We start from the raw sequence: 71,933 nt of genomic DNA, 5'->3' as shown, positions 1-71,933 counted from the left end.
ACAGGAATATCCAAAGCTGTGCTCTGCCGTTCCCTCCCAGGAAGGTGGTCCCACTGCTTGAAAAGGATCTCTAATGATGCAGTCCATGTTGTTTAAACATGCTCTAACAACTCTGAAGTCCGTGTCTTTGTGCTCTGGAATATACAGACTGATTTGTAAACAGGCGAGGCCAGTTGTGAAGAGAAAAAAAGGAATATAAATTTGAGGATAGCCTTGGATACATAGTGAAAGCGTATCTCAAAAAAAATTAAATTTAATAGCTGGAGAGATGGCCCAGAGGATAAAGTCACATGCTACTCAAGCCTGGAATTGAGTGTGATCCCCGGAAAGCACATAAAGGTTGAAGGAGAAACCCAAGTCCACAATCATCCCCTGTCCTCTACATGCATGGTGTGGCATGAGCACACACACCATACACATGTATCTCACACGATTCAGTTTAAATGTTTTAATAATGATGTAAAAAGTTGAATAAGGAAGACCTGTTGTAAATAAAGAAAATAGTATAAATCATCAAAGAAGCTTGTTGACCCCAAACCTCAAGCTTTCAGTTACTTGAAATAGAGGATGTGCCAGAGAGGAGAGACCTTGAAGTCCTGAGTCCCACCTACTGTGGTTGACTGTGGACCCGAGCATGGCCGCGGGTGTCCCATGTTTACTCTGAGTGATAATGTGAAGGATAACCAATTTGTTGGAACAGTTGTGGGTGGTCCCTTATGCGTGAACTCTAGGATGTTCCACGGGACATCCAGAAACAAACCCAGAAGCCCCAGTACACACAAAGTACCTCAGACTGGAACAGACTCTGGGCTGCAGGTTATCACTCCTACTCTTGCTTAGCCTGGAAGGAGTCTACAGGAAGCCCAGGAAGTTGGCAGCATCCCAATTAAGAAACAGATGCTTTCCAGGCAGTGGTGGTGCACACCTTTAATCCCAGCACTCGGGAGGCAGAGACAGTCGGATCTCTGTGAGTTCAAAACCAGCCTGGTGTACAGAGCAAGATCCAGGACAGGCACCTAAACTACACAGAGAAACCCTGTCTCAAAAATAAAAAAAAATTAAAAAATTAAAAAAAAAAAAGAAACAGATGCTTGCCTCAGGGGCATGAAATCCCAGATAGGTGTCAGCAAGTAGGAATGCACCTATAACACATGTACAGCATCCCAGAGGGACCGGAAAATGAGAAAGGTGTCTGAGTGTCATAGATGGGTCAAGGTGAACAGTTGGCTGGGAGCAGGGTTCTGGTGAGGGTTTACACTCAGTGGGCTGCTAGCCTCAGACACTGAGCACCAAGTCTGATTGGCAGGGCATTGCCCGGAAGAGCAACTCTGTTTCCAGGTAACACTGCCTCAGAGTCTGGGGACTGAGCTGTTAGGAAGGTTTGAAGGATCCCCAAACACACCCCATGTGCCTGCATGTTTGTTCACTAGTTCTCCAAACAGTCCTTGCCTATGGATTTGCTGTTTGCTTTCTCCAGGCTGGTCTCCTCATCACCAGCAACGGTGCTTTCATCTCCTTAAATCTTTCCTTTCTCTGCACACAGAAGTCACTGAAAGGCTGGGGAAGTAACCAAGGCTGCAGAGATCCCAGGTGGCCCCAGGGATCTATTTATCTGTTCATGTTTAGATAGTATAATCTCTCTGTAGCGTAGGCTGGCCTTGAACTCACTGTGTAGCCCCCACCCCCCTCCATCTGGCCTCGAACTCCTGATACTGCTGCCTCTGCCTCCTGAGTGCTGGGATTACAGGTGTGTTTCACCATGCCTGGTTTCCAGGTGAAACCTATAACAATTGCTCTCTTGTGAAAATCTGGATGCTTTAGGTCCACGCCCTAGAGGTGCTCAGCATGAAGAGCCTAACAGGCAGGGAGGACCCCAGAAATTGTCATTTCTTGACTTTGTTAAAGGGATGGGCACTAAAAATGCATAGTATTGTATAATGGTTCTAGATCTAGTTTAAAATAAAAAGAATAAACAGTCCATTTCCTTTCCTTAGATTGTAATTGCTAGCTTTGTGTCCCTGAGTATGGAAACAATAATTTTGATCTGGTTGCTGTTATCTCTACTCTGAAGTATGTTTCTTTGTTTTAGCATTAGCAGCCTAACTCAAGGGCCCTTGGCTCACTCCGAAGAGTCCATGTCAAAAGGAATCCATCTGGACCAGCAGCCCCAGGCTGAGGCTGGGGCCCCACACTGTGTTACAAGCCCACAGCTAGCTCAGGGTAAGAATGGACCAGAGGCTGCGCGCGCGCACACACACACACACACACACACACACACACACACACACACACACACACACACACACACACACACAATGGTTCAAGCCCCCAGATAGCTCAGGGTAAGAATAGACCAGAGGCTGCACACACACACACACACACACACACACACACACACACACACACAGACAAATCCCAACATTTAAGTTACTGTAAATCCTTCATGCGGTCCAGAACTGACCTCTGCTGGTGGCAAGTTTCTCTCTAAGGGCCCCTTACCCTAGCTTCTGTTAAATATAACACATAAATTCCTACTGTCTGACCAGATTCTACACGAGGTCATAAGGGTCTCAGTGAGACCTGAACAGTTCTTAGCATTTTACAGAATGGAGGCTGTGGCTCCCGAAATGACCCAGTGAGGAAAGGGCTGCCACTAACCCTGATGACCTGACTTCAGTCCTTAAGACTCAAGGAGTGGAAAGAGAGAAGCATCTCCCAAAAGGGGCCTTTGGCCTTCACACACACTTGTGTGGCATGTGCTCCCCCACACACACACAAAATAAATAAATGTAATTCTTTTTCATTTAAAAGGGGGGCTGGAGGGATGGTTCAATGGTTAAGAGCAGTGGCTGCCCTTTCAGAGGACCCAGGCTCAATTCCCAGCTCCTCTATGGCAGCTCACAACTGTCAGTGACTCTATATCCAGGGGGACATGATGCCCTCTTATGGCCTCCATGTCACTGCCTGCATGTGGGAGTCACAGATGAACATAACCCTGCCCCAACCCCCAAAATGCTCTAGAGGGGTAGACTGTGCCAAACCAGATTGGGATACGTGTGCAATACGGCCCACATAAGATGGCTGTGAGGACCAGAAGCCATCGGCGCTTTAAAGGACGATGTATTACTGGGTATCAAAGTGACTTTGCTGAACATGTTTATGTTCCTTCCTTGGTCTTAGATCCACCTCAGAATCAACAGGTATCAAACCCATCATCATACGTGTCAGAAGATGTGAAGCCCAAAACCCTGCCCCTGGATAAAAATGTTAATCATCAGATTGAGTCTCCGGGTGAAAGGCGGAAGTAAGTAGACAAAGAAGATGGAGGTGGGATTCCTTTATTAAAACAAAACAATTGTAATGACTCAGATAGGGGAGAAGTGTAAGATGGCCGCAGCATTTTTGTGCTTGGTCTCTGTTTAATCATTTTGGGGATAATAGGTATTTAAGCGTTTAAAACTCTTCCTCTCAGTGAGCCTTCCCAATAATGTCATGAGTTGATAATCCCAGTTTTCAGATGAAGAATTTAGGGAAGTTACGTATCTGGCCCACAGAATCTGACTGGTGAAGTGTGAGAGGAATATACAAAGGACTCACAGCTTCCGACCACAGTTAAGCCACATCACACTTACGGCATCCATTCATCCACTTGCATCCAGACTGTGTGGGTTCAGAGTCTACCTGCTGCTGCCTACCTACCTGGAACCCTGGGCATGGGTCTTAGTTTCCTCCTTATCAGGTGGGAATGAGACTGGCACCTTCCTCAGATTCCCAGGCCTGGCAAATAACCAGCTCTGCAATGTGGGTCATGAGCATGCCCATTAGCTTCTCTTCCTGACATGGTATTGAACCGCCATTGTCTCTCTCTCGGGGCGCTCCGGTTTTCATGGCTGGATATCTGAGGCACCAGGATCAGCAGGACCTCAGAGGGCCTGGATGGGATTACTCGAAATGGTTACTGGGGTGCTTCTCAGCCTTTTGTTCTTTCAAGCCACGGTGCTGACACTTTGAAAATGTGACTTTTGGAGGAGACAAGTGTCACCTGAGGTGGGAAGGCCAGGTGAGCAGGGCCTCCAAGGATCTTACAGGCAAGCAGCCAGGAGACAAGGGACTCTGCCTCTGTCTGCCTCGGTGGTCTTCTTTTCCTTTCCTTGGTATTTTCTGTATCCTAACTGGTTCTTCACTCAGGAAACTAGCTTTTCAAAACTTGACCCCACGCGGGGCTGACTCCTAAGCAGCCCCTGCACCCGGGTGACATGCTAACATGATGGGGGCCCTTCTGATTTCTCATGACCTGATGTGTTAAAGGGTCTGCGCGCCATCCTTCATGGCAGGCGTTTAAGGCAGCAACCGTGGCACTGAAAATTGCCTCCTCTAAGATCTGCCCTGTTTGTTTGAGAATTCACCAGTATTCTCCTTTTTAAGGAGCAGTACCAGTAAGGTTTTCATTTTTACAAATATCACGTGATCCTAACTGCATGATATTTGTTATTTGCAAGGTCTTTACCATAAAGTGATTTTTTTTTTTATTTCCCCTGAACTTCTGGGCTGCCCTTAAGAATTTCCTCCTCTATCTGAGGGCACCAGGGACACATTGTGGCACACAGATACATATGCAGACAAAAGACCCATGCACTTAAAAAAAAATTTCCTCCTCTGTCTTTATTCATCTTTCAATCCCACAAAGGCGTAGTTTTCATATTAAACTTGGCATGTAACAACAGCTTGCTCAGCAGCGTCGATAAGTAACAGCCCAGTCACTTAAGTGAAGAAGAATTCACCAGTATTCTCCTTTCTGAGCAGCAGTACCAGCAAGTTTTCATTTTACATACATGTGCATTCTTGCCAGATGTAATTGCTAATTTTGTGCCAAAAAGACAAAAATACACAAAAAATACCAAGCGTGGTAGCCCATGTTCCTGACCCCCACTTGACAGGCTGAACCAGGAGGAAGCGTAAGCTTCAAGCCAGCCTGGGCACCATGGTGAGACCTTATCTCAAAACAAATAAGGAGGAGAGTCCTTTTGTTTTAGTTTTAAGCTTAAATGTCTCCTATTGTGGCTTCTGTTAACTTCTTGTAACTGTGGGCTCCTTTACCGTGTTACAGGAAAAGCCCTCGAGAGAACTTCCGGGCCGGGCCCCTGTCCCCCTGTTCTCCTTCCCCTCCTGGCCAGTCACCAAACAGGTATAAGAGGTCAGCGAGCCTTTCGGAGGCTGTTTTGTGGTCCAGTACCTAATGGGCCTAATTCTGGCCAGATGAGTGCTGATCATCCACATCCCTCACCACCCCCCATCCCCAGAGTGGGGAGGAGTCAGGAAAACATCTCCATCTGTCTGCAGATTCATCCGCATGGGGTAGAAAAAGTCAGCTCTGTGGTGCTGGCCATGGCCATTAGGTTTTAATGACATTGTGTGGAACAGGCAATCTAATAATAAAGCCCACCAGACAGTTGGTGGGCTCCTACAGCAGGGCCTCTGCCTTCAAGAGGATCAACCCTCTGAGGGTAATGGGCAGCTGGCTCCTCTAGAGAACTGAAGAAGCTGGGAAACTTCATCCTCTTCCAGCTCTCCCTAGGTCTCTGGACATTAGTCAGTCCCCATGATATCTTTCAGAAATGCCTGGGTGTCTGTCTGTCACAGGCACTAATGACTAAGGGCTCAGTGGTTTTCATTGGTAGAGGATTTCTCTTCATGGCTAGAGAAAAGGAAATCTTAATTGATGGTGTTTGATGAAGCCAGCTCTTCCTCCTCTCCATGTCTGTCCTTCTGTTCCCTCTGTCCTTTTGTGCAATGCATACTTATGAATTTCTCCTAGGGCTCTGCAGCAATGGGCATCATGGGAAGGTTGTCCTGAGAGGACAGCCCTGTGTGGCAGGTGGGCAATTGACCCTGCCCTCTCCCCTGGTGGGACCTGCTGAGCTTAGCTCCTATGGGTGGACAGCGTCCAGGGCTGTCGGTGGAGGCAGGGAGTGGGTTCAGTCCCAGGAGGTCACGGTATAGACAGAGAGCAAGTACCATTCCTGCAGACGGTGTTTGTTCTGGAAGACACAGTAGAGCTAGGCTGGCCAACCCTCTCCCTGTGTAGGTAGGAGGGAGACCCAAGGAGAGCCCTTGATGGCACACCATGACTCGGAGGAGCAGGGACCCGATCCCTGAGGCCTCCACAAGTGTCCCCTTCCCCCATGACAATGGACTCTTAAAGGAAAGGCAATGGAGACTGCTAAGGCCACATTGGGACCTTAATGAAACTAAATCTGAGTGTCTTTGTAGGACTTCTGTAAACATGATACATATGTTGAATCATCTTGAGGTGCTCAGACCCAGCACATTCAGCACCACACCCATCCATCACCCTCAGCTTAGGCCTTGCTGGCAGTGTATGGCTCTGCTTAATTCTCCATTCATTGTCAGTGTGGGGTCCTCATTTTACTCATGGTTTAAGCATTTTTTTTTTAAATCCACGTTCCCATTTTTGTATGAGGTTGCCTGTTGCATGAGCCAAGGGTCTCACTATGTCTGTTTTGGCTGTTTAGTTTTTTGTTTTTGTTTTTTTGACTCAGGTCTATAAGTGGGAAGAAGCTGTGCTCCTCCTGTGGGCTCGCTTTGGGTAAAGGGGCCGCCATGATCATCGAGACCCTGAATCTCTACTTCCACATCCAGTGTTTCAGGGTATGTACGCAGCCCTCTCCTCTCTGAACTGATGTCTGGGGTTAGGTCTTGTCCTGTCCTGAGAAATCCCTCCTGTACCTTTGCAGCCTCTCCCCACATGGTACAGACAGATGTGTGGGTCAAGTCCAGCCTTAAGAATACAGCTCCCCAGCCCTGAGTCCCTCTGGGAAGAAAAATCCTTCTAGAAGGAAAATAGATCTGTGCAATTTGTCTTGGCACACTTCTGTTACTTACAGTGAACGTTCCAAAGGGAAGTCGGGAATGAGACCCTGGGAGACAGCGGGGCTTCAGAGTCTGTGGGGCCTTAAGGATTTATTTGAAAGAGCTTTGCTGTTCTTTAACTTTTCTCATTGCCTGTGACGAGGTTTTAGGTGTTGCCCTCATGGAATATTTTCTGCCCAGTGAGTGGCAGTGGCTACATAAGATTTCAGTGTTCAGAGAGAGCATGCCTGTCACCTCAGGTGGTAGCCCCTCTTCGAAGCCCTGGATTAAGTCTGTTGATCCGTTGTTGCTGGTCCTTGGTGTTTTGTCTTGTTTGAAACAAGGTCTTGCTTTGTAGCCCAGGCTAGCCTCAAGCCCCTCACAGTCCTTCTGTCTCAGCCTCCCTAGTGCTGAGATGACTAGCATGCACCACCACACCCAGCCTGTCAGTGGCCTTTGCTGAAGAATCCCAGGTAGCCTTTCTTAGTCTTATTGCTCATTATACTATGCTAGTTACCAGCTGTTGTGATAAACAGTGAGCTCCGTAAGAGTAATGTCTTCCTCAACATCCACGGTTTTCCTTTGCATCTACAGGGGTAAGTATCAATAAATACTTTAGAGGGTCTAGTACAGTGCATGGAGGAGCCTCACTTCTGATGCCAGGTCTCCTGCTGCTTGGGGGCAGGGGAGTCTATCATACTTGGTATGCTGTCAGATGGAAGAATTGTCCTCTAACAGCACCCCCCAGCCTCTCTTTCAAGTGAGCACCTTTCAAGTGGGTGTAATTGAATTTGAAGCCAAACCTTCTCTCTCTGAATATCTGAGTCCTATTTTCTCTACATGATGCTAATACATTTTCTTTTTCTCTTTGGATTTTGCCCTCTTTCTCATTGGTAGCATCCTTGGCTATACTGTCCTTGTAAGGGATGAAAAAAAAAAAAAAAAAAACCTCCCTTTATCCCTACTATAAGAAACAGTCAATGGAGTTCACAAATCGGATAGAACACAGTGAAATGCAGTTTCACCCGTGGGCCGACTGTGTCCCTGTGACCTGGCTAGTTTAGAGTATGGATTAGAAGCTGCATCTGAACCTCTGCAAGGGGCTGGCACCTAGAAGGACCCCCATGCCACCTCCTCTGTTGAAGATGCCTCCTGCATTTCACTGTGTTCTCAAACCACCCGGCTAATGGGGGTTCCGTACCCAGGGAATTTATTACCCGGGGTACCACACCTCCAATGTGGAACGAGACAATGGAATGTGTGCCTTAGTAATTCTCCAGTGGAATGTTCTGGAAAGCTGAGATTATTAGTAGTCAGATATCAACTGCTATCCACTGGCTGCATGTTTGTTTAAAACCAGTAGGGTGTAATATGTTGGTAATGGTCCTTCTATCTCGACTGAGAAATTGTGCATTGTAACAGCTGAGCAGGCTCTCAAGTCACTGCAGTGTCACTTACCAGGTTCCCAACCCCAGGGCAAACCAGTTAGTGTCTCTCAACCTGTGTCCTTCTCTGTAAAACACAGGAGTTATGATAAAATGGTCAAAATATATTTTACTTTTTTTTGCCATAAACTGGCTTATGGTGCCATAGCTAACCCATAATAGATGCTCAGTGAACATGGAGCTGTTGGGAGTATCCCTGGATGCCTCCCATAAGCAGTGTCTTAGTTACAGTTCTGTTGCTATGAAGAGACACATGACCAAGGCCCCTCCTACAAAGGAAAGCATTCCATCTGGGGCTCACGGTTCCAGAGGATGGTAGAGGCCACAGTCGGTCGTCAGTGCAGGAAGCAGACAGGTGTGGCGCTGGAGCAGTAGCTGAGAGCTTTGCATCTGGAACCCCAGGCAGCAGGCAGAGTGAGACACCCTGATGCCTCACAGCCCACCCCCAGTGACAGGCCTCCCTGCAACAAGACCACGCCTCCTAATCCTTCCAAAGCAGCTCACTAACTCGGGACTAACACATACAAACAAATGAGCCAATGGGGCTGTTCTCACTCAAAACGCCACACACACACACACACACACACACACACACACAGTCACCAGCAGGTTCCAGACACGATTCCCCATCGCCTTATAACTTCTGTCCCCTCTCTCCCTGTAGTGTGGCATTTGTAAAGGACAGCTCGGAGACACAGTGAGTGGGACGGATGTTAGGATTCGCAACGGTCTCCTAAACTGTACCGACTGCTACATGCGATCCAGAAGTGAGTATGGGGAGACTGCCTCCCCCGGTCACACATCTTCTGTGGGATTTGGTGCACGGATTCAGTTATTTTCTGCCTCCAATTGGCATCCCTACTCCTGAATAGAGGTCAAAGAAATAAAAAGCCAGTAGGCAGTTACTCCTCACCGGAAGTTCCTGCTCTGGTGGGCACATGACTCTTACCCAGGAGTGTGTGAGCTCCTCGACAGGTGGAACTGTAGGCAGGTTTGAGAGACCCGTCTGAGCGTACTGCAGGGACCTTGTTGAGGCAGAGGAAGGGTTAGGGTCTGCTGCACTGTCCCTCGGTCAAGCCTGTCTGCAGAGGCCTGCAGGTGGAATGCAGAGCCTTTCAGGAGTTTCATTACAGAATACGGCTTTGTTCTTAAAGGAACTTGAAAGTTCACTGAAAGGCATAATGATGGCTTCTACTTCTCTGATCCGGCCCACTTCCATACCTTTGCATACAGTAAGATCTTAAAAACTGGCTGGCCGTGGGTACCTTCTGGATTTTCCAAAAGAGAAGGTGCGTGTTTTATTTGGAGCCACCAGGGGGCGCTGCTGTCTAACTGTTGAGACAGTTTGAAACTGGCTGGTGGCTTGCTGGCCCAGTCCTCATTAAGTAGAGACGCAAACAGCAGGAGACCTTTTAATGCAAATTCATTAGTTATGGGGAAGACATGGCATCCGAAATTTAAAAATATTATTTGTCAGAGTAAGCGAAGAATTATATCACTGGAGGATAAGAATTTAAAAAATTAAATGGTTTTCATTTATAGCTACAGATTTAGTGCATTAAGAAATACAGAGAAAGATATGCCTGTTAACATTATCGAATGCAGATTGTTTGGATCTGTGATAAACCTTGAAGTCATACAGTTCCAGTTGGAGTTATTGTTGAATAATGGGACTGTTGATGTCATGGATTACACATGGCATTAATTGGCAAACTTTGTATCCTATATGAGGTGTATAAGCTGTGTTCAGTACATCTCATGAATATGCATGCCTGCATATAGAAATACATACACACACGTAATGTATAATAATTGTACTTTTTCTTTTCTTTCTTCCTTCCTTCCTTCCTTTCTTTCTTTCTTTCTTTCTTTCTTTTCTTTTTTCTTTTTTTTTTCCTCTAGACAGGGTTTCTCTGTGTAGCCCCAGCTGTCCTGGAACTCGCTCTGTAGACCAGGCTGGCCTCAAACTCACAGAGTTCCACCTGCCTCTGCTTCCCTAGTGCTGGGATTAAAGGCGAGCACACAAGTGTACTTTTTAAAACTAGGCTTTTGTGTGTTTTGTTTTTGTGTTTTAGGAAGGAACGCCCTTTTCCCACAGATTTCAAAGTGATTTCCCCCTATCATTCTTTATAAATCACACTTTCTTCTCAACCTCAGCAAGAGGCTGGATTGGAATCATAATCCCAGAAGGGGGCGCTGTTGGAATAAGGAACTGTTGAGATAGCACTGTGGATCTGAACTGCTCTTGTATCTGAGCATGTGCAAAAGATTCCAACAAAGTTGAACCTGCCTCTGGGTGGCAGTGACCCCTTTTCATCCCAACTTTTTGGGAGTTGGATGATTTGTTGCCATTTCCTTTGGAATTAGGTTTCTGGCTGTAGGCTAAGAACTTCCGTTACATATGCAAATATAAAAGGCGTTAACTGTTTTTAGTTCCGACTAAAGATAAAAGCCAGAGAATTCCTGGAGCAATTTCTGTAAAAGCTGTTTGAAGGTAGACTACACGTGAGATTTTTTTTTTCTTGTTTATGATAAGTTTTTTCCCCTTTTATTAGCACATATTTGTTGTATCAAATGCTAGGTCTCTTTATTCCACTTTTATATGTGTAGATCCTGTGTGTTCATCATTTTCACAGAGAGAGAGAGAGAGAGAGAGAGAGAGAGAGAGAGAGAGAGAGAGAGAGAGAGGAGAGAGAGAGCCATTATCTTTTCTCAAAATAGAATACTGTGTTCTTTAGAAACACTAAGAAGAAAGCAGGGTGCCCAATTGTTTCTCTGCTCATGGTGCCCCTGCAGACATGCAGAAGAATAAACAAATGACTAAATACCATAATTCTGTAAGGTTAGACATCTTGAATAGTCCTGAAGCATACGACATTGGAATCAAAGTCTGTCTGAGGCTACCCCTTCCCCGTGATTTCTTCAGGGCAGGGGTAGAGTGGGTGTTGGTGTATTGTGCGTGTGCTTGCACACATGTTTCCACATGGGCTTGCACACATGCTTGCACACGGGCTGCATATGTGTTCGGCTTCACTCCACAGAGGGACTGGGCTCTGTATGGAGTTGTTTTTATCGCTGTGTTCAGCATTGCCCCGTCTGTCTTCTGGGTGGATACCCCGGTTGTGGCCAAATACTTCTATGAACATCCTTGTGTGTATATCTGGATGAAGATGTGAAGCCATCTCTAATGGGTAGATACAGAGCAGGAGCAACATTGTATTAAAGGGCATGATCTTTTTACAGCTTCAGACATCTTGCCTGATTATTGTCTGAAAACAGGGTGCATGGGGATCTGCCCTCTTCTTCTCTGCTGATAGCAACTCTTCGAATGATCATCTGTTAAATATTATCCCTGGGCTGTCAGTGTAGCTCAGGACAGAGTGTTTGGTTAGCGTGCATGAGAACCAGCACCAAAAAAAAAAAAAAAAAAGGAAAAAGGAAACCCAAAAACCCACTCCGCTAGGCAGGGAGGAGCTTGTATTCCTTAGATGTGTAGCAGGTGGGTATGGGTATGGTGTAAATGTGTGTGCAATGTGTGTGTGTGTGTCTGTATGTGTGTGTGTGTGTTGTGTGTGTCTGTGTGTGTGTATGTCTGTATGTGTGTGTGTGTGTGTGTGTCTGTATGTGTGTGTGAGTGTGTGTGTGTGTGTGTGTGTGTGTGTGTGTAGGTCAGCAGCACGTCTTCCAAGGTCACATCTCATCATACTTTTTGAGACAGGGTCTCTCACTGAACCACCAAGTTCACTGTTTCAACTGCCTTGGCTGGTCATCGACCTCCACAGACCCACCAGTCTCTAACCATGCCCCAGTGTTGGATTACAGACATGCACTACCATGTCTGTCTTGTGTGTGTATGGCGGGGCACTGGGGATCCACACTCAGCTGTTCATATTTACACACTTACCATCTGAGGCCTCCCCTTAGCCCCAGATGTGTATTTTTAATTCTGAGTATAAGCCGCTTTCCCTGTGGGTTTTTTTTTTTTTCTCCATTTATTTTTCTGTAATGTGGTTCTCTGTCCTTTGTCCCTCTTGTTGGAACCTGCTTTGTTGAAGGGCTTTGCAAGTTAGATGTTTTCCCGGTGTGACAATTTGCTGCATGCTGCAATTATTTTTTTTTCCACTTTGTGATTTGTTTTCATGCAAAAGACTTTCATTTTAAATAAACATACAAAAATTCTTTGCCTTTTTTTTTTTTTTTTTTGGTTTTTCAAGACAGGGTTTCTCTGTGTAGCTTTCGCCTTTCCTGGATCTCACTTGGTAGACCAGGCTGGCCTCGAACTCACAGAGATCCGCCTGCCTCTGCCTCCCAAGTGCTGGGATTACAGGCCTGTGCCACCACTGCCTGGCTAAATTCTTTGCCTTTTAAAATTCTGGGCCTTATGTCCTACTTAGGGAAAGCAACACTTGCTGTTCCAAAAGTATAAACAAGTTTAGCTGAAAGTTACCCTAAGGTCTCCTTGAGACTGTAAATGTGTGATTCTCAGGAACATATTTGGAGATAAAAATTAGGCAGATATCTGGTAAGTTAGCCCATGGCATGAATATTACTTCATGATCACTTTTTTCTAACTAATATGGAATACTGGCTTTCTCCTGAGTTCCCTGGGAGTTGAGTCTGCTTCTGGATATATGATTATATTTTAATGTACTTACATTCCATGACTGTGTGGTTTTAATTGTTGTGGCTTCATAATATGTTTTAAGATTGACTAAGAATAGCCAGCCACATACACTCCAGTTTCTTTCTTTCTTTTCCCCACAAAGCTTTCTTAACTCTTGCCCATGATTTTTTTTTTCAGACAAATGTTTGATTCATTTTAGGCTAATTTTAATTAAGTGAACACATGTCAAGGGGGAGTGACCAGGGTATATGAGAGCCCCCCTCTCTCTCCTCTCTCTCTCTCTCTCTCTCTCTCTCTCTCTCTCTCTCTCTCTCTCTCCTTGCTGTCTTAAGAAATAAATGTACTCGGGAATGATGTGATGGGGTAGGATCATTTAACTGAAGAACTATAAATACACTTGACAGGTTGACTGTATCCCCAGATGTAAGTGGCGTGGGGGAAGGACGGCTGACAGCGATATTTCTTCTTTTTTATAATACTACTTTGAATTGAGAAGGGAGATGGATTGATGGAAAGTACGGCTTACATCAGAGGCATCCCGAAGAAGCAAAAATCACTTCATTCTGTGGGATAATAAAACCTGAATATTTAATCCTCTTTCCTCCAAGTAACTAGTCACATTTAAATGAACTTTGGTTTCTGTTGGAAGAAAAATGGCATAAAGCATATTCAAATGCAGCTCCTAAAAGCCACGTAAGGAGTTTTTAAGTTCATATGTAAATGGAATGGAAGTGCAAAGTCAATTACCCATCATGGGCTCCAGCCATCGCATGTTTAACTGGTGCCGTTTGTGACTGGGCACTGGATGTCTTCGTACATGGCATTCTGTCCCATCATTCACTCTGGTGAAATGCACTTAGCACAAACTCCCCCGGGTCCTTTCCAGTGTGTTCACCTCATCATGACTAGTGCCTCAAATGAAGAAGAGACCCTGGGAAAGCTTGACAAGAACTCAAAATTTAACCCTCCCTAGATGGGGTGACCAGGTAGAATACAGGATGCTCAATGAAGTGTTTGAAACTTGAATTTCACAGAGAGCCATGCATTTTTGTTACTGTTTTTGATTGGTTTGGGTTTTTTTGTTTGTTTGTTTTTTTGGGTTGTTTTGTTTTGTTTTGTTTGTTTGTTTTTTGGGGTGTGTGTTTACAAAATTCAAATGCACATGGGAAGCCAGGGTGGTGACCTTGGTTGTCATTCTTTAGATGCTGTCCACTCTGTGTGTGTGTGTGTGTGTGTGTGTGTGTGTCTGTCTGTCTGTCTGTCTGTTGTCTGTCTGTCTGTCTGCACCTCAAGTTGGCTAGGCTGCCTGGCCAGCAAGCCTCAGGAATCTACCGTCTCTGCCTTCCCACTGCTGAAATTGCAAGTGTGTGCCATCATCTTCAACGCCCTCACCTGGGTTCTAAGGATCCAACTCTGCTGTCTCCGGGCCCCATTCTCTTTGGTGGGTGGTGGTGGGAGTGGCCTGGTTTGAGAGAGTCAAACTCCCACCGCAGCAGAGACAGACCTCCAAGTCACCGTGTAGCCAAGATTCTGATCCTCCTGTTTCCACCTCCCATGTACTGAGATTCCAGGATGCACTGGTACATCCAGCTAAACAACAACTTTTCACATTGTATTTCAGATATATAATCATTTTTTTCAACATATATGTGTTCCAAATATTGCATACTCCAGATTTAGCACAAGTGTGTCCCAAATATCACATGGGATATACTTACATGTTTAAAATATGTATTTGTCTGGAAGTCAGATTTATTAGGTATTTGTATTTTACCTGTTCAATCCAGCAATCTGGTTTTTTGGATCATTTAGATTCCTCCAGTTTCAGTGGGCCGATTCTTTGACTTCAAAAAGAAAAAAAGAAAAAACTTCTTGCTAATGTGTCCCAAAGGACAAATTGGAAAGCTTGATTGGGAGTCATTTAGTTTAGGGGAAATCCAGAGTCCTTACATCAGGCTGGAAGCATCGGCACAACCTGCACACCTGGCTCTGTGGGGCTGAGGATCTCACAGCTGTCTTTCAACAAAAACCCATGCGATGCCACATTCCGTGCCCAGAGACGATGCCAAAAGTATCCAGGGGGCCAAGACTCCCCTTCCTATGGGAAGACACTTTGGCAAGACTGACTGCTGACTTGAGAGTTTTGAAACATTCGGGATGAGCCTAACCCAAGTTTCTGGTTTTCTCTCCACAGGTGCTGGCCAACCTACAACACTGTGATGTGGTGGGGAGCTTCTGTATCACTGAGCATCATTTTTTTAAGGGTGTCCATTGGCAACTGCTTAATTAAACCCCAAGACCAGGGGCTTCTCAGCATTCATCTACTTTCTGGAAGACTCTTCTACAAGGTGGTATCTGCTCTTTTGTATGTAGCACAATGTTTGTGCTTTTTCTGGTTGGGGGCTGATTTTTTTCTGCACTTGCCCAGTATATAAAGGAGAATATTGCATTGTAATGATTCTAAACAGTTAACGAAAAAAAAGGTTTTAGCATGGGCAGAGAGACTTATGGCTGAAAAGTTGTTATTCTCTTCTTCGGGATATAGCAGAAGGGTGCAATAAACCTGTTGTGTTTTAGTATTTCTAGAAATTAAACATGTTATGTTTACAGAATTGAGCTTCAGGAAGTGCAAGACATGCCAACTTAAGACAGGAGCATAAAGTGAATGCATTTCAGAAAAACCAGACACCCCAGAAAGCTCTGACTCTGAACTGTAACTTGTTTTTTAATGCAAAGACACTAGTCTGATAGTATATACTGTACTCCTGAAAACATTTGTGTTACTTACCTTTGGGGGCAGAAATCCTACCAATAAACTCTCCCACTGCTAGTATTAGATTTTGTGTACCCTGGAAGTCAAGTCATTGATAGAGGCTGGTTCAGCAAATGAAGAGAGTCCTTTCCATACTGCTAGACTTCCATATTCTGTGATATTGTGCAAAGGTAGGAAGAAGCAATAGACCAGCCATTGTCTTCAGACTTACTATCAAACCTCTGAGGAAGTATAGTCTACCCTGACCGTGTGTCAGTGGCAGCCTGGAGGCTTGGGCTGCCTGCTTTCTCCAAGCACTGGGTTAGGGCTTTTTGAGGACTTGGTGTGAGGATGTGGGTGTTAGGCATCGAGGACAGTCTACCTTTAGCAATGAGTACATCTCACCCTTGCCTGCAAGTTTGCCTTGGGAGCTGACGCCCAGGTATCCAAAGAGAAGCATTAAGTCGATCCTAACAGAAGCCAGATGGCATGGCGTGACCAGCCCGCAGCCTGCTCTGTAAGCAGCAGCAACCAAGGCGGACGGTGCCCTCCCACTCCCATGGACCTGTGTGCGCCTTCCTTCTCCCACATCGCCTTCTTTACTCTCAAGAATTCTGGACCTGACCCGTGGAGTTTAGGAAGGGATGCCTGCGGAGATCTGGTTTGTTTCTCTGCCCTATGTGATAAGTTTCAGCGGGACGTGACAGGATGAAATGGTTAAACCAGCATGACTTAGCTCTCCAGGCTGTTTTCCTTAAGACTGGGGAAAGGGGAACTATTTATTCTGCCTTAAAAGGATGGCAACCAAGTAACGACGCTGTTAGGTGAATGTAGACTACAGACACACTCCTAGTAGGCTAATGTAGCATAGAGAGAGAGCAGGTAGATGTTTTTCTGTTATGTAAAGCAATAATTTTTTCCGTGTCTTATGGAGTATGGCTAGCAGTTATTTATTTCCATGCTAGACGGTTCTTTGCATGTGGGTTCCTTATAGGTGCAGGCATCTCCTGGCCACTGGAGGCATATTGACCACTTTGCCATTTGGACGAGCTGTTATTGGATTGAAATTCACACATCATTTCATTCAAAATTGTGCCTTAGAAAATGCAAAGCTGTTGCACATAGCGATGAATGGCAGATCCAGAACACCAAAGGGAAATGACGTCACTTCCTAGTTCCCATGAGTTCTCTCAAAGGTGTTTGCTGCTTTACAAGAAAAAAAATAAATAAATAAAAGATTTTAAAAGACAAATAAAAAAAAGGAAAAATTTAAAAAGAAAAAGAAAAGTTTTGAAAATGTACAGATCAAGTCCAATATTTTGATGAAGCACCTGCATGTTTTATTAACTATTTTAATAATGTGGATGTTTACACTTTGCATGATATTAACAGAGTACTTTACGAGAAGTGATGCACAAAACATGTACAATATGGTCATTCATAAGCAACTTTTATAGAATACTTTTTACATGTGCGAGGCCATCCATTACATCAGGAGCACATGAGTATTGCACATTCTTCTGGTTTCACAAAGCCATTTATACATATTTCTTAGTGAGACACATTGTACATGCATTGAAGCCAGACTGGAGTCAGGAGGAATCAAGCCCCATTCCCAAGTGGAGCGTGCTTTCCTGTAATGAACACTAGTCACCAGCCTGGAGTAATCTCCAGCATTTTCTAAATTCTAATTGCCAACTGTTTCTATTTCTATTTGATTTCTATTTCATTTAGAGCCAGTTACATGGGTAGCTTCGGCAGACTAGATCTTGTTGTTCTCCAAGGCGTAGAAGACTATGATCTATTTCTCTTCAAATAATCTTTGAGATCCCAGGAAAAAAAATGCGCTGTTGTGTGGAGCTATAATGTAAATGTGTTTGTTTATAAACCAGACGGGGCAAGTGAGTGATTTATTGTTCCTGGGGGACTGTAGCTGATTCTCCCCTGCAGACTTGGAATGCTTCCTTCCCAAGAACAAGAAGGGTGACTCTGTTTCTCACTAGCAAACTTTGATGACATCTGTCCTTCTTTCTGTATAGTATCATTAACATGACCCGTATTCCAGTTACCATACGTGATGTAAGATTCAGTGAGCGGAAGTAATCCACCTTTTGATGTGAGTCCATCCAAAGATGTTCCTGTTCTGGGTGGGCAACATTCTGTATCAATTACACTAACTTTCATTTACAATATTTATTCTAAAAATGCCTCTGAGAAATAGTTTAAAAAAATTAAAAATGAAAAGTTGTCTAAAATGCAACAGCTTTTATAGTAAATGTACATTTATAAATAAAATACTCAAATCCACTTGGTATTGCTTTTGGTATTTCTGGGGGGAGTAGAGGGTAATTCTTCTTGGGGAGCAGAGAGTCTCACGGCTCTTGGCTCAGGGCTGCTTTGTCAGATGACGGCAGAAATGTGCGTCCAGCCAGGCATAGTGGCACATGCCTTTAATCCCAGCACTCAGGAGGCAGAGCCAGGTGGATCTCTGTGAGTTTGAGGCCAGCCTGGGCTACAGAGCAAGATCCAGGAAAGGCGCAAAGCTACACAGAGAAATCCTATCTTGAAGAAAAAAAAAAGAAAGAAAGAAAGAAAGAAAGAAAGAAAGAAAGAAAGAAAGAAAGAAAGAAAGAAGGAAAGAAGGAAAGAAAGAAAGAAATATGCGTCCAAGGTCACCTATTTATGAACAATCAGATCTACCCACTGGTTGAAGGGGTTGCTGTGGAATTGCCTCTCAAGGGAAGGTTTTAACTCCTTGAAATTAGATACACAGTGACCAGGAGAGATCATTCAGGTGCCTATGGAAGCTTCCAGAAGCAAACAGGTAATGATCAGTGAAACAGCATGAGCCTATTGAAGTCACTTACCACCCCCCCACACTTCCTCAGTGTTCCTCACTCACTGGACACAGTTGCCCTCATTAAGGGCCTTTTCCACAGTTACCCGGAGATTGGACCAGAGAAGATGCAGTGAGACAGGGACACCCTGCTGACACTCTCCCCTCTTTCTAAAGCTCTGGTGTACTTCGCCTTGCGCTCAGTCCCACATTTGTAGAGAGCGGTAACAGCAAGCAGATCCCTTGAAACTTTCCAATGCTTTAGGGAGCAGCATGCTATTTGTTACCGTGGTTTACCGTGGTTTATATGGGGTTCTGATTTTTGAAACGTTTGACAGGCAGTCAGTGGTTGCTGCCATTTCCATGAGAAAGTAAGTGCTTTTCCTTTAGTTGGAGAGTGTCCATGGTTACCAGAGTAACAGTACAATTGCTGGGGCTGGAGAGATGGATCCACAAGTAGGAGTGGGTACTGCCCTTGCAAAGAGCCCAAGTTTGGTTCCCAGCACCCATTGCAGGCAGCTCAGGGCTGTCTTTAACTCCAGTTCTAGATGGTCCAGTGCCCTCTTCTGGCCTCTGCGGGCACCTGCACCCTTACGCATGTGCCTACACAGAGGCACACACAGTTAAAAACAACTCTTTTAAAAAGTACAATTACCACAATGAAAGCCCTGCAACTAGAATGCATTTCAGAACCAACAAGCATTACTCAGAAATCAAGGAAGAATATCATTATTAAAAACATTTTATCTCAGGTCGGGCATTGGTGGCACACGCCTTTAATCCCAGCACTCGGGAGGCAGAGGCAGGCAGATCTCTGTGAATTCGAGGCCAGCCTGGTCTACAGAGTGAGTTCCAGGAAAGGCTCAAAGCTACACAGAGAAACCCTGTCTCGAAAAACAAAACAAAATAAAATAAAAATTTATCTCTGCCATATTGAATTAGCTTTCTTTCCATTCACATTCTTTAGGTTCTAAGGACTAAATTTTTTAACCCTCATCTAGACCACAAGGTCTCCCTCCCCATTCTTTGGTATTACCTGAGGTAGGAGTTAGAAACTAGAATGGTTCCATAGTTCAAAATTCAATGGAAATGCTAAGTACTGTGCACAAGAAGAGCAGCAGACTGAACCCAGTTCTGCCTGAAGAAACCAGCAACCTCTAATGGCGCCCATTTGCTTGCCTGTGAAATGTCCAGTTTTTAGAAGTGCCCAATTCAAAACTCCCTCTAACACCATGCCACCCCAAGTTACAGAACTCAAGAGCCAACAAGATGGCTCAGTGGGCAAAAGTACTTGCTGCTGAGACCAATGACTCGAGTTCAAGCCCTGGAGCCCACACAGAAGAACCAAACCAACTCCAATGTATTGTCCTCTGACCTCCACAAAAATGTACCATGACATGCATGCATGCACGCACATGTGCACACATGCTTACACAAAAGATTTAAAAGAGTTTTTCAATCTAAAATTATGGAATTCAAAGTGATTATATTTATGTATGTAATTTTCTATATTACATAGGTATGTATATACATACAACTTTCAGGAAATCAGATGGCAACCTATAACTCCTCTTTTTGCTCTATTGGCTGCTACTAATTAGCTGTGATATGAATAATTAATTTATTGACAAATATCATGCAGATCACCTGCATTTCAGGATGTTTGGGGTCGTGCAGAGAAAGCTACCAGGCTCCGCCATCACCAGGTGACAGTGCTGGGACATTTGAATAGCTAGCTTCCTGGTGTGTTGTGTCAGGGATAATTACTTTCAGAGCACTGTGTTTGGGGTCCAGATTAACTGTGCCTCTCCCCTAAACAGTTTTGTATTTGATTATAAGTGTCTTCAAGGCACTCAAGAAACAAGACTATTTTTTTCTTTCTTAAATCTGTTTAGCATTATTTTAACAGCTTCACTGTTTGAAACAGTGTTTCATTTGTAAGATAGCATTTCTGGCATGTTCCAGGATAGCTTTATGTTGTATCGGTGAGAAACTAGGGTCTAAGAGGAGGAAGTGATGTGTCTCAGGTAAGTCCAATATTTTACAGAATTGTGTATTTCACCAACTTCTGCAATCAAGTTTGATCAGGATAAATTCCTGTTGAACTCTTCCAGAGTCTCAGGATCTGGGACATCACTTGAGACCCAGGAGGAGGACCCCAGAGCATGGCTGGAACTGGTAGAATTTCATCTGTACCCAGGTGAAAGATCCTGTGTGTGTGTGTGTGTGTGTGTGTGTGTGTGTGTGTGTGTGTCCGTCCTCATGCATGCTCCGGTGCCTGTCTTTTGAGCCAGAGTCTCTTCATGTAGTCCAGGCTGGCCTCAAACTTAGGGTCTTTCTGCCTCTGTCTCCTGAGTTCTGGAGTTGAAGGTGTGCCTACTCATGGCAAGCACACTTGTGTTTAGTAAATTTACACTAACACATATTCAGATGACTCAGCATTCCAGTTTTCCCTTTGCCTTAGTTAGGATTTCTATTGCTGCAAGAAAACACTGTATCTAAAAAAAAAAAACTTGGGGAGGAGAGGATTTGTTTCAGTTTACAGTTCCATGTCACAGTCCAGCATTAAAGGAAATCAGGAGAAACTAAAGGAAGAAAAATCAAGGCAATCAAGACAAGAACCAAAGCAGGGGCCGTGGAGGAACATGACTGGCTGGTTTAACCTGCTTTCTTTTGCCCTCCAGGACTATCTGCCCAGGAGTGCTACCACTCACAATGGTCAGGGTCCTCCCACATCATTCACTTGTGTGATATTGTGTTTGTGTTCTGACAAAGCTTGCCTGGAGATCAGAGGGCAGAGCTAGCCACTAGTTAACTATAGAGGCCAGGCAGTGGTGGCTCACACCTTCCAGCACTTGGGAGGCTCATGCCTTTAATCTCAGCACTCGGGATGGAGACAGGATCTCAGGTTCCCTTTCAGTCTGAGGATCTGGAGAGGTAAGAAGTCACTAGTGGCTGCTCCTTTGCTTCTCTGATCTTTCAAGTTATTACTCTGATATTTGACTCCTGATTTTTATTGATAAGACTAATTAGGATCATGCTTCATTCACTAGTTAAGAAATGCCCACAGATTTGCTTACAGGCCAATCTTATGGAGGCATTTTCTCAGCTCAAGATTCCCTCTTCTCAGATATGTATAGGTGTGTGTAAAGTTGACAAAAGCCAACTAGCATAGCCCTTGAGACTCTGGGGGGAAACCCAGCTCTCCTTATGGCAGGCTTCAGCTACTAAATGTTTGCTACATAGAGGCTGGGGCTACGTCAGCCCCAACCAGAACGCAGATCCAGCCTTTCCCAACAAACACCACCTCCAAATCTCCCTCCCCTGTCCATGGGTTTGAAATCACTAGCCCTGAGTTGTCCGGCTCCAGATAGATGGATGCCAGCTTTTTCAATTCAACAGCAGCCAGGGGTAGCAGGACAAGGACTCTGGAAATCCCCACATTGATCCTTGTGCTCAGTGCTCTTGAAGGCAGATCCACTGGTCCAGGGGTGATAAAATGTCATTGTGGGTGAAAGCTAGTGTTTCTTAGCATTCACCAGACAGATGGACGATTGTTTCAACATGCTTTGTGGGTTTAGAACACGTTGGCAGAGAGAGATGTCAGAACCAGCCCTTGGAGGCTCCTATGAATACTTAGCTGGCTTTGGAGCCCATGGCTGTAGCCCCGTCTACAATCGGCTGAGGGCAGGGCTTGAAGCCCAGTCTGGGCACCATGGCAAGCCCCTGGCTGAATGGGGAAAGGGGTGTCCATAATGCCCAACACCGCACTCACTCTGCACAGATATTGAATCAGTTATCATTCACACTCCAATCTGGGAGCATTGGCTGTTCCTCCTGACCAAGAACAAATGTGATCATAAGTGACCCTGCTTTTCAACACTGAGAATCTAGAAGCTTGGTTTGTATTACAGCACCCTAGGAACCAAATGGAATGTTTGATAACAAAAAAGAAGGCCTTTCCTGATACGATCCATGAAAGTTCAACCAAATGGTCTTACTGAATAGGAAAGTAGCTAAGAAGATAATAATAGACAGAATATGGATGGGGTAAGCATTGCCAAACTAATTATATTAAATGTGGCAAAGAATAAAGATCAGAGACACTCAGATAAACAACATTTTAGTGTGTAATAGTCATCATAAATCAGTGCCTCACAAGAAATAGTTGATTAATGTCATCTCTTCTATAATAATATCAACTCCACCTGGGTCAAGCCTCAAATGCTTATAAAAACCAAAATAAGAAAAGAATGAAAGGTCTAAATATAAACACAAACTCTGGAGAAACTTAGGTAAACTCTTAAAACTAATGATATGACGGAAGGTTACTATCAGTAATGTGGAGATTACGTTAAACTTTTGAAAATCTCATAAAAATAAATATAAATGACCAATAGACCATGAAAAGCAACCCTCAGCCTTATTAGTGATCAAAGCAAATGCAAATCCAAATAACAGTTAAGGGGGTAGAGACACAGCTTCACGTTAAGAGCACTGGCTGCTCTTACAGAGGACCTGGGTTTGGTTCCCAGCATCCACACAGTGATGTACAACTGTCTTGAACTACAGTTCCAGAGGATCCAACACTCTTCTGGCCTCTGAGGGCACCAGGCATGCAAGGGGTGAACAGCCATACACGCAGATAAAACACACATGTAAAAATATTTGTAAAGAGTTAGGACAGAATCTCCCCAAATAGGGAACCAGTTTACTATACTAAGAACTTACAGATTGCTAAACAAAAGCAGAAAACGAAAGCGTCAAAGAAACCAGATACTTGTTTCACATACACTCAGCAAAGATTTAGAATAAAAAATATATTAAGAATTCTAATATGTCAATGAGACATCAAGAAACAAAACAGCCATTAAGAGCAGAAACCATTAATAGAAAATATGAATCAGGGCCAGGTGGTGGTGCACACCTTTAATCTCAGCACTTGGGAGGCAGAGGCAGGTGGATCTCTGAGTTTGAGGCCAGCCTGGGCTACAGAGTGAGTTCTAAGATAGGTAGGGTTACACAAGAGAAACCCTGTCTCAAAAAACAAAAAAATTTAAAAAAAAGAAAGAAAATATGAATCACAACACACAAACACACACACACACACACACACACACACACACACACACATGCTCAGTTGCTGGAAAGGAAATGCAAATTACAACCAATAGAAGTGTCACTGTATTTTTTTAAAGGTGCTGGGCATTGAACCCCTGGCCCTGAGCATGGTGGGCAATCACACCACTTCTGAGTCACATTGCCAACCACAGTGCCATTTTATACCTGTCAGACTGGGGAAAACTCAAGGCTTTGACGGAGCCGGATGTGAGTGAGGAGTAAAAGTGAGGAACTCACTGCTGAAAAGAGTGTTTATCAGCAGCCAATCCTGGTGGCACACACCTTCAATCCCAGCACTCGGGAAGCAGAGGCAGGTGATTCTCTGTGAGCTTGAGGTCACAGAGAGAGTTTTAGGCCAGCCAGGGCTACATATTGAGACCCTGTGCAAAAAAAAAAAAAAAAAAAAAAAAAAAAAAAAAAATTATTGGCGATTAATATAATGGCATTGATTGACACAAAAGTTTCACTTCTGGAACCCTGCCTAAGCCTCACTTGAGAGAAGCTTAAGGAGTCACATGTGGTCCAGGACACATGTTCAATAATGTCCTCATAGCACACTCTATTGCTTATAATTACGAGGGAAAAGGATGAAAAGTGAGTGAAGATCACACATATTCAGATGTATCAAAAAATGAGGGACTACAATACTAAGACACCTAATGTGATATATGTGTGTGTGTGTGCGTGTTTGTATATATACATACATACATGTGTCATATATATTATATGTAATGTGATACACAATACCATTGACTTGACACCCAGAGACAATAGAACAAAGCGCTGTAGCCTCCACAGACATGCAACAGGGCCTGAAGTGAGGGAAGATCACAGAACTCAGGACACATAGAACTCAGGAAGATCACAGAACTCAGGACACATAGAACTCAGGAAGATCACAGAACTCAGGGCAGGAGGAGGGGACACTACTGAGGACACTGAGGGACTTCATCGCTCTTTTGTTTTTCCCATTTACTTGATTAGGAGTTCCCAGCTAGCACAGGGTGATGTGGAGGCCAACACAGGCTACATAAAACCCTGTCCCAAAATAAATTAGATAAAATAATATAGCATACCAATAGTGTTCTTAAGAAGATAATGCATTTTAAATAGGATACATTTTTAGTTTATAGGAAAATGTTGGCCGTTCATATTAGGATTGCTGTCTATTACTATATGGGTATGTGTATGTTAAAAAGATATAATAATAGGATTACTTGCCCGGTATTTACATTTTAATTTTATGTGTATGGGTGATGCAAATCAAACCCCAGGTCCTCTGGAAGAACAGCCAGGGCTCATAACCACTGAGCCATCCATCCCTCCAGTACTTACATTTTTTCAGTAGGTAAAAAACAAAAACAAAACAAAACTCAATTCCTCTCCACGTTGCAGGGTAGAATCACCAGACTAGGTCTTCTGAGGGAGAGTGTCCCCTGGTTAAATCCTCGTATGCAGCGCTGGGAATCCCAAGAGTTCAGAACCATGCTCGGAACACTGCCAAATAAATACGTACTGACTTAAAAAGGAAGAAAACAGAGACAAGCCGACCACAGCACTTGCAGCAGTGGACTGCTGGTTGGTGGGGTTGTGGCTGGCTTCCTACTCTAGCTGTGCACTTTAGTGTTTACCCATCCTGGCTCTCTGCCACTCTCCTGGTGTGCAAAAACAGAACTATTATGAAAATGGAGAACCTGTCTTCTTTATCCATGCAGATGGGAGAGTCCGTTGGAGCTGGTTAGATGATCAGATTCTACAATGAAATGTAGCAGAGGCCTGAGTGAGGCAGCGTTTATCGGAGCACTGGGTCCTGGCAGAGCCCAGGCGCCCTTTTGGTCATGTGGCTGCTCTCAGAGGCCTGGGAGCTCTCCAGCTGCCATCCTTTAATGTAGGCAGAGTTTCATCCCCCGGGGGCAGAATAGAACTGCATCTTACCCTGAACTTGGAACCGATGCCAGAGCCTCATCTCATCCGCATTTTACATGGGCAGCATCCGCCCAGGCCTTAGGAATGGCTCACAAGAAATGCTTCATCTCAACGTTGATACCAGGAAGCTAGCCTCAGGATGTACCATAAGGTGGAAAAAGGGATCCAGTTAAAGGTGCACAGAATGTACCCTCAACCCTCAGAAAGACAACAAGTATGATGAATAATCAGTAACATCTTTAGATCATATATGCTGTCCTGGAAAGAATAACCTTCAGGCCTTTTTCTCCTCCTTTCTATTACTTTTTAAAGGGGGTTTCAAGCTTTCCTTAATGGATTTCATTGTGGCATAGCATCCTAGAGGCATCTAATAACACAGACTGACAAAGGGCAAGTAGATAATTGACTTACAGAAAGCCCGGTGATTTGACAGGGAGGCGAGGAGCGTTTCCCAGTGTGCATTATGATGTGTTCTGTGAAATGCTGTTCAGGAAGAGAATTTCATGGCCAACATGTGTCCAAACATGGCGTGTTCTTTTTCCTGGGGCTATATAAGGCATATTAAAAGATGGAGTGGTCTGTGCAAATTTGCTCAATCCATGTTCTCCTAAGGCTATCTCATCAAGGAACTCTATTCCAGATTTTTTTCTCAACATCTAGTATTTGGATCCCACAGGCCGTACTTTGGAAATGATTAGACATTTAACACATTTGAAAAAAAAATCACTCTGATTCTTTGGTAATGTGCACTCCTGTTTTGAAATTTTTAGGCCATTGTTAATTCTGAATTCCCAGCTATAAAGATTGTCAACAATAAAACCAGTTTGGAAACTTTTCTCTGAAATGAATCAAGTAGGAATGTGAGGCCCCTGTCGGGTGGAGAGGGGCCGAAGGAGTATGGCTGGAATGCATTAGACCTCTTGATTCAAGCCCATGAGCTTCCAAGAAATGTCCAAGGGGGTGTGGTGCTTGCCATAACCAACAAGATAAAGCTGTTCTTATCTAACGATAACTAATAACTCCATAGTTTATTTGGTTAAAAATAAAAGTAAGTAAGAAACTATCTTTTGCTTTGGGGAACCATTCGTTAAAGCATTTAGTAATTTGAACAAAAACATGAGAGTTCCTACCCCTGTGCTCTCAGTCTTCATCCTCGGATGCAGAGTTTCAGCGTTTGTGGACTCTACCTTGGACCACTGTGCTATTCTCCGTCCTCTGAGTCACAGGAGCGTATGAGTAACGTGGAGGCTCTGCTGAGCATCTTGAGATCGCCCTTGCTCCCATGTTTGTCAGAACAGGGCCAAAGTAAGAGCACTGAGATCCTTAAAAGCTTTGAAGTTACTATTGTGCCATCCATTGCCTATTGTTGAAAAAAAAAAAAAAGTATAAAACCCAGGACTCTTGAATTCACTGTCTCAGTGACTGTGTATGGTGGGCCCCTGGTGTGCCTCCCATCACCCATCCCATGGTGGCCATGTTGTTAGGTGGGATTAGCAGCCCCATTGGCTGCTAGGGCGGGGCTCTGATTGCAACAATCCATCAAGATAGCCTTGCTCCTTTGCCGTCCTTATTGATTTGAGAGACTAGGATTGAAGTCAGTGACTTAAGCCTTTTGTTAGAGCTGAGGGAAGTTTCCCCTTTATCCCTAGATGAGGAAGACGCCTGTGTATCTGCTTGTTGCGGGCCTCGGGGGCTGTTGAAGATAGGGTGATGGAGAAAAGAGTCCTCTGAGGCATTCCTGGGCCCCAGCTCTAAGTCCACATGTGGAGATTCCTAAGACCTTCAGATTCCTTTAGTGTTTATTCCAATGTTGGCTGCTTTTCCTGTGACTTGCCAGGACTTGGATGAAGCAGAAGTCAGAGTGTGTCTCAGACACAAAAGCACATTCGAACGACCATAGCTGCTTCTGCTTGTACCTTTAGTGGTGCCTAGATTTGGGGTTTGGAATTGATATCTGGGTAAGTTCACGTCTTAACAGGTTCCGCAGATTCTTCCCTAGTGGTCGTCCACCTTTGATACTGTTGATTTATAGTTTATTCTGCCCTACCCTCTTAACAGAGGGCTTCCGACTTTTCTGTTAGGGAGCAGTGAAAACAGGGGGGTGGGGAGTGTGGTAACTCTTTTCAAGTCAACACAGTTCGCCCATAAAACCTCTGGCCAGTTGTTTTGGCTCACAGGTAAGGCAGCTCCTCTGGTTAAAAAGGGGCCCAGGTGACAGTGAGGCCCCGCCTTCCCCGGGCTGACTGTGGAATGGAGAAAGCGTTTTTCTGCCCTAGGACAGTTTTGTTGAAAGATGAAATGCAGAATGAACAGACAAAAACAGGGTCAGTTGTGCTCAAATCCAGATCTGTGGTTCCTCTCTTTATTAGTTACTTTTCTCATTGTGTCCAAGACCCGGCAAGAAGCAACTCAGGAGAAAGGGTCTGCGGCATAGGACGGGACTCGGGCTGCCTATGTGCGCCTTCAGGGCGGACCTGGAGCCTCTTTCGTGAGACAGCCGCTGAGGAGACTCTGGGGCTCACCTTGGACAGTGAGAAACCCAAGCAAGGAGTCAATACTGGGAACAACAAGCGTGTTAATTAGAAGGTGGTGGGGACCGATGGCAGTGGTGTAGTGTAAGATGAAAAGGCATCGACCATCTAGTAACCTCATGAAAGCCAGCTGTGAGCAACACGGTTGGTCAGCGAGGCAGGCCAGAGTCTGGTGTGATGGGCAGCCAATCATAAAACAGACACAGCCGCAAGGATGGGAAACAGGAGGATGAATATGCCATGGTCCATTCCAGTCACAGACAGGAAGTATCTACTAAAGAGGAACCTGTTCCTTCCTCCGGAATTATTACAGACCAGAATACATTCTCAGTTAGTGCAGACTGGTTCCTACACAGCCTGCCGACTGAACGGTTTTCTCTAGTCCTTCATCTCCCCTTTCCCATCCCTTTATTGGACATAAAGTAACTGGTGGGGATGCAGAACATATTGTACCTTTAAAAAAAAATGGCTTTGATGGGCATCAAATGAAGATGGCACAGGGAAAGTACTGGTTCTGAAAAATACCTCCTTTCTCCATGCTCATTCAGATCTGAGCTTCATATTCCAGTACGTTATTTTGTTTTAACAACAACAACAAAACCCAACAACATAAAACTCTTTACAGATCTTGTTCAATTGGAGAATTTTAATGTTTTTCATTTATCATTGCAAAACCAAAGACGACAATTTTATAACTTTTGTACCTAGCTGTTACACACAAGGCAATCTGTCTTTAAGTAGGGTTAAATTACTCTGGGGGTGGGGGAAATAAGGAATCCTAGGTAGCTTTCCCTTCATGACAAGCGTCTTGTTGTTGAAATAAACTTCTCATTTAAGGTTTTCAAAAGAAGAGATACACTCTGTCCTGGCAGGGAAGGCCTGGTATCAGGAGCAGAGGGAACTGGTCACATTGTGTCAACACCTTAGAGGACAAAATAGACCCCAATTGGGACCATGGTATAAAACAGCAAATCCGGCAAGTACTGACTTACTTTCTCCAGCCAGGCTCCACCTTCTAAGGAAATGGTTCTCAACCTGGGGGTCATGATCTCTTAGGGGTTGAATGACTTTGACAGGGGTCATCTAAGATCATCAGAAAACACATGTTTACATTACAGTTCATAACAGTAGCAAAATTACCGTTATGATAGAAACTAAGGTAATTTTGTGGTTGGGGGTCACCACAACATGAGGAACTGTATTAAAGGGTCATAGCATTAGGAAGGTTGAGAACCACTGTCCCGAAGTTTTCCAAACTTCCTAAGCCACCATCACTAGCTGAGGACCAAGGGTTCAAACACAAGAGCCTTTGGGGAACATTTCAAATCACAAGGCCCTCACAAATGGAACACAGGACTCCTTTGATCTCCCAAAACCCATATCAGTTCTTCAGCTGACCTTCTTAAGATGGGGGGCAGACTTTGATGGGAAAAGATTCTAATGTTTAGTAGTAGTAAAGTCAAGAGGACTCTCTAGATTGGCTTCCACTGTGCCCTTTGGAAACCATGCCAGTCTTCCCAAGTCAAGACACAGCGCAAGCCTCTGACGGACAATAGTTGAGCCAAAGCCCCGGAACAATGAATTGTGCATAAGAGGATACGTGAGTACTTAACACAGGGAGAGTCCTGCTATTTATTTCCAGGCCAAGGTGATTCCCATCAGCAGCCTGTGCTGGAGTGGGTAGGCTAAAGGGCACAGTTAGCAAGAAAGTAAAAGGGCTATTTCTACTCAGGGACTAACCCCATTCGATTGTCCTAAGTACATCTGGCTTCTCGTGTGTGCTTTTACTGCAGATGATTATGAATGTTCCAAGTGGGCTCACTGCAGCCACCTGCCTTAAAGACTGTGAGGCACTTTGGAAATCCAATTTCAAGAGAGAAGATTGGTTTGAGAAAGAGTGAACATGAAGAACTCTTCCCTGGGAGGAGCAGCCGTGTGTCAAAGTTTCCCTCATTATCTTATGGCAGATAGAAAGGAACAAATTAAGACATTTAACTGCCTAAAATTTGAGCTCCAATTGCATTTAACACCACAAATCTTGTTACCAGAGCCGTGAGCTTACCTTCCCCTTGTGTGAGGTCTGCTACGTCTCAGCAAATAGCATTTCTTAAAGCTGGGGTCTGAATCTGGGCTAAGTGGATAATCACTGGTCCAAGTTCTCTACTGGATACAAGAAGGTCCTTTAAGACTCAAAGATTTTTTTGATAGTAGATTTTTTAAATCTCTGTGAGAGGGGGCTGGAGAGATGGCTCAGCGGTTAAGAGCCCTAACAGCTCTTCCAGAGGACCCGGGTTCAATTCCCAGCACCTACTACATGCTATTGTCTGTAACTCCAATTCCAGGGGATCTGGCACCTTCACAGGCATACACACAAGGAAAACACCAATGCACACAAAATAAAAATGAATAAGTCTAAAAAAAAAAAAAATATCTGTTAGAAGATCTTAAAATCACCTTCTTGCCTGGTTGCCATTGCTAAGACCGGCATGCTTTAAATTAATAGCAATTATATGACTGTTTGAGTTCTGCGGGTTAGTATATGAGGCCATTCAGATGCTGGGATTAGCCTTTCGAATTGGCTTCCATAATGAAAGAACCATTAAGAGCTGAGTGGTGTTCCAAGAACTCTTCAAAAATAAAATAAAATAAATCAAAGAGGCAGGGGAGTGGCTCCCTTCCCTTTGGCCAGTCACAAATATTTTAATCAAATTTTGATGAGATGGTGATGGTTGTACTATCTTTCCGTACTACATGCTAAATTAACAAGACCATCTCATTTCCTCCTTTGAAGGCACACTGAGATGAGTTTCTACTAATTCGACATAAAGCAAGATGTGGACATCTCAAAAGTCTTGCGTGGAGCCTGGGGTCAGCATTTTCCAAGCGAGCGCTAGGCTGGGACACGGTACCTAGAATGTGTGAAAGAACTCTGCCATAATGTTCAATCAGCTAGCAAAAATGAATCTCAGTATTCCTAACACATTCATGAAAGCATTTTAAACTTTCTAACAATGTTTTTTAAATCCTTATTTGCGTCTTTAGAGAGAACACGTCTCGAATGTTGAGTACAGGTAGTTCATATTTGTCTACAAAGCGAGAGTGATGAATGGAGCAATCGGGAGAAATGGATGATCTCAGCGCAGCCTAGCACACAATTACTCATACGCTTCCCACGCTCCGTGTGTCCAAAAGACTTGGAAGTAAAGCTGTAGTTTAACCTTTTTGTTATTCTGAACAGTTTTAAATCCATCAGCTTGGAATTTTGACCCACTTGCTAGAAATATGAAGGGTCAGGAAAGAGGAAAGGGATTCCTGTTTCTCTGTTCGGGGTTTGAATATCTGGACATTAATCGTCATTTTGCTTTTTAAAATTCCAGGTATAGTAAACCAGCACAATTACCAAAAATATAATGCTTCATTAGTCTAGTGCACAGAAAAGCAGCATACCACCCAGCAACCGTCTACTTGCTACAGGTCAGAGGGGTCAGATGCATAGCCCTCGGGGAAGCCCAATGATTGCCACAACATTCCTCAGATTCATGGGAGACAAAGACACAGGGCCAGAGTTTGGATTTTCTCTAAGATGAGCTGATCTCCAGACATCTGAGATCCAGACCTAAACTTCAAATGTGCGTATGGTCATGCCACCTTGAATGTGCCAGGTCTCGTCTATACTTTAAACTTATCCTTGAGATAGGCCCTGTTCTGAGATATTAATGGCTATAAGACTAGGTAAATTAGGTCTTATCCAAATTTGTACGACAAAGTCCTAACTCCCAGAACCTCAGAAGGTAGCCTTCTTTGGAAATTGGGTTGTTCTAGATCTAAACAAGAGGATGAGTATGGGGAGGGTTAGGGTTCATGGGAGTCATCTTTGACCAGTACATGCACTGACCTCAGCTAGAGGAGGGGTGTGTTTGAAGGAAGGAAAGCTTATAAGATAGATTTTAGATGGGTTGACATTTGGATCCACGGGAGACATCCAGTGGGCAATGTAGGCAGACACGTAAGGCATGCGGTTGAGGAAAGTCTTGGCTAGAGATATAGATTGACAAGTCCTCGTCAGGTAGAACTGGAACAGAGTGACTGTGGCGAGTGAGAGGAGAAGAGAGCCCAGAGCAGGCAACTCAGGACCTCCAGTAAAGACAGGGAAAGGATGGACAAGGGCGTTTTCAAGGAGACTGAGAAATGGAGCCAAAGCGGTATCAGGAGAGTTCAGCTCTGAATCCCACAATCCCAGGCAGATGGGCAGTCAGACCTCCAGAGACTCTGGGAGCCAGAACAAACTGGGCACACCACAGTGGCCACATAAGCCCCAGTCCTAGTGGCTTTGCATTAGAACACGGCTCCCTTGCACTCAGCCTGCTGCACGACTTGGCAGCCCGCCTGCCTCCTAGCGGAGGTTCAAGGGGCCAGACTTGGTCCAAGGTCTCTGCAACATAGGGTAGAGGCCAGCAACCATGAAGGCAGTGTGAGAGAGTGTCAGGGCTGACATGCTCTGCTTCAGCCACATCTGTCACTTACCCTTCAAGGTTTGAGGCAGAAATGGGTTTTACACTGAGTACAGGGTTACCAAATATTAAAGTCCTTTTATACATCCAGGAAGAAGGGGATGGATGGAGAGAGAGAGAGAGAGAGAGAGAGAGATGATAGATAGATAGATAGATAGATAGATAGATAGATGATAGATAGATACATACATACATACATACATACATACATACATCATACATACATACATAGATGCATATACATAGATGGATAGCAATAGATACATAGATACATAGGTAGCGATAGATGATAGACACATAGATAGATGCATACATATATAATTATACATATGTACATTGATGCATAGATACATAGATGGATACATAGACACATAGATACATAGGTACACATAGACACATAGATACATAGAACTGAACATAATAATCAGATAAGGTAAGAGACCAAAAAAGTGCCTCTTGGCTGCGTTAACAGAATTCTCTAACTCTTAAGCAGATGGTACTGGTGGGTCCTTAAAACACACAGTTGAGTAGTGTCCCTAGATAGCATCCTGAAATGATCCCTGATGGTTCTTCTAGCCCTAAGAGCCTTGGCTTCTAACAGGCAGATCTTCTAGTCTCTCTGACACCCACAAAAGCATGAGCCAGCCAGAAGGTGTCTTCCATCACACACAAGCCAACTTGGATGAGCATGCGGCCAGCCTGGCTGACTTTGCCTTTTCCGACAGTCTAAAGTATGAATCAATTGAGCTGTGCGGAGGCTCCAGTCTAAGCCAGAACGTTTAATTGCATTTTCTTCTCTCATGACAAGTAATTAGAAATGACTGTTTCCTACCAGTCTAAATTACAAGATGATTATTTCCCTTTTACAGTCACTAGTTGCTTGGCACTGCAAGATGCTGGTATTATCTTTTTTAAGTATACTGATTATTGGGGAAAGTAGCCAATAAGAAGCAATTTTCCAGCTTTTGGGACAATTTTGGTCATAAAGAAGGGGAAGGGTATGGAAGGCTCCATGGAAACCCCACATATATATATGTTTCAAAAGGTTGTCTTGGAAATATGGGGAAGTCACTGTCACAAACCTACTTTTTAAACTAGCTCCCCTCCCTCGTGGGGAGCTAGTTTAAATAATAATAATTATTATTATAAAGTTAGTATTAAAATAATAATTCTAATATTAACTTTAAAAATATAAAAATAAAGGAAAACAAACCACCCCACAATGAAAAAGAAAGAGAACGGGCCACCTAACAGGATGGGAAGGCCAACCACTATCAATTGGAGAGTTCAACCAAGCCCTTCACCGGGAAGGAGGAATTCTAATCTTCAGTAAATGCAAAGAAAAGAAGTCTGGGGGAAGGGCTGGTGTGTAAACATCATGTGATCCTGCAGATACCATTTCCGCCAATGACAGGGGGGAAAAAATCAGTGTTGTAAAAGAAAATATACAGCCCTATACATGCATGTGCTCTCCTCTCCTCTCTACCTCTGTGGTGTGTGTGTGTGTGTGTGTGTGTGTGTGTGTGTGTGTGTGTGTGTGTGTGTATCTGTCTGTCTGTCTGTCTACTGTCTGTTTTAAAGTAAGTAATTAATACACACTGCAGGGCCACTTCTCAGAAGGACAATTCTTCATTGTTGCAATTAAGGATTCATACTGTTAATAAGACAATGTTTCCTTCTGCATCCATTATATCTCAAAGTAAGAAAGTTGAGCTAAAAACTTCCAATTCCAATAGTTTTTTATTATTCCTCTACAATAAGTCCTCAAATATGGTGTGGGTGCATGATCAAGTCAAGGCAGACACTGGTACAGGAATCCAAGTTTGAAAAGATGAGAGAGAGGGCCACATGGCCAAAGTGGCTGATATCACTGGGCCCGTGGGCAGGCTGGTTTAGCATCAGGAGCAGCAGCCAGAGAGAGGGGCTTACATAGGGCCATTGCTAGGTTTGGGGGGATTGTTGAGGGAATAGATATTAAAGACTCCATCCACAGTGTGGTGGTGCTGGCAGGTTACAATACATTCAAGAGGTAAAGCCTCATGGGATTAGGTAGGTCATAGGGCGTCACCCTGAAAACAGATTAATATTATCTCCCAGGGGGCCCAGCTCCAGTGAGACCAGATGTGTTCTAGAGCTGAGAGAGCTCAGGCCTCAAGAGAGTCCACTGGTCGTGCCGGATCCAAGCCCCCACAGCAGCAGCTCACAACAACCTGTGACTCCAGTTCCAGAGAACCAGTTCCTCTTCTGATCTCCACAGGCACCTGCAGACAGACAGTGCACATAAACTCATGCACGCACACACATACAAGTACATAAGTAAGTAAATGTTTCTTATGAGTCCTGACAGAAGAGGCTTGCTCCTTCCCTCAACCATCCTCAAATCCATGGAGCAATCAACACATGCTCCCACCACAGTGACACCAGATCCTCATGTCCACCACTGTGACACCATCCTCATGTCCACCACTGTGACACCATCCTCATGTCCACCACTGTGACCCCATCCTCATGTCCATCACTGTGACATCATCCTCATGTCCACCACTGTGACATCATATCCTCATATCCACCACTGTGACACTATATCCTCATGTCCACCACTGTGACACTATCCTCATGTCCATCACTGTGACCCCATCCTCATGTCCACCACTGTGACCCCATCCTCCATGTTCATCACTGTGACCCCATCCTCATGTCCACCACTGTGACCCCATCCTCATGTCCACCACTGTGACACCATCCTCATGTCCACCACTGTGACACCATCCTCATGTCCACCACTGTGACACCATCCTCATGTCCACCACTGTGACACCATATCCTCATGTCCATCACTGTGACCCCATCCTCATGTCCACCACTGTGACCCCATCCTCATGTCCACCACTGTGACCCCATCCTCATGTCCACCACTGTGACATCATCCTTATGTCCACCACTGTGACCCCCATCCTCATGTCCACCACTGTGACATCATCCTCCATGTTCATCACTGTGACACCATCCTCATGTCCACCACTGTGACATCATCCTCATGTCCACCACTGTGACACCATATCCTCATGTCCACCACTGTGACATCATCCTCATGTCCACCACTGTGACACCATCCTCATGTCCACCACTGTGACATTATCCTCCATGTTCATCACTGTGACCCCATCCTCATGTCCACCACTGTGACCCCATATCCTCATGTCCACCACTGTGACACCATCCTCATGTCCACCACTGTGACACCATCCTCATGTCCACCACTGTGACACCATCCTCCATGTTCATCACTGTGACACCATCCTCATGTCCACCACTGTGACATCATCCTCATGTCCACCACTGTGACCCCATCCTCATGTCCACCACTGTGACACCATCCTCATGTCCACCACTGTGACATCATCCTCATGTCCACCACTGTGACATCATCCTCCATGTTCATCCCACCACCATTACACACTCTCAGCACTCTGATACCATCATACATATCCATTGAGCCACCAACACATGGTCCCCTCACTGTGGTACTATCCCCATGAGGCTCTCTCCAGGGCTGAGGAGATGCTGCCACCATGTTCTTTGCCTCTCAGAACTGTGAGCTAATAAACGTCTTGACAAAGTTACTCAGCCTCAGATGTTTTTGGTGTAGCTACATAAAAGCCAGCCACGGAGCAGCCACAAACCATCACTACAAGTGTAGACTAAGCTGTGATTCCCAAACAATAAAAAAATAGTGAAATTATTTGAAGAAGAAAGCAATCAAGGTATTTCTGATGGAAAAATGGATCGACCAGCCTGGGGGGTGGGCATCCTGGCGGTGCAGCAGAGCTCTACATATGAAAAGACTGAGGAAGAAATACACTGAAGTGGGAAATTTGGCATTCTTCCCGATGAACAAAACCATTCTTGTGTGCTAAGGTTGGTGACCACGAACAGGTGTGCTCTCACTCAGTGGCTCTGTCAATCCCAGGAGAGTAAACCAGTCACGGCTGTGTGGATTGTTCTTTAAAACTGTGTTCACTTGACTTCCAATGTGGCCTAAATAGGCCTCATGAATGAGGTAATATTTACTGGAAAAAAGGTAAAAAAGTATGTGAGTTTGCAAAATGTAAAAAATATATTCAGAAGGATGAGCCACAGCACATACAAAAACGTGCATTGATTTCCTATTTTTCGTGGTCATGTTCTCTAAAAACAAGAAACTGCTTTCACAGGGCTGGGACTGTAGCTCAGTTGGGAGAGTGCTTGCCTGGAATGGTTGAAGCCCTGGGCTCCCTACCTAGCACAAAACAGGCCCAGAGGCACTTGTTTGTAAACCCAGGACTCAGGAGGTCGAGAAAGGAGGAACAGAAGTTTCATGGTTATCCTTAGCTATGCCGGGCATGGGAGGCCAGCCTGGGCTACAAGAGACCTTGCTTCAAATGAACCATAATGAAAAGAGGACTTTTGGGTTGTTCTTTATGCCATGGCCAAGTTCATGGCTGTAGAGTTGAACATACTCTCTTTGTGTCCACTCTCTCGCTTTCTGATCTCAGATGGACCCAGCTCATGCATACCCCCTTTTAGTTTATAGAAATAATAAAGTATTTTGTTTTTCTTTTTTATTTTATAATTTAATATATTTTATAATTTATAATTTTATTTTATAATTTTACATATCAGCCATGGATTCCCCTGTCTTCCCTCCTCCCCTCCCTCCCTCCAGCCTACCCCCCATTCCCATCTCCTCCAGGGCAAGGACTCACCTGGGGATTCAGCTCAACCTAGTAGATTCGGTCAAGGCAGGTCCAGTCCCCTCCTCCTAGGCTGAGCAAAGTGTCCCTGCATAAACCCAGCTCATGCACTAAGGACAGGTCCTGGTCCCACTGCCTGGAGGCCTCCCAAACAGTTCAAGCTAATCAACTGTCTCACTTATCCAGAAGACCTGATCCAGTTGGGGGCTCCTCAGCTATTGGTTCATAGTTCATGTATTTCCACTAGTTTGGCTATTTGTCCCTGTGCTTTTTCCAATCTTGGTCTCAACATTTCTCAATCATACAATCTCTCCTCTTTCTCGCCAATTGGACTCCTGGAGCTCCACCTGGGGCCTGGCTGTGGATCTCTGTATCTGCTTCCATCAGTCATTGGATGAGATTTCTAGCACAACAGTTAAGGTGTTTGGACATCTGATCACCAGACTAGGTCCGAGAATTCTCAACAGAGGAAGCTCAAATAGCTGAAAGACATTTAAGGAATTGTTCAACATCCCTAATCATCAGGGAAATGCAAGTCAAAATGACTCTGAGATACCACTTTACACCTGTCAGAATGGCTAAGATCAAAAACACAGAAGACAGCTTATGCTGAAGAGGATGTGGAGCAAGGGGAACTCTCCTCCACTGCTGGTGGGAATGCAAGCTTGTACAACCACTTTGGAAATCAATATGGCACTTTCTTAGAAAATTGGGAATCCATCTCCCCCAAGACCCAGCTATACCACTCTTGGTCATATACCCAAGGGATGCTTAATCATACCCCATGGGCACATGCACAGCTATGTTCATAGCAGCATTGTTTGTAATAGCCAGAACCTGGAAACAACCTAGAAATAATAAAGTAGTTAATGGGAAATAATTTTTTATTTAAATCATAGTCATATACCAAAGGATGCTCATAGTAAGTAGATTGTAAAAAACCTCATAGACTTTAAAGAGTAGATGATAGAGGATAGGTAGGTAGGTGGAGAGACAGACAGATGGCAGACAGGCAGGCAGGCAGGGTTCCTCTGTCTCTAGATATGCACATACGTGGTGACTGCATAGAATAGTTAAAGGAAGTACTTCAGGTGCTGGCTGCTTTGTTTTGTTGTTTTGGCTTGATTTGCTCTTGAGGCCAGGTCTCCCCACATAGCTTATGCTGCTCTGGAGCTCACTGTGTAGCCTCTTGAGTACTGGAGTTACAAGGATGTGTCACTGCTCCCAGCATGCTTGCTGGTTTTGGTGAGGGACAGATAGAAGAGGAACAGATGAGAGTAAGTGGCTCAGTGGATAAGAAGGCTTGCTGTACAAGCATGGGGATCTGAGTTCAATCCCAGCCCCGTGGAAAAAGCTGGGTGCTGCCATGCATGGCCTGTAACTTCAGTACCATATAGGACAAGAAAGGATCATTAGGGCTTGCTGTCTCCTAGTATAGTCAGAAACTAGTGAGTTCTGGGCTCCATGAGAGACCCACAGAGAGAAGCATTATCTGACATCTTCTCTGGCCTTCATGAACATGCACACATGTATTCCACACACACATACACACATGTATACCACACACACATGCATACATGTACAACACACACACACACACACACACACACACACACACACACATATGTATACCACACACACACATACACAGTGTACCACACACACATACACACATGTATTCCACACACACATACACACATGTACACCACACACACATACACAGTGCACCACACACACATACACACATGTATACCACACACACAATACACACATGTATACCACACACATACACACATGTATACCACACACACGCACACTTGTATACCACACACATATACACACATGTATACCACACACACATACACACATGTATACCATACACACATACACACATGTACACCACACACACATACACACATGTATACCACACACACATACACACATGTATACCACACACACACGCACACATGTACACCACACACACATACACACATGTATACCACACACACGCACACATGTACACCACACACATACACACATATTCATACACATGCACACACACTCACACACCAGAAGAGTAGTAAGAGCTAAGACTTTTATTTTAATTTATCTATTTAACAATTGCTTTGTGGGGTTTTTTTGTTTGTTTGTTTGTTTGTGAATGACTACTACTTCGATGATTCTTAACTTTTTTAAATGAAGACCTAGATTAATGAAGACATTCACTGATGGTAGTGGCAATGTTTCTAAAAGACAAGCTGTATCATTAATGCAATGTGTCTTTAGCTCCTGGATTGTAACTTGAAAGTTAGCTCTCGGTAACTTCCAGCAACCTAGAAAGATTACTAACTAACTAAATGTAGATGGATTGCCGTACACTGGGGAGAAAAATCTTCATTTTTTTTAAATGAATGGTTCAACAGAAAAAAAAAAAAACCAAACATTGAATATGAGGTAAGTTTCACCTTTACTGGTTTCATTAAAGCAAATCTTGCTGTAGACAATCTGAAGAGATTCTGAGTTGATGGGCATCTCAGCTGCCCCAATGATCACGTGTATATCATCTGAAGCCTGATTTTTGTTTGCCTTATTGCAAATGCCACTCCTATGCATGTTAAATAAGATAATGGTGGTGTGATTGTGGTGATGTGGTTGTGCTAATGTGGTGGTGTGGTGGTGTGGTTGTGGTGGTGTGGTGTTAATCATAGTGGTGGTGGTGTGGTGTTAATCATGGTGGTGGTGATGTGGTGTTAATCATGGTGGTGGTGGTGTGGTGGTAATCATGGTGGTGGTGGTGGTGGTGTGGTGGTAATCATGGTGGTGGTGGTGTGGTGGTAATCATGGTGGTGGTGGTGTGGTGGTAATCATGGTGGTGGTGGTGGTGTGGTGGTGCGGTTGTAATGATGTGGTAATGATGGTGGTGGTATGGTTTTGGTGATGTGGTGGTAATCATGGTGGTGGTGCTGTGGTGGTTTTGGTTTGTGTAGGGGAGCAGCACTGCTCAGGAAAGAGAAGGAAACCCCGCAGTATCTGCCAATAGCTCAGGGCAGACAAGAAGAACGTGCTGAAGGAATCCTAAGCACAGAGACAAGGGGTGAGTCAGCGGAGTAGAGAGAACTGAATAGCAGCAACTGGGAGATAAAAAAGGACTGTGGGGAGCAGAGCCCAGCCTGCAGGAGGAAGAAGGGGGAGCAGGATGGAGGACGGTGGGGTTGGAGCAATTCCACAGCTTTACAGAAGGTGGGGTGAGTGTCTTGTTGTGGCCTGACTGTGCCCCTGACCCCAACTTTTAAGTGAGTAGGGAGAATTCTTTTTTAATCACCAATAATCTGTTTGCATTATCAGATTCCATAAGTAACTTGAGAGGTCGCTGCAGAGGATCCGTGAATAGCTCCCATTTCAGATAGGGCTTTGCAAACAGAAGATGACAGAGAAGCTGACCTCTCCTCCAGTTAGTGAGGCAGGAGGCAGGACTTCTGACCTTCTCATGATGGGAGAGGGGTACAAATTAAAGCCACTTTGACAGTGATGTTTTGTAGCAAGGATCTTCAAGCCAGGCATGGTGGCACACGCCTTTAATCCCAGTACTTGGGAGGTAGAGGCAAGCAAATTTCTGTGAGTTCAAGGCCAGCCTGGTCTACAGAGTGAGTTCCAAGACAGCCAAGGCTACACAGAGAAACCCTGTCTCAACATACACACAAACAAACAAAGGATCTTCAAGTTCTAATGAGGCCGGTTATTCATCTGTTCTTACTAACCAAGAAGACACAGCATGACTTAGAAGCCTGTAGACCAGAGGCCGTAGACGCATCCTCACTGACTGATACTTAAGAATATTGATGCTGGTGTCGTGGATTGAGTGGCTTGTTTTAAACCACCCTGCTGAGCGCAGTACTTTGCTTGGAAACAATAAAATAATAACAACCATCATTTTTCCTCTCCCCCTCTTCCAGGCTTTGACCAGGAGAAAATAACTACAAGAAACTACTAATTTACAGAATGTGCAGATGACCTACTTTATTCATAACCATAGGAGTTTTAATTTATTAAGCAACAATTTAATATGAGCAGTGCCTAGTAATTCTAGTTTGCTGTGTATTTTGTGGGAGAATAATGTATTACTTAATGGAGAGGATAAATTTATTATTGGGGAATTTTAATAATGAACAAAATTATGTTTGGGTATTTTCCTGGGAAGTAATTAGTTGCATAACTGTCCTTCCCTGAAGTGTGGCGGTATTGGTGGCAATTGCTATTTAGTGGTGAATTCCCTACGAAACATCCTACCCGCGTCTTGCTGCAGTGGTGCAGGGGAGCTGAAGGATGTAAGAAGCCCTGGGCCTGGGGAGGAACTCACTAAAATAAGCCCCTGGCTTCCAGCGGCTCTACTGCTCACTTTCACCTGCACAAGGCAGACGCAGAGACAGAATGGAGGTCATTGATTGGGGCTTTTGCTCCATAGCTCCCACTGACTGGAAAGGCTGCAGCCTCCAGGGGCCCCAGACAATCTTCCTGTGACTTGCTACACTGTCTGTGACTTGTTCCTCCCATTAAAAAGACTCGTGTATGTGGGCACAGAAGTTCTAGAGGGTCAGTGACAGAATGTAGACAGACATTCAACTAGAATCTGTGACTAGCTGGGCATTAATTAGTAATTATGCTTGGAAAGGAACATGTATTCTTAAAACACTGCAGGCAAGAGCCTAGTTCACAGCAGTTTAAGCAAATAAGGGGTTCACTGGCACATAGAGCTGAGGAGAAATCTGGGTAGATGATGGAATTACAAAGGCAAAGTTCAAGAAGAGATTGAGAATAGTGGTCTGGAATCAGCAACACAACACAGCCAGGTTTCTCTCAACCCAACACTGGATGCTGGTATAAAACCCTATGCTAAGACAAGCTTTTTCTGTTTAGCCAGGGAAGAGTGTGAGGGGCCAGTTGGTACACTCCTTAGTTTAGCAACACCAGTGAAGAGAGATTCCTTCTTTCGCCTAGCATCTCTGTATTAATCAGCATTCCCTCACTATAACAAAATACCTGAGATGGTCAACTTAAAAGAGAAAAGGTTTTGCGGTTCTAGTCCATGATCAGTTGGCCCCAGGGCTTTGGACTCACAGAAAGGCCCTCATGTCACAGCAGGAGTCCAGGGCAGAATAAAACTGCTCAGCTCTGTGGCCAAGAAGCAAAGGGACAAAAGGAAAAGAGTCAATTCCACCATGCTCTAAGGACCTCTCACAAGATCTGACCTTTCAAAGTTTCTACTGACTCTGGATAGTGCTACCCCCAGATCAACATGTGGGCCTTTGGGGGCCATTCAAAATTCAAACTATAGTAACATCAGTTCCAGGAAATGACCTGGACCGGTAGGTCATTCTTCAGTGACAGAGTCCTAAGTGGGAGGTGGCTGGAAGATGAGAAAGCAAAGGAAGACAGAAAAGCTGGGGCTAGGAAATCTTGCACAAGCTATGTCTAATGCCAGGCAAGTTTACTAAGAAGTACAGCTTCTTATATACTATCTTCCTGGGGTTAAGGTCAGCAGAGAGCTAAGTCAATAATGTTGACAGGAGAACACAGCCTACCTCAGACACAGGTGCTTTAGGAATAACCACAGTCCAGGGGGAAGATTTGGGTCCCCACAAACCACAACTTTGACTCTTCTGAGGCAAAGGCTCCAGCTTCAGACTGGCTCTTGGCCAAGTCCATTCTTGGACAAGGGCATACACTAATGCTCCCTTTGTCCCTTTCTCGGGGCCTCTGAGAAAGTCTTGGGTGGATCTGGCTCCCAACAAGGAAGATCATATATAACCAGTAGATGGCATCCCCACCTGGTGGACCAATAACTGTTGAACACTGTTGAGTCTGAAACAGGAAGACACCATTCCTAGAAGCCCCATAGAGTTCCACAAAGCAGAGTAACAGTTCTCATAAAGGAATAAGAAACCATTGAAGACATCAAGGGAGACCCAGAGCACAAAGTCTGTGGTCCATGGCAAGCCAGATCTAGGAGTGAGAACCTGAGTGATGAGTACCCTTTCCAACACTCAGTTAAAACACTTTGCAGAGTCTCCCAGGTATCTGATTCCTGGTGACAGAGACCATCTAAAATGTCACTTCTCCCCCATTTTTACCTGACTGATAACAAATGTTATGAATCAAAATCTCTGATTGTCTGTCAATCAGTTCCAAAAAATTTCTAGACTGGAAAGACTTTTCCTTTCCTTTCCTCTCTCTCCTCTTCTTCTTCTTTTCCACTCTTCCTCCCTCCCACCTCTCTTTCTTCCTTCCATCCTTCCTTCCTTCCTTTCTTTTTTTTGAGACTGGCTAGCATTGGCTCCTACTTACTAATGGGCATTGCAAAAGAGTTTAAAGTGACTGGCACAAGAAGAGACATTCCTTGCTTTAGGGGAGAAAAAAGTTTCACAGTCGAGGTCCATGTAGACGAGGCTCAAGAGAATCCCCACCAGAAGACTGAAGACCCACTAGGGACAGGTGTGTTTGGAAGAGAGCAGCCAGCAGAGTCTCCAGCCAGCATCTGGAGAAACTGAGCAGGGAAAGAAGGGGAGAAGTGAATGGAAAAGAGTCCCCACAGAGGCAGCAGGAGACTGCCCAATCCAGCCTTCTCAACCTTCCACGGTTGGGCAGGATATTCTCTACCAAACGCTGGAGACCACAACACACTTCCACAAACTGGGCTCCATCTTAAACCCTTCGAACCTCCTCAACCCTCCACCTCCATCATTGCTTCTTCAACCATCTCTCTCCTAGCACCCTTAATCACACTTCCTTGTTTAGTTAAGGCCACCATATTGTTTTCATTTGATTCACCACAACAATCTCATATCTGGGATTTGACCCATGCCGATCCATTCTCCGCACTCATGTGTAGATTTTCTAAAATGAAAATTGACTCTTATTCTTCTCTCACTCAATACTTTGTACTACAAAGAAATGAGTCACTGAACACAACCTGTGACACTCTCTCTCTACCTTGTCTATAACCAGGTACCAGCCCTTTATAGTCTAGTCTATAACCAGTCATCAGCCCTTTACAGGTAAGGACTCCAATTCTACAAACTTAACTAGCTGCAGTTGGGAAATTCTTTTTTAAATTGTACCTGTGCTGCATATGAACCAGTGTTTTTCCTTGCTATCCCTTAAACAATTGGTTATAATGCCTACTTACATAACAGGTACATTGTAGTGGGAATTATAAGGGACCTAGGGATGATTGGATATACACAGGAAGATGTGTGTAGGTCATATGCAAATATTACCCCATCCAAGGTGTTTTGGTATCCTTGGAGTCCTGTAATCAATTTTCCACAGGGGGGGAAATGATGACTGTAGTTCATTCATAACCACCAGAGTTTGAAATTATTAAAAAACAAAGCAACAACAATAAATTCTCCTCTCAATAGGTCATCACACAATCCATTCTTTGTCCACACAGAATTCTCTCTCTCTCTCGCTCTCTCTCGCTCTCTCTCGCTCTCAGTTCTTTTTAAGGCCTAATTAATTGTATTAGTTTTATTTTTACTTTTATAGCTTTTGTATACACTGTACCTTTCGAAACAACCCACTATCTCTCTCTCCCTTTCCTTCTTTCTCTCTCTCTCTCTCTCTCTCTCTCTCTCTCTCTCTCTCTCTTTCTTTCTTCCTTTCTTTCTACCAGCTAGCACTGACCTCAAACTTGCTATGTAGTCCATTCTGGCTTCAAACTCTCCATATGCTCCTGCCTCAGACACAAGAGTGTTGGGATTAAGGATTCTCCTCTTACCTATTTTCAAAGGAAGTAAGCTATGAAAAACCCATTGATTAATGATACAATCAACCAATGATACACCTAACAGGCTGTAGCTGAGGCTCAAGGAAAGTAAGAAATCTAGATTCTGGCTAGGCAGTCACATGACAAATTAGGTTTCTAGATCTGGAAAGAAAAGAGTGGGTCCCTGGTAAATGATTAGCTATCGATACACTGTGTTCAGCCCCAAGCTTACAGAAGGGCCAAAGGAAGACAAATCCACAAAGTGTCATGTAGTCCCTTTGGTCCTCACCAGAATCAACACCAGCCAAACAGAAGGAAGTCACCTCCTGAGGGAGGTGGCATCAGAGGCTGTGATTTAGAGAAGATGGCTAGATGCAGGGTACCAAGCAGGCGACAAGTACCAGTTTGTTAGGACTGGCAGTTCCACTATTAATGTGCATTTGAGCCCTTTGGGGAAAAGTCTCTCTGCTAAGTTCTGATTGCTACCTGCCCACCCTGCCCACCCCAACTCCTCTTCTGGGACATGCAGACTTCCCCCACGATCCTGCAGCAAGAGGATTTGTGTGTTGCACACAGAGGACTCCTGGAGTCAAATCCTGACTGGCCAATGCTTTCTGATTCCTTAATATCACCCCTGGCCAGAGAGCTGACTCCGAGTGCCCTCCATCAGCCATCAGATTTACTCCAGGACAGGGACAGAAGTGGGGTGGCCATGGACTACTGAGCCTAACCTAATCCTTTTCCATTTGAAATCTTGCTGTTATACCAGAATTCTAAAGTTGAATTGGATGTCCAGGACCTATATTGTATGTGGCTGTGACCCCCACAGATGACTTTTATTTTGACAGAAGACAATGAAACTCAGTTCAAGGGTGAGAGGAACTTTGACAATATGTTAAAATAATGCAAAGAAATTTGTAAGAAAACAACCTGTAATAAAGTCAAGATGAATGTAATGTGCAGTTCACCAAAGGGCTTCTCCACAACCCTGAATCCTCACAGCTGTTGAGAAAGGTGAAGGCCTGGGAAAAAACATTGGATTTTATACCAGACCACCTGGATCCTTGCCTTGAGTAATAAAAGGAATCATCCCTAGTTACTGCATGTACAAGTAATTTCTACAGCTATAAAATGGAGCGTACAAATATTTAACACGAAGAATTATTATGTTAAGCTGGAGAGATGACTTAGCTGTTAAGAGTACTTGCTGCCCTTTCAGAGGACCTGAGTTCGGTACCCCAGCACCCACATGGTGGCTCATGAACATCCATAGCTCCAGCTCCAGGGGATTCAGTGCTTCTTCCAACCTCCTTGAGCACCAGGCATGTATGTGGTACACATACATATTTGCAGGCAGAACACTCATGTATGGAAAATAAGAAAAACTTTTTTTTAGAAAAGAGTTATAAAGTGAAGATTAAATTAATTAGGACAAGCCAGGTGCCTGGCATACCGCAGGGACTCATCAAAAGCCAGTCCACAATTTCCTTTTTTTTATTCCCATTTCTTATCCTCTCTCTACTTGTAAACCTTCTCCTACCTACTATCCACTACCACCTACCCCTACTCTGTTGCCTCCAGACATGTACTCACTACACACACACACACACACACACACACACACACACACACACACACACACACACACGAATTTGTAATGTCACCACAGCTAGTTGGCATAACATCTTTCTTTAAGTCTCAATTTTTTAATTTGAGAAGCGAGCACAATGCTGTACTTCCTGAGATGCCAGGAGAGTTATTATGAATAATAGAAAGCAGAATATAACTAGGAAGGATTGACAGTTGTGGTCAAGAGGAGCAAAAGGAGGTGACAGGCCAGGTGGTGGTGGTGCCCGCCTTTTATCCTAGCACTTAGGAGGCAGAGGCAGGCGGATCTCACTGAGTTCGAGGCCAGCCTGTTCTACAAAGTGAGCTCCAGGACAGCCAGGGATACACAGAGAGAAACAATGTCTAAAAAAACCAAAACCAAAACAAAACACAACAAAGTGACAGATTTTCTTACTTTCCATGCATTTCTCTGTCATTTCTCCAGCAGGACTTTAAAACCATCTGTAGTGGGTAGCCATCCCAGCATTGGCCTGGAAGTTCCAACCCCCATTGAGGCTTCGGTAATGGTCAGGCCCACAAGGCAGGGAGGAGGAGGAAGTGGAAGACCAAGGATCGGGAGGAGGTCTCTCTTGGTTCTGGGACGCTGGACGCAGGAGGTAGACCAAGCAGAGTTCTCCAGAGAACACCACCGGACTGCTCTATACCTTTGCCAGACCCTGCAAACTACCCCTTCATTTGTAAGTTACCCCACAAAATAAACCTCCCTTTTAACTACGTGGAGTGGCCTAAATAATTTCACCAATATCCATCTACACTAAAGATTTCTGGGCTAAAGCAAGGCTAGGTAACATTTGTTATACCGATCATTGTAACTAATGACTCAACCTCCACTGTACGCCTGTCCCAGAATGAATACTCAGATGATAAGTATTTCACAGAAGGCATAGCAATAAAGCTATACATTTAAAGCAAAGACAGTTTAACACAGAATTGCATTTGAGGCAGGTGTGGGCTTATTTCACACCAAGGACTACTTCTGAACAAAGAAACATGAACTGACTCATGTATTATGCCGAAGTTCTCCAGCTGGTAATTGCTTTAAAGGGAGCCTTCCGCCTTAGTCATTGTCAGCTATGAGATGAAAATGGATGCTTTTCCTGACCTATATTTGAATTTCTAAGGTCTTGCGTTCACACCAAGAACTGTATTGCAGTCAACAATATAAGAAGTAATCAATGAATCAACTTTAAAAAAAAAAAAAGGGAAAGAAAGAAAAGAATTCTCTTTGGGAAGAAGTAGAAAGCTATGCATAATTCATGAATTAACAAATGATTTGCCACAGTTGTTTAAGGATTGCTCACATGAAACACCTGGCCCAGGGGTGCAAACACCACCCGCTCTGTGGATCTATCAGAAGTGTTCAAGTGTCTTCTGGACTGTGTGATGGAAAAGTCCCAGGAGGCAGTAAGAATGTGTCAGGAAAAAGGGAAGAGATGAGACATAACAGGGTCCTTCCTGGTAGGTTTAGTTTGGGGACAGTAAATTTGTGGACAATATGTGGCTATTACCTCATATGGCCCTGTGAAGGAATTTAGACTTTTTCCCACATGCACAGAATATTTAAATTTTTTAAGTGTACTAATTGCAAAGACTAATGGGATCCAGTGTGATACTTGTGAACGTGCACACACAGTGCTCTGATCAAACTAGCTGTCCTTTCTCACCCTCCCCGTGTGGTAGTCTGAGTGTAATTGGCTCCCACAGTCTCATGGGAAGTGGCACTATTAGGAGCTGTGGCTTTGTTGGAGTGGGTGTGGTCTTGTTGGCAGAAGTGTGTCACTGTGGGGATGGGCTTTGAGGTTTCCTGTGCTCAGGATACCACCGTGTCCCAGTCAACTTCCTGTTGCCTGCAAGATGTAGGACTCTCAGCTACTCCAGAACATCTGCCTGCATGCCACCATGCTCTCTGCCATAACAATAGGTTGAACCTCTGAACTATATGCCACCCCAATTAAACGTTTTCTTTGTAAGAGTTGCCTTGGTCATGGTGTTTCTTCACAGCAATGAAAACCCTAACTAAGACACCCCAGTCCTTCCCAATTACTAGTGATCATTATTCTACTTTCAGATCCACTTTTTTAGTTCCCATACATGTAAGAGAACAAGCAACACTCATCTTTCTGTGTATATACACCACCTTCTTTGTCTAAGCATCTGCTGATTGGCACTGAAGCTGACCTCTTAGGTATTTCGAGCAACACTTCAATAAATGACCACGCAGGAATCTCTTCAGGAGAAACTTACACTCTATCCTAAAGCAACAAGGAACCATTAAAGACATTCAGTGGCCCATCTCAGGTGATGGAGAAGTTGAACAGAGCTGTGCTTTGAAAAGATGATGCTGATAGCGTGTGCAGGATGAACTGGACCTGGACACAAGGAGCTAATTGGAGTAATCAATGCAGCTGATCCCAGGCCATCTCAAGGAGGGTGCTGATTTAAAGGCGGTGTAGGTGCTGTTAAGGGGAGTGAAGACACGAGGATCTGAGGACAATCGGGGAAAGCATTATGAGTCAGAATTGACAATAAGAAATGAATGAGTCTTAAGTGAATTTAAATGACATATTTCTCTCAGGAATAAAGTGAGACAGTTTTCCATTTAATCCCGGCTTTGAGAGCTGCTCCCACTGCAGAATTAGTGTTTGCTTCTTCTTCTTCTTCTTCTTCTTCTTCTTCTTCTTCTTCTTCTTCTTCTTCTTCTTCTTCTTCTGCTGCTGCTTCTGCTTCTTTTGTGTGTGTGTGTGTGTGTGTGTGTGTGTGTGCGCGCGCGCGCACATGCCTGGTGTTTGGCTTTGATGTTTACTTGTTTAAAAGACAGTGTTATTTGAAATTTCTCATCTCTTCTATTTTTCAAGTTTTGGGAAACCTGTCCTAAGTAACTCCTTCTTATAGACCCTTGTGTTCACATGGGGCACGCTTTCAGTGCCCTAACCTTGAATCTTTTTTGTCTAGAGATAAGAGGATGGGTGAAGATATGAACTTACATTAATAGAGTTTATATTTTAGGATCTCAAGATTTAAAATTGTGTTTTGTTGTTGTTGTTATTGTTGTGGTTTTAGTCTCACGTAACCCAGAATGTCCTCACATTTTCCAAGGATGACCTTGAACTTCTGATCCTTCTGCCTCTACCTCCCCCAGTGCTGGGATTATGGGCATATGCCACCACACCCCATTTGTGTAGTACTGGAGATCAAACTCACAGCCTTGTGCAGGCTGGGCAGGCACTGTACCACCTCAGCTACATCCCCAGCCCTGCTTCATTTTATTAAAGGAAACTTAAGGACCCCGACAAAGACTAAATATAACATTGTGTTCTGGAAGTATGGCCTGTACGCATGCCACTGGTTTAGGTAATGCATAGGGAAATATGCTGATGTTTTTGAAGTGTTTGTAGCTCTCTGCATCTTTCAAGTTATAGCCACCGCTTTCGTCTATAATATAGTGTGAGGAGGTTTTCTTGATGTTACAAGTGATGAAAACGAAGTGAAGAAAAAGCAAAAGTAATGAACAGCACCGGAGACTTTCCAGTGTGTGGAAAACAGTGAAGGTGTCCCCAGAGCTCATGAAGTTCGGGGGACAGCTGGTGATTAGGCGGAACAAGAGGATCAGAATCAGAAGATTCCAACCCTGCCATGCCATATGGTCTATGTAGCAAATAAGCTGCTTTTTCCCCCCTGAATCTCACCTGTGAAATGGGAATGGTAGTATCCAGCTCAGAATGTTAATGGAGAGAGATGGATGTGTGATGGCACCTTCCAACCTGCCAAGTGTGTTGGGATCAACTCCAAGTGTCCTGACAGGTGCCAGGCTGCTCAGGTGCTGATTTACAATAGCTTTTCCAGAGACTGAGAGCGGGGAGTCACTTCCCCTCCACGGTGCACCAGCCCTAAAATGCATCTGTTGCTTCCTAATGATGTTATCCATCTTTAGGGGAAGGAACGTATTGATCTGTTTCCCTTAGAAGTGCTTCTGTGAATTGATCTGGCTGTTTTAGATGTTGCAGGCTTGCTAATGCCTCCGCCATCCTGGCTGTGGTTGGAAATGATCCTGCTGCAGAGAAAAAGGCCTGATCGGTCTGACATCCTCCGGTCTGGTCTGGCTCCTCCAGGTCTGAGCAGCTGAGGCGCACTCGGATGCTTAATTCCTGCAAGGACTTTGTTATTCAAAAACAGCATCAGTAACCTCAGAACAGGGTTCTGTTCCCAGCAGTGGGTGGTTGGGGCTGTCAGCCGCTGGAGTTTTCATGGTTTAGTTTTTATTGTTCTTATTTCCTTTACAACACCAAAGACAGAGAAACAAAACCCATCATACACTCCTGAAATAATTAAAGAAATAATTAAACCATTTCCACCATTCCCCCATTTCAAACCAAGATTCAGTGGACACAGTAAAAGTACTAAATAAAATGCATGGAGTTTAAAAACCATATTCCTGCCACTTATTCTGAGCAACCTTGGGTAAGTCACCACTCCCCCTCCACGCCTGAGTTTCTACTTTTGGAAAATGGGGGAATAACTAAGGCTCCACCTGGATTGGCTATGACACCTTGTTCTGTGAGGCAGGTGAGCAATTGTCTCTGGAGGGCAATATGGCTTGGCCTTGATTAGGTACAATCCATTTGTCACCAATGGCAGACATCCGAGGCCTTCAGACCAGAACTGTTGGTGTCTCTTAGCACCCTAAATGCAGTAGTTATCAAAATGGGCTGGCCACCTGAGCCCATGCTGGAGAAAAGGCATCTCTGCTCCCCTAAAGGAGCCACAAAGAGAGGACCTGATGGTGTCATCTCTGTCATTTGGAGCCAGCATCTTCCTAAATCTCATTGGCTGCTGCTGGCTGGCCTGCCATGCATGAATTAGGGTCTCAATAGTAGGCCTGGAGAAGTGCTAGACAGGGATAGAAGAAAGTCTTGTGGTAATGGGTTAGCCCTGGGGGACCTCATCATTTCCAGAGTACTGGCGAGTCCTGCCTTCCCGGTTTCTCTGGTTCACAGACACTTCACACCGATAAACGCTTGTTAAGCACTAGAGGGTGTAAAGATGGGTTTTTAGGAACTTGTGCACAATACAAAATACTCTTGAATAAAAAAGAAAATCGGACAGGAGACTGCACAAACACGGCTGTTATGCACAAGAGCTTTTGGGGGATTAGAAAGAGCGTTTTAACTGAGGCACAAGTGAGCACACACCTGCTGTGTAAAAGTAGATACTGTGGAGCAGAACACGTGGAGCAGAGGGGTCTCTGGGGCAGTTTGAGTGGAGATGAAATCAGATCCTAGTCTTGTTCCTCTCCACTGTGGGATATGGGGGCCCACAGAGGCTCCCTAGTAAGATCTTACTCAAGGTCAGAGAATCTGAGCTTGCTTTACCCAGCAGGGCTGCATAAGGAGATGATTTGGCCACGGGCATGTTTACCAGGTGTTTGGAAGGGTCTGCACTTGGCTGTACGTTGTTCTTTGATCTTGCAAGGGGGAGGTCTTTTGCCTCTCCCCTGGATAATGTATAAAAAGCACATTAGAACAGATCTTGAGGCAACTGGGCCCTCCAGAAGCTCTCCCGTGTCTCTGTCTTTCTGTCATTTCCTCATCCCTCTCTCCTCCCCCCAGGAATTCTTCAGCAGGTAGGAGCTGGTCTCTAACAGACGCTGACTGTGGGAAGCTGAGCAAGCTACTCCATCTTCTTCAATACCAGTTTCCTCATCTCTGAGTGGGGTGATTGTACTACCCCATCTCACCTGGTTGTTGCCTCAATGAAATGAAATAATGCATGAGAAGTGCCCTGCACAGTCTCTAACCCATGAGAGGCCTCCACCAGAAGTACAACTGCCGTCAGTCACGACTACTGGGTGTCCTTTCTCATGGAGGTAAGAGGTCTTTCTCTGCCTCTGTGCAGAGGAAGTAAAAAGTACAATATGTAAGGGAATATGTACGAGGTCACAGCATTTGTGTTCACTATGTTTCCCATTGCTGTAACACAAATACCTGAGAAAGGAAGGGTTTGTTTAGATTCGTGCGGGGCCGTGGGTCCATCCATTCTTGAAGGTAGCACTGCAAAGCTGCAGGTCACTTTGATCAGGAAGGAAAGAGATGCACCTCATACTCACCTGAGTTCTTGTTCATTTCCCAACTTTTATTCAATTGGACATCCAGACTACGTTTAGGAGTGGTTTAGGGTGAGATTTTTGTTGTTTTGTTTTGTTTTTCTTTTTTGTTTTTTCTTGATTAACCCTTTCTGGAAACATGTTCACAGACTCTTCCAGAGATGTGTCTCCTAGGTGATTCCAAATCCAGTCATGCTGGCAACAAAGAACAGCCATCATGGCCTTTGTGCCCACATATGAGTAGTAGCCCCTCTCCTGTTGCTGGAACTGAACACCAGAGATGGCAGTGTGTCCAGAATACATGTTTCTTTGGCTCATGCTAGGAAGTTGAAGACTGGGCAGCAGTGGCCGGGGAGGTCCTTCTTGCTGGTGTAGATTCCGTAGAGTCCTGAAGAACACGGGACACCTAGAAGGAGGCAGATCCAACAATATCTCAGCTGCTTCCTCCTCTTATGAAGCCACAGTCCTATTGAATGAGGGGCCTCACCTTACCGCCTCTGTAAGCATTAATGACCTCCCAAAGGCCTGTCACCAAATGTCGCAGATTAAGTGTTCCACACTCTTAAAATCACACAGTGATGATTATATTTCAAGATGAAATTTGATGGAATACTAAAACTTTGCCTCCAGGGAAATAAAAATATTAAACAGAAATCTTACTACTGGTGCTACAAAGTGATTATGGACTTCAGTGACAACACTTCTGAGTCCACTAAATCCCTCTCCAGTTTCCTGACTCTTCAAATAACCTGTACTTCTCCATCTTTGCACGCTGCACGCACACACACACACACACACACACACACACACACACATACACACACACACAATTTAAAGGGAAGAGTTCAATATGCTATGTCTCAAGCAAACCAGGTTTGTCTTCCGCTTTGCCCAAGGTGGCCCATCACCACGGCCTTAAAGAAATTAAGTTTTACACCACACTCTTCCTGTTCTGGAAATTGACACTTATCCCATCTGAGAAGTCATCTAGCAAGCAGTCATCCACTCAGTTCCATAATGAAATTATGTCCAGGTAACAGGCCTTTATCCCTGGTGATGTCTAGCTTTTCCCACAGGGAAGTTTTTGACATGAAGCTATAGCAAAAGTAACATCATTGCTGTGGGATGTTTCAACAAGCCAAATAGTTTCAGATTCAGCCCCCCCACACACAAAAAAAGTGAATAAACATCTAGGTAGATGCAAAGTTTTCGTTCCTGTGTTCTTTTTCAACAGCTCATGTGTGAGAAGGCTAAGCTTTGAGTGGGATCCTTGCTTCCATGTTGTTAATTGCGTGACCTTGGGCAAGACCCCATGGCTTTGAATCTCAGGAGTGTGGAAGAAGGAAGGAAAACATTGTCCTATTCCTGCAGGGTCTCACTGAGCCTCTGTCCAGTGTTGGGCTCCTGTGACCATGTGGCATAGCAAGAGGAAGCCCAAGTTCTGCAGAGACCTCAGGTCTCCTCACTCTCCCCTGCTGCGGCCAGGAGCAGGTAAAATCCTAGAGCAGTGGTTCTCAATCTGTGGGTTGTGACCCATGGGGTTGTCGGATGATCTTTTCACAGGGGTCTCCCAAGACCATTAGACAGCACAGATATTTACATTATGGTTCATAACAGTAGCAAAATTATGTTATGAAGTAGCAATGAAAATAATTTTATGGTTGGTGGGGGGGTCAACACAACATGAGGAACTGTATTAAAGAGTCCCGGAGAGAGATAGGAAGATTGAGAATCACCGTTCTTGAGTCTTCTTTGGATGGCTTTGAAGGCTTGTTTTATTCTGTTTTGTCTTTTGAAGGAACATTTGGTACAATTTAATTTTCTTTGGTGTTACTTCTACCAATAAAGTAAAATGATTGCATATTCTAGTCCAGGGACATAATCCCTGGCTCTGGACAGGAGCCCCTAGCTTTGTGTGTGTGTGTGTGTGTGTGTGTGTGTGTGTGTGTGTGTGTGTGCACATGCCACAGGCCTCTTGGCAAGGTGGTTATGCCCATGAACCCCATCTCAAAATAGCATGCTCCAATGAAAAACACAAAATGAAGTTGGTGGAATTAGGGGAGACAGTGGTACAAGACCATAAAATTTAAGTTATAAATTTGGTCTAAAAGTTGAATAAATCTATCTACTGCTCAATATGGTGACTATACTTCATAATAATGAAATGTACTCTTCAAGGTTTTTAAAAGAACAGATTTTAGGTGATCTCACCTAAAAAGAAGATAAGTAGATAAAGTTATGAGTATGTTAGTGAGGTTAATGTAGCGTTCTTATAAGGTATACATATTTTAAAATAGTCACAATGTGTACAATAAATATGTACAAACTTTGCCATTTTTGAAAAATATTACATAAGTCAGTTAAAACAAGAGAAAGCTGAGGGAAAGTGTATAGTTCTGTGAGAAAAAGCCAGTTAAAACAGTGTTATCAGAAAATGGTTTTAATAGACTGGGGTGTAGCTCAATAGAAAAGCATTTGTCTAAAATATGCAAAGCTCTGAATTTGATCTCCAACACCACGAAAAATGTAAACAATTTTTGTTATTTCAAGTTGTGTGCTTCTTTATTAATATTTTCAATAATAACATAATGTCTAGGCTAATAAGTACCATAATCTTAAATAATGATGAGTGTAAATCTTATGTTAACTGTAGAAGCTCCACCATGAAATGCAAGTGTCTGTGACTTCTGTTGATGACCAAGTCACGGGTACTGACAGTGTCTGCTGTAGCCATGGTCCCTAAATTCATTACTTAGGCAATTCATGTAGGGGTTATACTCTGCTCCTATGCCTCATGTGGTCTACACATGAACTCAAGGTGAAGAAACCAGCATCATCCAGAATGTCTACCGCGGTGTTGGAGACCTGACTCTAACCAACCTGCCTGCCTGTATAATGAGCTATAGGTCTTTGCGTGATGCCTGGCTTTCCCACATGGGCACATTACTGGCTGGAGATGACTCATCATTATACAGCCACAGGGAGTGAGAACAGCCATCTTGAAATCAAAGCCAAAGATGAAGGGCTTCGGTGGAGCCCTGTGTCTGTCATGACAGTGATAAATGAGCCTCCAGGGTAATGTCCATTCCTGTTGATGGATCCATGTTCTGCCCTGCATCTGTGGAACCACTCTTTTCCCTTTCTTTGTCCATGCCTCTGGCTACTGCCCATCTCATCCATTTACACGGAGATAGAGCTGGGGCTATGCTGTCTGGCAGAGACTAGTCTCCCTCCTCCAGGATTGGGCTTCTCGGTAAGTTCCTGGCCCAGCACCACCCTTTCTGTTGTCTAGTCTAACATTCACCTGCCTTTTGAGATCTCTTGGGTCTGATAGCATGGAACCCCATGGGCTAAAATGAGTCCTTCCTTGTCATGGTGAAAGAACATGAGCTCTAGAGACAAACTAGCTCAGCCCGGATTCCTGATGCAATGTTACTAACCCTGGGCATGTTGCGTTAACTCTTCAGTGCCTCGGGTACCTCTTAAAGAATGAAAATAAACCTTTTCCCCACAGAGTAGTTGTGGGAGCTAGAGTCACTAAAGCTTGAGAGCCTAGCATGTACGAGGGAGGAAACATTAGTAAGAATTCCTTGGGAGCCCTAGACCACTCTGCTTTGTTACAGTCCCTCCTCACTGAAGTTCTCCATTCCCAGACTTGGCGCTTTCACTTACACTGTGTTTCCAGAAGCTGTTGACTTATTTGAAGAAATGTCCACTCCTTACTGGGAAGAGTAGGCAACCTGACATTATCCTTTTTCACTTTCCTGTTTGAGTGTCGACTAATTGTTCCCTGTATTCCAGGTTCCCATCCCATCTTACTGTTACATGGCTCTGAAGGCTTTGGTGACAGACCTGAGCCAGAAAAACCAAGAAAGGACCTGGGGGTCTGATCATTATCATCATTATCATCTACTGAAAACTTACTGCCATGCCAGATATTTGTTGGATAATATTTTATTTACCCGCCCTACCAACCCTCAATCTGTATTATTATTATTCAAATTTATAGTTGGTGAGTGAGTCAGGCTCCAAGCATGAAGGTTCCCAAAGGCATGCAGAGATCTATCTGGAATTGAGGCTCATTTCCAGGTATCCATTACACTGCCCTCCTTAAGGTCTGAGGTAGCTGCATCTGGACTGTGTTGTGGGCAGCTAACATGCTGGGTTATCAGTTCCTCTCTGCAGCCGCTTGGGTTCTCTGTACTGGGATGTTTTAGAGGAGACTTGGCTTCAGGATGGCCATCTGGCATCCGTTCACAAAGCTTTTGTGAAGTCACGTGTGGTCTCGGGGTTGCCAGGAAAAAGGATGCCTTGATGAGCCAAAATGCAAATTCCGAAGGAGAGGAAAATCGAAAGTGAGCTTGTTCACACTGTGCGGGACTCCAAGGAAATGCCACAACGTGAGAGACACAGTGTCCTGCCTCAGGCTCCATCAACTTACAGGGACAATCGTTTGCATTTGATCAAAAACTTGCCTTCCAACAATTTGTTTCTTAGGTCATTAAGAGAAGCAGAGGTGACCCAAATTCAAGTCACAGGTGACTCTTTGGGGAGCTGTTATTCTGGGGAGGGGTAGTTGCCTCAGCAACCCCCAGAGTTTCTCTTGTCTTAGAGACAAGACACTCAAAGGAGAAGAAGATATGAGGCCCTTCACCCATTTGTTCCCATCTGAAAACATCTCTGGGGGCTTCACTAGTATTTCTAAAAAGCTCTTTAGCTGGTTGGTATTTCCTCTTCTATTTATTTACTCCTAGTTTCTGAGACAGGGTTTTATGTAACTCAAGCTGTGCCCCTCCAGAACTGAGATTCACAGACATGACATCTCTCTCTCTCTCTCTCTCTCTCTCTCTCTCTCTCTCTCTCTCCTTCTCTCTGCTCACTTTGGTTTCTTTAAGACACTTGTCCCACTGGCCCTGCCCAAGCTCAAGGATTTTTACCAGAATGGGCCTCACTGTCTAGAAGACAATCTTCCTGTAGCCAAAATATTACCTGCTTTAAGTGTTCTTTAATCTATAGCTTTCCTCTCTTTTCTTTGCCTCCAAGTTGCATTTACAACCAAATATTGAGTCCACAGAGATTGAGTGATCATTGATTTGGACCAGAACAACTTTTTTTTTTTTTTTTTTTTTTTTTTTTTTTTTTTTTTTTTTGCTGGGGCTGGGGTGGGTGGTGGTGGTGGTGGTGGTGGTGGTGGTTCGAGACAGGGTTTCTCTGTGTAGCCCTGGCTGTCCTGGAACTCACTCTGTAGATCAAGCTGGCTATGATTCTAAAAGGGGACCATTATGACTGTCAGAACACACACACACACACACACACACACACACACACACACACACACACACACCTGCTTCCAATCTAGTTAAAAATCTTAATTTTCCCTTTGAGTTGCCTACAGAGTATATTATAGTTCATCAAGTTATAGAGATCTGCCTGCTTCTGCCTCCCTAGTGCTGAGATTAAAGACCTGCACCACCACCGCCTGACTGGACCAGAACAATTAAAGGCATTGTTTATAAAGGATGCAGTCTTGGCATTTATTAAGGGGCATTTTGAGATGAAAATTTTCAAAGACTATTTGAAAGCCTTGTTCAATGATGATTAGAAGCTCATTTTAACTGTCTTGGGAAACTATAGGCACATGTAATGTTTGAAAAGGAAACTTTGAGCGGAATCACTATGACGTGTATAAATACATTTGGAAATCTGAAGTATATTTTATGACAATTTATTTTCGCAGACATAGTCCAGCAAATTCTGAATAAACTTGCCTCATCAAAATCAAGCTGTGCTAAGGTGAGAAGCCCCGCTAGATATAAGACATGTGGGTTGCTTATATTCAGACAGACTATGGCTGTGCCTCACAGAAGGGGAATGAATCACGGGTTGATAAGGCAAAACCAAAACCAAACCAAAGCGTTGGAAACACATACAAGACTCCTGCTTGAAAAAGTGACTCAAACAGTTTAAGAAAGAAAAGAGTGGTGTGTTGGGGCTTTCCGTTATGGCTGTCAGAACACACACACACACACACACACACACACACACACACACACACCCGCCTGCTTCCAATCTAGCTAAAAGTCTTAATTTTCCCTTTGAGTGAGTTGCTTACAGAGTATATTATAGTTCACCAAGTCATGTAGTCTTAGTAAAACTGGTAGGAACCAGTCACTCAGCCTCACTCAGAGTTAAGGCCAGGATGGGATCTAGGCAAGTGTGCACACAAATCCCTAAGTAATGCTGATGTTTCAGGTCTGGGAGCTACACGTTGAGAACCACTTGAATAGTTGATGGGGAGGTTCTGGGGTTAGGTTCTGGGCTCCAAAGGTTGGCATTACCTTTTGTCAACGGGAGGACTCTTGGGTTGTGTAGCCTCTCCATTAGCATCACGGTCCTGCGCCCTGTTCAAAAGGAATCGCGCCTGCTGTGTGGCCCCAGGTGGACAGGAAAGGGCACAAAAGCACAGTTGTGATGGGCAGGGCCTCCTGAAGTCCAAAAGTTAGTTCCTCCAGCACACCATTACAGCAAGCTGCTGCCGGTCCAGAAGCCCTGCCCCTTGACCACCGAGAGGCACTGGGAAATCTCTGGGTGGCAGCAGTTGGTGAGGCCTGGGGATTCCGGATTACCCAGAGCTAAGGTAAAGATAGATCCTGTAGGCTTCTGCACACAGAACCCTAGCTTTCACTTCAAGCCCACTTCAGAGACCAGTTCTCCAACCGAGCCTCAGATACTCAGCAGTGGCCAAGAGCACCCTGTGTACACTTTTATTGGTGGTTGATGTTCCTCCCGAGAAATAAATTTGTATAGAGCAGAAGCGCCCCTGTTCCCCAAGCACCAAAATTCAGGTTTGGCTCAATTTGAATGCTTGAGTCTACAAGTCAAGTACTGGGATTAAAAATTCAGCCCTCTCAATGCTTAGCGACAATTCTTCTGCCCGTGTTAACACTTCAAATTAGATGGATTTAAACAAGACTGCAGAGAAAATCCAGAGAGTTCAATTGCTTATACTTGCTTTTTGTTTTTATTATCAACAATCAAGTTAATGGTACACTCTTGGAAAACTATATGCACATGTAGAAATATTTCCCCTTTAAATAGAAGCATTCATTATAACACGTATAAATAAATTTGAAAATCTGAAAACATAACTTATGACGCTTATGTTCACAAACATAGTCCAACAAGAAGAAAATGAAATCAGACATACATGCACCTGATAACAAAAATATATACCATTGTCTGAACCTGGTCTCTCTAAACACAAAGGAATTGAACCCGTGAGAACCTTATTACGCCATAAAGACACACCATAGAGACTACGAGAAGAGAAACATCAAATTGTCACGTAGAGGAGACGGTCTGTACTGAGTAACACGATACATTTGAGTCACAGAACACAGCTGTAGAAAGACACCGAAAAGTTAAAGCCTCAACATCCAACTAATATCTATAGTTTGTGCCTTTTAAAATAAAATAAAATAAAAATCCCAACAGAGATGTCTAAACTGCGCATCAATATACAGTCCGTCCACCCTACAGGATGAGTCCAGCTCGGATCACTCAATCAGAAATGCAAGCCGAGACACTTTCTGCAAACGTGTGTGGTGTGTGTGCCTTTCCCGTGCTGGGGAGATGTCTCTGCAGCAGCCAGCTCCGTGGGACCGCAACGGACTCCGATGCAAAGCAGTGCCAGAAAGTTCCGTAAAAGCTGGTGGGAGAAGAAAATGCCGGTGGGGGATGGCAGGAGAGAAAAACCAGGAGCGCTGTGAAATAGGAGACACGGTTTGCAGAGTTTGAGGATGAAAAGGCATCTCATGTACAGGGCATCTTTCAGGGCCAAGCGGCTGCAAAGATTCGGGTTTGGGGATAGCAACGGTGTGGCAATCAGTTGCGCTAATGGCAAGATGGTTTTCCAGCGGCGGTGAGGTGGGGACAGGCAAGCGGGCTCCGGAAAGTCACTTTAGCTGCCGGGACAGTCTGAGTGAGCCATCTCTGCGGTGGCCGGAACCCAAGGACCTGAGGGGAACCAGGCTGGAACGGCTGTCAGCATTCCTTCCTAAAGAGTCACCGGAGTCTGTACAGTTGTGAGCATGAGAATTTAGGGGTTCACAAGACCAAATCCTCAGTACTAGCCACAGCCCTCCCTTGCCCACTTTGTATTTTTAACTTGTCCCCTCCGTGTGGATCTTTTTAACTTTCGTGATTTGTTTTATTTTACTTTTTTTTTTTAATCTTTTATCGTTGCTGCCTTCCGAATTTTTAATTTGTTTCTAAGAAGTCGCTGAGTTGGTTGTGGCGCCCCCATCTCTCCCTATCACCTACTTGGGGCCACAGACACACATTCTCCGAGACGAACATACACCCGACACTCAGACACAGCCCCCTGAGAGTGCCCCCGAAGTCCAGGCCACGCTGCTCACACCCCCTGGGCAGCAGGCGGAGCCCCGTCCAAAGCGCGGCCCGAGGCAGGTGCGAAGCCGGGGAAGTTTTTTTGTTTGTTTTGTTTTGTTTTGTTTGGGGGGGAGGGGGAGGTTGAGGAACGGGGTTGGAGTGGGATGGAAATGGGGGCGACGTCATTTTTTTGTTTTTTTCGTTATTCGAATCGCGATCATTTTAGGCCTTCGATGGAAAAAAAACAAACAAAACCAGCCGCTGGCAGCAGCGACACTAGCCTTGGGTTTACCCACTCGCCCACTCGCCAGCCCGAGCCCGGGCTCGCCCGCCGCCGCCGCCGCAGATCGCAGATCAGAACATACTGCTCTTCACTAAGGCGGCCTTGGCACCGTTGGGTCTTTGGAGCGAAGATAAGACGCTGGCGAAGGGGCCCCCAAGCGAATCCGGGATGGAGGTGATGGGGCCCGGGCCGGGAGCCCAGCCTTGTCCGGGGCCCCCGGCCGCAGCCAGGCCTCCCGCCGCCGCCGCCGCCGCCGCCGCTGCCGCCGCAGCCGCCGCAGCAGCCGCCGCCGCCGCACCGCCCTTGCCGGGTTCGCCTCCCGGGCCCCCTGGGCCCGCCGCCCCCGGAGCTCCGGCCGGGCTGGGCCCGCCGCCGCCGCCGCCGTTTGCCCCGCAGCTGGGGGTCGGGTTGGGGTTGGGTCCCGGCCCCCCAGTGCTGTCCGGATCGGTGCTCTTGGCCTCTTTGCTCTCGTCGTCCCGGGAGGAGTCAGACTTCTTGCCCGAGGAGCCGTTTTTGGCTGCAGCGGCCGCTGCGGCTGCCGCGCGCTCCTGCTTGCGAAACTTGGCCCGACGGTTCTGGAACCACACCTGCCCGAAGAGAGGGGAGGTGATGAAAGCCCGGGAAGGCAACCAGAAGGCCAAGTGGCGCTTGGGACGACCTACTTCGTTTCAGACGTTACACACACACACACACACACACACACACACACACACACTTCGCTGTATGAATGGACCATTGACACCACAGCGAACCGTCTTAGGGCTCAGACACCGTCAGGGGCAGGTTCAAGCCGTTCTTTTGATGTAAAAGCGCGCTGTCTGCTCCTAGGCAAGTGCCTTCCACTTTGGTGACCGCTCATCCACTGCGGACCAGCTCCAGAACGTTCGCTCCTAATAGCTAGGTAGGGACGGTCCCTTCACGAATCTGATTCATCAGTCGTAGTTGCTAGGAAGCTACACCGCGTACCATGGGCGCTAGGGTTTTCAAGGCGCTTGAGTTAAGAGGCACTTAGCAACCGAAGCAGGACAGCTAGGCTGACCGAGACACAGGCAAAGTCTGCTGCCTTCCTTCCACCCGGCACTTCCCAACTCCCAGACCCTTGCTCTGGTGGGAAACACTTTTCTCCCTCCCCTGGAGCTGAGGACCGAGCCCAGGCCCTTGTGCTTGTTAGGCAAGTGCTCTACCACTGAGCTAAATCCCCAACCCCGGTGGGAACCACTTCGCGGCTGTGAATAAATTGCCCAGAGTGCGTCTCCTAGGCCCACCTCGTGCGCACGCACGCTCACAGCGTTCCAAATCTCATTCCTCTGGCCCGCCCTGGGTCCCTTTGGAACTCAAAGCATCAGCATCCGGCATCTAGCATCCACCCCTCACCCGACTGCTGCGGCACTCGGTCTCCTGTACCTGGACTCTGGCCTCGGTGAGGTCAATCTTCAGCGCCAGCTCCTCCCGGGTGTAGATGTCCGGGTAGTGCGTCTCCGCGAAGACCCTCTCCAGCTCTTTGAGCTGCGCGCTCGTGAAAGTGGTGCGGATGCGCCTCTGCTTGCGTTTCTCGTTGAGGCCGCCGTGGTCGGTGAAGAGTTTGTACGGAACTAGAGGAAGGTGACAGAGGAGGCTAGAGTGAGCAGAACAATCAGGGGTTTGGGGGCCGCCGAGCCAGAACGCGGGGACCCAAGGTCAGAGAGCCCGGGAGCCGCTACGGGACGCCAGCGGCATCTGGAAGGAGTTTTAGTAGCGGCGACCTGCCAAGAAAACCCAGCAAATTAGTAATAGACAGAAGCAGGGACTGTGTGTGGGTTCTTGTGGCCCAAGCGCCTTGGGATGGGTTGACATGGCAGGTTGGAGACCACTTGAGCCCCCGAAAGGGGAAGAGTGCATTCAGCAAGAAAACAGTCCAAAATCATCAGCTGGAATAGCAGAAAGCCAGGGACGAAGTTACCCCTAGAGCTTTACTGTTGCAACTTTTCAATTGTCAGAAGTGGACGCCGACCAAAAGTTGGGAGGATAGTGCTGTTAAAAAAAAAAAAACCAATAAATTCCAGAAATGATCATAAAAATGACCGGCCAAAGAGGTGTGAGCCGCTGTCGGTTCTTTAAAAAAAAGAGAGACACCGCCAGTAATGAGCTTTACTCTTTGTTATTTAATTATTTTCTAAGCTTTACGTCTCATCGCAAAGTAAATAAATTATGCCTATCATTTTGGCAGCTTAAGATAATTTTGTTGGCGGTTCGGGTGTGACTAGGATAGTGTAACCCTGTAAGTGAATTACCCCTCCCTGCAATCGCTTCTAACGTGATAAATTCTTTCATTTGTGTAAGCAAATTTCGTTTGGTAAATACTAAACACATTTCCATTTTCAAATGCAATCAAGGCTTCCTATATACGAGCGGAAAGGCAGCTTCTTCCGCGAAGAGAGCTCGCGGTCCTTACCTGCGGCGTACGGACTGCTCTGGTGGTCCCTGAGGGTGCCGAGGCTGCAGGATCCCGGAGTGAGGGACGGGCAGCCGGACGTGGCCCCAAAAGTGGTCCTGATCGGGTTATACTGGAAGCCACTGGCCTGGCTGCAGGAGCTGAAGTCTGCATAGGCTGAAGCCAGGCTCGAGGTGTCCATCCCGGCCATACAGGACTCGTAGGCAGAGGAATTGAGGTAAGAATATTCCATTTTATACATTGAAAAGGCTCTGGATGGCTCAGCCAAGTGGAAAAATGAAATCAAAGATGGGTAAGGAGAAGGTGGCTGCGGCGGGCGGGGAGATGTGCACAGCTCAACGCCTGCCTCCAAACTGGCCTCCTTACTACCAGCAGAGCCTAGTTTTATGAAAAAGCCTCCTATGAGATGCCTTGTCTGAGGTCTCTAGAGCATATAGTCCTCATAATAAACTTGGCTCTTTCCACTTGGACAATAGCAAAGCGGTTGGTCTTATTGCTGGCGCTTTTTACATGACAATAACTCATCCGTCTATTGGGCTGGCACTGGGGAACTGAGCTGTCCAACCTCCCTATCATTGATTCCTGCATCTCTAATTAGAATTTAATACCACACCATTACGCACCGAGCCCCTGATCCTCCCTTCTAACCAGCTCCTGCCCTTTAATTCAATCACGCTACTTGGAAATAATGAAAGTTGGGTGACGATTTTCCCTGATCCAATTTCCAAGAGCTTTTAAGCCTTTTTAACTGATCATATACCTTAGGCATAAATTGAGATAGTGCGTTTTCCCCCTTCTTCGTCTTTTTTTTTTTTTTTTCTTGGTTAGGGAGAAGAAACCTTGATGTCATAGAAAACCTGTTTTGTAAGAGTGTTACACGCTCAATTTAACAACAAGCCTACCCCCCGAAGTGCATGAAATGTTATAAAGACTGGGACATTGGCAAGACTCAGGCGCCCTGTAACGTAGCGTAAGTGGGCCGAGGGGGGTTTTATGTGAACGATAAGGATAAGCTGATTTCTTTAAAATACACCTGGACGAAGGGGATGAGAAAAAAAATAGCATCTTATCAATTGTGTTTCTGCTCGAAGCTTTATATGCTTTCCAGAGACGTGGGCAGACAGCCCCCTTTACAAACGTAAAATAAACAACCGGGTGAAGCTCTCAGAGGTGAAACATCTGGACTCCCTACCGAACGTTTCTCTGCGCTCAGCCTGCTCTGTGTCTGTCTGCATCCGTGCAGATTTGCAGCGGTGTGTGTGAAGCTTCCCCGCGGTGGTTGTTCGTTTTAATTACTCGGTAGCTACCATGCCCAGCATGAAATGCACCCAAACGGGGTCTCCTTTTCCAGCCTTCTACTCTCCCTCCCTTTCTCCTCCCGGTTTTTCAGGCGCTCACAATCCCCTCCAGACTTGGGGTTTCCCAAAGAGGATCTCTGTCCGTTTGCCCTTTGGGTTTTCGGACTTCACTGAGCGGCACCCAACGGCTCGAGGCAGCTCACTTTCCTAGTTCGATTCCTGGGGCTCTTGGGTTCTGGCAAGGAGGCGCAGACAAAGAAACCAGCCGTGATTTGTGGACCTCGGTGGCCCCATGATTTAAGCGGATGGTAATTTTCATTTGGTTCGTTAGACTCTAGCAGAATAAAGGGAAATATTTCATTAAATCCTTCCTCTCGGTGGACAAGAGGGGGGAATGCTTAGTTGAATCGCCGTGTGGTGTAAACAAACCCTGGATATTTTATATGAATTAAATGTGTAGATAATTAGTTTTATTGCATTCATTACCCCCTTTATGTGCTCTGTAACAAGTCAGTAATTAAAGTAACAAACTCATAAAGTCTTTATAGGGGCATTTAGGCGTTCAGTGTTTGCCAAACTAAGTGGTTTAATTCGATGCTAGTGCCGGGGAGTGGATGGGCGCACGCTCTCCGCTGCTACCCTGCTTTATTATGCACTAAACCGCTGCAGACTCGGTAATGGATTAAACCCGGACAGCGGGCCCCCATCCTTTTCAGCTTCCTCCCAGGTGCTTGCGCATCCTCTGGACATAAGAGCGCTGTACTGGCAAGTGCAGGCTAGGGAACCCACCGAGGAAGCTGGTGATAGCTTTATAGGGAGGGCTGATAGTTTTATTGCAGTTGTACGCTGTACAATGCGTATTTGATAAAGAGGGGCCCTCGGTGACCAATGTGCACTTTTTTTGTGCAGCGCGGGGAATGAAAATAAATGCGTCCAAGCTTTGACTGCGGCGGGAAACAAATTGCAACGCTCTAAATGGTTTTTCTTTATGGTCACCGGACAAGAAGAGAAAGGGGGATGCAAACATCTGTCTTCAGTCCCTGAACCTAAAGGCCAGCAAAGACGGATGCGAATCCAAGGGTTATTACAGCGCGGATTTGTCTTTATTTATCGCTCTCTCATGAATATGAATCTGCATCTGGACCGGGAGGTGCCTGTACCCCACGGACTCCACATGGAATTTCCCTCACTGGTCTTCTCCCACTGCCTTCCACTTCAGGGAGGTGGGGGATAAGTTACCATGCACAAGGCTACGATTGTCCGAAGTTTTCTGTTCCCTGGGACTCAGGGGTGGGGGTGGGGCAAAAAGGAAAAGAGTGCGTCCTGGCTTTTCTGAAAGGGATGTTGTAGCTCAGGCCCGAGTTCTGAGGATGCCAAGGCGTGGGATCTAGGCCAGGTTAGGCCAGATTAACACCGGCCAGCTCCACTTCCTGGCAGAGGTGGGCTTTGAGCTGTTTTTCTGCAAGAGAGGCATTTAGGGAGGAGGTGCGCTTCGTCTCTAAAGCCTGGGTTTGGCAAAGCCCAGGTTCACGGCCTGCCTGAGGTGCACCTCGGGGTGTTCCACTCGAAGCCACCCCGGCTCCTGGCAGCTGCTCTTCAAGGGAGCCTAGAGCCCTACACCAGACCTGCATGCCACGCATTTTCACGCGGCGTTCCAACAGCCTTCACCTGACTTCAACTTCAGAACACTCTAGGTTGAAAGTTAAAACGCACGGGGCTGGTTTTTTGTTTGTTTGTTTGTTTGTTTGTTTGTTTGTTTTACGGAATTTGGAAAGAGCCTGCGTGCTGGATGGGAGAAAGAGAGAGTGGGGACCAGGAATCTCGGCAAGGGAAATGCCCTCAGAGGAGAAGGGATAAGCCATCGCAGGGCGCCAGCCCAGGGCTGGTCCCTCCCTGCAGTCTGGCTCCAAGCCGCCTCCACTTGGTCGCGCCAGCCGCCTTCAGGGTGCCAGCCCTGTTCTGTGGACCATCCTCAGCCTCTCTCCAGACGCCCCCTGGTGCCCATCCTCTTGTGGCCCGTGTGCTGTGCGCCTCCTTGAAGACCTTTCTGAACTAGAACCGCACGGTTGGATGAGCGAACGCTCTTGACTTCCTTTTTCCCATTGTAGGACTTTGTAGGTTTATTTTGTTCAACGTCACCGTCCCGCCCACCCGCCCCTTCCCCAGCCCCGGCCCCTCTTTTGTGGCTCGGGGTCCTGATTCTGTTCAGCCATGAAAGGCTTGTGAGGCTGGGCCAGGCCAGAGCTCCAGTCCCAGCTCCCTGCTTTGTCCCGCTTGCGCTTTCTACACGCGAGCTCTCCCCTAAAAGTTGTACCAAATGGTTAATTTAATTATTCCAACTATAGACCAACTGCTTCAGCAGCCGCCACCACGCGTCTGGGAGGAAAAAAGAAGCCATCTATAAGAAATAATCTAATAAAAGTGAAGTGTAGAAAAACCCCTCCTGGTTTTCAACCGGCACAAATAGAATTAAAGGTTCAGCATCCTTTTCCCAAACAGACCTTTTGTCCAGATCACAACTTCAGCCAACCAGCAGTGTGTACAGAGCCTGCTATTTATTTTAATAGAGGCGGGTGGGAAGCAAGATGGATTGATAGATAAATGGCCACATGGATAGATGGATGGTTTGATCCATCTTCTTCTGTCTCTCGTTTCTTAGTATGTGTACACGGTTGACTTTTTATCCCCTTGCCAATTTCTAAATCAATAATGGAAAGGCAATTCTACGTGGCAAAGGGGAAAAAAAGTCCGCTATTTAAAGAACAGGAGAAGAAGACAACAATGACTACCCGCACATATACTATGAGGGGGAAATGTTTACATGCTACCAAATGAAAAAGGTTGAAGGTTTAAAAGAAACGCTCCTTCCCTTTTCTTTGCCATTCATAGGAGCGTTTCTTTTTCTTCTTCTTCTTCTCCCCCCCCCCCCCCTCCCGCTTGAAAGTCAGAAAGAATGTTAGAAGACAAGAGGAGTCAAAACCAGCAAACAAAATGCCATTGTATTGTAGTAGCGATTCCTGGGGAAATGCTTGCCAGCTCCCTCATGCCTCGCTCTTAGGAGACTCTTTTCTCGTAGGCAAGGCACAGTAACAGAGACGAATAAAATATTAAATACCAGTGAGAGTTTCAGAGGAATTTTCTATTTGCTTTATTTAATGCTACGTCTGAATTGCCCAGACCCAGCCAACCCCTGCCTGGTGGATATGAAACTCTCTCAACCAGAGAATTAGAGGGTGCAATTTGTCCTTGGCCTTCTCTGCACAAAGAACACTGCAGGCTGTAATTTTTCTCCTTTACCTGCACTAAGAAAACAATCCTCACAGAATTTATCAGGACACCAACTCCCAGAAACAAAAACAAAACAGCCACAACAGCCTCAGAACCTGACTCAGGCCAGGCATTCACCCAGCTTTTGAGAATCTTGACTACAGACAACATCTGCCTAGCAACCCAAATTCACATTTCCCAGTAGAAACATTTTTAGGTTTTTGTAACTAACCTCCTCACACCACGATGCTAATAATTATTAACTGCTTGTCAATATATGCAAAGCAAGTAACACTTCAAGCTTGGCACTTGAAAAGAATCCGGTGATGGTTAGCCACCAGTATTAGGGGGATGAGGATGAGGATGAGGCACTGGAAGATTGCTTGAAGTCTTTTGGGAATGTGAGGTGAACACTGGGTTTTGCATGAAGCATAGATGCATATCTTTCCAATAGCATACTTATAACATGTGTATAGGATGGTAACCAACCACCCAGCAGCTCCAGGTTATCAGTAGGCAAAAGTGAGCAATCGAGAATGAACATTCCATTTCTAAGGGATTTACTAGAAGATATATAGATATAGATGATAAGCTAATCCCAGGTTTCATCTTACATTGTGCACAGAATTTACTTGTGAGTAACATGATGCTTTATTTTTGTATACAAATGCTGGGTGTTGGAGGAGCTGTTCTGGAAACATCTTTTGTCTTTGGCTAACTGGGTGGGCATGGGTCAGTTTTACAGATGACTCCTAGATGGTGCTTATGTATCTGGATTTGCCTTGAAGGTATCTCAAATGTAAGTGCTCTGTATTGGTGATGGGCTGCTAATCTTCATAGATGTTCTCTAAGGACCTCCTCATGGGACATGCCCGGTGCCAGTCACCTTTCCTCCTTCCCCTCCCCCATATAAAGCCATAATTAGCAGAAGGGGCAGCCTGTTACCTTTAACTGGAATTTGGCTGATGGTGGTAACATCTGCTGGGCTGTTGGTTAAAGAGGCACAGGGTATTTGATCAGAGTCACAGATGTAAAAGTGACATCTGCTTGTAACAAAGAAAGGAGAAAGAAAATTAAATTAGGCAGGGAGCTTTCTCTGCCTGAACAACAATGACAAAAAAAAAAAAAAAACTATTTGAAGAAGCAAAGAGAAAAAGAAAACCTGAGCTGCTCAAGCTTGCAAATGGCAAGTGGAGAGTCTTGTGAGCTGAGCCAGTGGCTGCCAGGAGAAGCCAAGTGGCGGCTCCCACAGAGCCGCAATGTCCTGAACCCTTGAAGCTCACATGCTCCAAAGAAAATGTTCAGACAGATTTATTTTCAATCAAACAATACCCCAACCTATGTGGATAAGATATGAGCTGAGAAGCCGTCTCCAGATTGAAGACAGGGCTTATAGGTCAGACCAAAGCCTCTGGGCACACTGATATCCCAGGTTATCTCTGGATAAGTTTGGGAAGAACTGGAGTTTCACTCAAGAGCTGTATTAAAACTTCTGTCAACTATGACAAACGAGGTTATGGGTTCTGGCCTATTTGTGTGCCTAGATATTTGTGTATGGCATTACAACTGCCCTGAAGTTGTACCTGAAGTAGGGCTCACCTGGGGGGGGGGCATTCAGAGATGATGGCTTAACATCTTTCCAACCTGGCAGTCTCTCTCTCTCTCTCTCTCTCTCTCTCTCTCTCTCTGTATGTGTGTCTGTCTTCATCTCTCTCATTTCCCAAGTGAAACACATTCTGATTATACACATTAAGTTCCCAATGACTACAAAATCTCCTGCACAAGAATCCCTTACTTCTCACCCTGTAGAGCAAACCATTTCTACATCTGTTCATGTTTCCAATGTCCCGCTGCTCGGTGGAGGAAGCCTTAGTCTAGTCTCAAACTTATCTTGTCACTGTCTTTGGAGGTCAACCTCTTCCACTGGCTGAGAGACCCATCTAACCCTTTCTTTCACAGGTCTTCAAACTCCAGTGCTTCTGGAAGTCAGCAGGCTAGCCCTGGTCACACCCACACTGTCAGGCTAGCCCCGCTCACACTCACACTAACAGTCAGACTAGCCCCAGTCACACCCACACTAACAGGCTAGCCCCAGCCACACCCACGCTAGCCATCAGGCAAACCGCTTTCTTAGCTTCATCCCACTGCTTCCACCCTGTCCCAGCGGCAGTCAAACATCTGGAATGTGTTGTCTTCTTTGGTGTCATTATTTCTTAACTTCTCATCGTCCCTCACCAAGTGGCTTCCACACCCTCATGCAAATCAAATATTTTCATCATGGTTGCCAATTCCATCATAGACTTTCTAAGCCTGGACTTACCTGAGTATATTTTATTACTCAGGCTAGTTAACAAATATTTCTGACTTTGCCTACTTTCAGGAACCTGGTAGGATTCCACCTTCCTACATTCTAGAGGATAGATACTGTCATATGCCTTGCCTTGTTAGATGAACTCCTGAGTGTGACTTCTAAAAATCGAGAAAAGGCATACGAGCCCCATCCTCCTCTCTTCTGCTCTTATCTTTACCCCTGCAGTGGCCACATTGTCAGCCCTAGCCTTAGAGTTGGGGATGCTATGAAGAAGAGATCACTGAAGAACCGTAATGAACAGATAGCTCCTTGGAGTGCCAGGGAACACTCTGGAAGAGATGGTGTGTATGCTAACTGGCTACTACCAGCTGAGTAGGAAATAAAATGGTGATAAAGGTTCCAGGCACATGACCATGGTAATCAATATTCAGGCTAGTTTTATGTTAACTTGACACAAACTATAGTCATCTAAGAAGAGGAAAACTCAGCTAAGAAATACTTCTGTAAGATCTGGCTCTAGGCAAGCCTGTGGGACATTTTCTTAAGTAGTGATTGCTGAAGGAGGGCTCAGCTCATCATGGATGGTGTCACCCCTGGGCTCTGTAAGAAAGCAGGCTTACCTATCACAAACAGGCCAGGAAGCAGCACTCCTCCAAGGCCTCTGCATCAGCTCTTGCCCCCGGTTCCTGCCCTGTTTGAGTTCCTGCTTTCACGGCTTTTGATGGTGAACTGTCCCATGCAACTGTGAGCAAAATAAACTTGTTCTTCCCAAAGTTGCAGCTGGTCATGGTGTTTCATCACAGCAACAGTAATCCTAACTAGGACAGTCAAAGACACCAAAGACCAGGAGAGCTTGGAATATTCAGGAACCCATGCATAGTTCAACTTAGGTTTTCATTATAACAGAAAAGACAAGAGTGTTGGGGTCCATAAAAAGGTAGATGTGGCCCAAGGGCAGGCATGAATCCAAGACAGACAAGGACAATGTAGAATAAAGGGGCACAAAAGGATTAAAAATGTGGTAGAGAAGCAAGTCTCAGAGCGAGCCAAGTCCACAGTCCAGTTCTTGAGTTCAAGGATCACCCTAGATGTGTGAGCTGTCAAGATTT

General features: G+C 45.1%; 2 protein-coding genes across 14 annotated transcripts in view; one reads left to right on the top strand and one right to left on the bottom strand.

The window, feature by feature from the left end:
• Positions 1–17,998, top strand: part of Limch1 (LIM and calponin homology domains 1) — a 316,282-nt gene extending 298,284 nt beyond the window's left edge. For 7 of the 13 annotated variants that reach the window (XM_036200115.1, XM_036200117.1, XM_036200114.1 and 4 more), the window contains 6 exons: positions 2,090–2,220; positions 3,181–3,304; positions 5,108–5,194; positions 6,561–6,669; positions 8,980–9,082; positions 15,134–17,998. In XM_036200115.1, the coding sequence (XP_036056008.1) occupies positions 2,090–2,220; positions 3,181–3,304; positions 5,108–5,194; positions 6,561–6,669; positions 8,980–9,082; positions 15,134–15,159 (580 nt within the window). In that variant the 3' untranslated portion in view covers positions 15,160–17,998. The remainder of the gene's footprint in view (positions 1–2,089; positions 2,221–3,180; positions 3,305–5,107; positions 5,195–6,560; positions 6,670–8,979; positions 9,083–15,133) is intronic. The other 6 variants (XM_036200124.1, XM_036200119.1, XM_036200126.1 and 3 more) reach the window with 2 other exon arrangements.
• A 41,843-nt stretch (positions 17,999–59,841) lies between these two features.
• On the bottom strand, positions 59,842–64,372 carry Phox2b (paired like homeobox 2B). Its single transcript, XM_036200293.1, has 3 exons — positions 63,949–64,372; positions 62,922–63,109; positions 59,842–62,104 (listed from the first exon to the last, which is right to left on the bottom strand). Exons 1-3 carry the CDS (start codon positions 64,187–64,189, stop codon positions 61,589–61,591), a joined length of 945 nt encoding a protein of 314 aa, XP_036056186.1. The 5' UTR covers positions 64,190–64,372; the 3' UTR covers positions 59,842–61,588.
• Positions 64,373–71,933: the final 7,561 nt, after the last annotated feature.

This window comes from Onychomys torridus, chromosome 10, assembly GCF_903995425.1.
Source record: "Onychomys torridus chromosome 10, mOncTor1.1, whole genome shotgun sequence".
Taxonomy (NCBI): domain Eukaryota; kingdom Metazoa; phylum Chordata; class Mammalia; order Rodentia; family Cricetidae; genus Onychomys; species Onychomys torridus.
This window is presented reverse-complemented; position numbering and strand designations above follow the sequence as displayed.

Coding starts and splice junctions, on each gene's coding strand:
- Phox2b (XM_036200293.1), bottom strand. CDS start 64,189: ATGTATAAAATGGAATATTCTTACCTCAATTCCTCTGCCTACGAGTCC. Junction 63,110..63,948: donor GAGCAGTCCGTACGCCGCAG/GTAAGGACCGCG, acceptor ACCTTCCTCTAG/TTCCGTACAAACTCTTCACC. Junction 62,105..62,921: donor TCACCGAGGCCAGAGTCCAG/GTACAGGAGACC, acceptor CTCTTCGGGCAG/GTGTGGTTCCAGAACCGTCG.